General features: G+C 49.7%; 2 protein-coding genes across 6 annotated transcripts; both read right to left on the minus strand.

Annotated features, from left to right (window-relative positions):
- Positions 1–1,024: 1,024 nt before the first annotated feature.
- Positions 1,025–27,979, minus strand: A4GALT (alpha 1,4-galactosyltransferase (P1PK blood group)). Of its 5 annotated transcripts, none has more exons than XM_069586051.1 (3): positions 27,878–27,979; positions 4,296–4,437; positions 1,025–2,877 (listed from the first exon to the last, which is right to left on the minus strand). In XM_069586051.1, exon 3 carries the CDS (start codon positions 2,835–2,837, stop codon positions 1,770–1,772), a length of 1,068 nt encoding a protein of 355 aa, XP_069442152.1. In that variant the 5' UTR covers positions 2,838–2,877; positions 4,296–4,437; positions 27,878–27,979; the 3' UTR covers positions 1,025–1,769. The 5 variants fall into 5 exon arrangements, with proteins under 5 accessions (XP_069442152.1, XP_069442155.1, XP_069442150.1 ...); XM_069586054.1 differs by lacking the exon at positions 27,878–27,979 and adding an exon at positions 26,295–26,357; XM_069586049.1 differs by lacking the exon at positions 27,878–27,979 and adding an exon at positions 25,794–26,304.
- A 16,237-nt stretch (positions 27,980–44,216) lies between these two features.
- Positions 44,217–47,795, minus strand: LOC138436443 (small integral membrane protein 30-like). The gene is made up of 2 exons (XM_069582014.1): positions 47,714–47,795; positions 44,217–45,181 (listed from the first exon to the last, which is right to left on the minus strand). The coding sequence occupies exons 1-2, from the start codon at positions 47,793–47,795 to the stop codon at positions 44,973–44,975; spliced, it is 291 nt and encodes a 96-aa protein (XP_069438115.1). The 3' UTR covers positions 44,217–44,972.
- Positions 47,796–70,854: the final 23,059 nt, after the last annotated feature.

A 70,854-nucleotide genomic window follows, 5' to 3' on the forward strand; every position in this document is an offset into this window, starting at 1 on the left:
GTTCTGACAGGGTCAGCAGACTGACGCTGCCAGGCATCAGGCGACGGTGAACTTGGGATGGGGCAGAAGGAAGCAGAGGATCTTTCTGGAATCCAGTCCAGGCCCAGGGGCCCAGGAAGGGCTCTGGACTGTGGGTGTTGCACCCACAGGTGATGAGGGCAAGCTCTCACCCCAGGCTGTACCATTAAACTAAAATCTACTCATTTTCAAAAGATTTTAAAAAAAGGTGAGATGATGCTGTGGCTGGAGAACTACCTCATACAATCATTGTTTTAATCAAAAACATCACCTGCTCTTGATTACCCCTAGAGCCAGGGACGTCACCTCCTTACCAGGCTGCCCACGATCTTCTACTGGCAGGATCCAGAGGCCTCTAAACACCTCTGCCTTGGCTACCAAAGAGCAGCCTGCTGAGCCTGAGATCCTGACAGTATCCCCAGTCCTCTGCCCTACAGGGAGGGGTTCTCCAGCCTGCTGAAGGCCCAGCTCTCACAGAAAGCCTTCTTCCTCAATACAAACCAGCTGGGGCCTCACCCTGCGAGATTTTCCTCTGGCCCATCCCTGCGCTGCCAGCATGGCACTGCAGTCTCTCCAAGGTTCTCAGCCAGCCAGCCAGCGTGAGCCAGGAAGGACCCCATAGGCCTCGCACCTCTCTCCCTGGGGCTCCTCTAACCTAGGAGGCATATACCCGGTGGTGGGTTCCTCATCTGGCTCAGTTCAGGCCAGAAGAGAATCAGGCTGATTATGGGGTGGAGGTGGGGGCGCTGGGGGGACCCAACCAAGGCTGTCTGAGCCTTGAAAAATGAGGTGGGAAGACAGGCTCCTCCCCTTGCCCACCACAGTCATTCTCCGGCACCCAAGCCCAGAGCCCACCCAGCAGCCCTGGACCCCTCTGACCAAGGCAGGCTGTGTGCGCTCAGGCGAGTCACCACCACTGCCCGCCCAGATGCCTGCCCACAGCTGCAGGGTGGAGCTCACAAGAGCGGTGCGAATGAATGCATTTCAGCCACCAGAAAGCGCTGGATGTGGGTGACTCACTTTATTTGTTTACTGCGGGCAGAGTAGGGGGTATTTTCTTTAAAATGCTTTTCCTGAGCCAAAAGGACTCCAGGCCCCTTGCCCGAGTGGGCAGCTGGCCCGTGTCACTCCTGCAACGTCTCTGGGAGAAAGGATGGGGTGGACAGGCAGGGCCTTCCCCAAACAGCTTCCCAGGCCAACTCTGCTGGCTGCCCACCCCGGAAAAAAGAAACCAAACCCCGAAAGCGCCCCATCCCTTGGGCTCTTGAAACTGGGTCTGCCGCCCAGCTCCCCCACCAGCTGCCTCCTCCCCCTCCTTCCTACCCGCTCCTTTCCCCCCCCCGGCCCCGCACCCCCAACCTCGTGGGCACTTCAGCCCAGCCTGCCACTCTGCGAGGTGCTTTCATATTCACCAGGCTTGCCCATTGTGAACAAGACCCAGGTGAGCTCAGCCAGCTCACTCCAGCTCATTCTGTCTGGAGACGCTCCCCCCACCACTGGTCGTCTCAACCCTGTGACGGTAGGCGGGCCCAGGGGGTGGCCCACCAGAGCAGGCCCCAGGGGCCGCAGTGCGCCCTCCAGTAACAGCTCTCTGGCCAACAGTTCCCCATCCTCCCCACCACCTGCCCCAGACCCTGGGGCTGCAGAGGCCCAGCCTCCCCATCTCTAGCCCTCCCATCTAGCCTCCCCTGGGAAGGTGGGCTCCAGAGCTCCTCTCTGCCATGTGCAGGGAGGTGAGCTGGCAGGCCCCCTCACAAGTACATCTTCATGGCCTTGTGCGTCGTGGGGCAGTAGCGGGCGTGGAGCTGGGCCAGGAGGGCCCTGGACGTGGCCTCAAAGCGCGTGCCCTGGCTCTTCTTGTTCCACACGTGGACCGCGAAGGTGGCATTGAGTAGCCGGGTCAGCTCCTGGGGGCTGATGTCTTCAAAGTACTTCTTCCAGTTCTGCCAGGGGATGGGGTAGAAGGCCTCGGGGGGCAGGGTGGTGACGCCGCGGCAGGCGCGGCTCTCGCTCAGGCTGCGGATGGAGCACCATTTCTTGAAGACCCGCGTGAGCAGCTGCGGGCCCTGGTGGCCCCAGATCCAGCCGTTGTAGTGGGCCACGAAGTCGCGCATGCACTGCGCCATGAACTCGTGGTGCCGCTCGAAGGCCAGGAAGGCGCCATTGAGGACGTAGCGGGACTGGGTGCCCAGCGCGTTGGTCAGGTTCCTCAGGTCCTTGAGGACGATGAAGTCCGTGTCCAGGTAGATGCCGCCGAACTTCCACAGCAGCACGATCCTGGAGGCGTCTGAGAGCACCGGCAGCAGGTAGGGCTCCCAGCGCCGCTGCACGGCCGCGTACCAGGCGGCCAGGGGCGTCTCCCGGAAGAGCTCCTCCAGGTCCAGGGGGCGCATCTGGACGTTGGGGAAGCAGCCCAGGAGCGAGAGGCCCAGGTGCCGCGGGCGGGAGGCGTTCCCGCCAGGCAGCCCCTTCATCAGGACCACCACCGGGGACTCGGGGTGTGCCCTGGCGGCTGACTCCACGGAGCACATGAACAGGAAGTTGGGGTTCGTCCGGTCAGAGGTCTCCAGGAAGAAGATGTTGCCTGGAGGCAGGGTGCCGGGGGGCGGGGGAGTTGGGGGGACCGCGTGGGGGCAGGGGACGTCCACAGGCAGGTTAGAGAGCTGTCCTTGGCCCCTGGGCTCTCCCACAACATGCCAGTAGACCATGACAGAGACGAAGAAGGTGAACTTGAAGCCGATGATGAACAGGGTACAGACCCGCTGCCTCGGGGTGCCCCGGAGCAGCCGCAGCAGGCAGTCGGGGGGCGCCGACGTCATCTCCCCAAATGTCAGGAGCCTCCAGCAGGAATCGGCTGGTCTGTAAGAGACGAGCACCACACTCAGGCAGCCTGCTGGCTTCCCCGGCTCAAGAACACTGCCCACAGACACCAGCCATGGCTGAGCCCGGCTTCCAGACTCCACGGGCCGGCCAGGTGCTCAGGAACCCCTCTCTGACCTCAGCTCTACAGTGGGAGCAGCAGGCCATGGGCTGAGATGTGGGCAGAGGCCCTTCCACTCTGTGATATACTGGCGAGCTCCCCAAGGGCTGGGCCAGTGCCACCCACAATGTGAGGCCAGCATGGGCCCAGCGCAGGCTCTGGCCTCTCTGCAAGGTCTGTCCCCTTTGAACTGCCAGTCTGTGATGTGAGACCCAGTGCAGGCATCTCTCAGCCCCATTCGGTTCCACCAGCTGGGCCTGGAGCTGGAATAAGAGGAAGGGCTGCCTGCAGCCACAGGGACTTTCAGCAGGAGGCCTGGGGGGCTGGGTGCCAGCATGCAAGCTGACTCAGAGGCAGGACGGGCAGACTCCAGGCATGTGGGCATGCTTGCTGGGTCCCCAAGCCCTTGGGGTGGACATGACAGAATCTCCCGGGCCCCTGGCTTTCCCAGCCCTTGCTTGGAGGGAGGGGGACAGGGAGGTTGTGCTATATAAGCTGTCACTCTGTCACCTGACTAGCACGGCTGCCCTCGGACCCACACTCTCTCTTGATGCCCAGGCTGTGGCTGGCCGGCAGCAGGAACATTCCCGGGTGCCTTGCAGGAGGCTGGGAGGAACAAGAGAGGCTTGTGGTGGGACTGTGTGAATCCTGGGACACCTGGGACCTGCGTCTGCCTGAACCAGCTGCAGGATGGTCATACTGGAGCAAGGATTATATTCATTCACTCAGTGAATACTGACTGCCCACCATGCTCATGTCAGGCGGCCTTCTCAGCACTTCAAACATATTAAGTCATTAAACACAGCCACCCTGTGGGGCGGGAATCATCCTCCTTTCACATGGTGAGAACACTGAGGCACAGAGAGGTCCAGTAACTCATGCAGAGTCCTCTGCTTGGCCAGGAGCAGGGCAGGGGGTTTGAACCCAGGCCACCTGGCTCCAGGTCTGTGCTCTCACCACTGAGACATGCTGCCTGGGGACTCGGGACACATTGACCCAGACAGTCCTATGAACAGAATCCTGGCCAGTGCTTACTCTCCTGAATCCACATCCATCCAGGCCTCAGTAACGCCAGGGCACAGTTGCATAGTTTCCACTTTAGAGGCCAGGAAGCTTGGGTGCAAGTGGCGGGGCACTGGGTGCAGCCTGGGGGAACCATAGTCAACCCTTCCCCACGACAGAGAGGGGTCTTGTGGTCACAGCAGGGTCCCAGGAGGCTGTGACTTGCCCAGTGGGGCCCGTCCCTCCCCAAGGCTGAGGCCAGGAACCGTGGCCACGGCATGGGCTGGAAACTGACCAGCCTGGGTGGCCCATGGCGGCGAGGTGGGGAACCGGGCAGCCTGGCCGGCCTCCTGGAGACACGCCCTGGGTCAGCAGCCAGCCTTCTCTGCCAGCAGGAACCGGGTCCTTCCCTATGCTCTCCATGCCCGCAAATCCATCTGCAAAAGATGGCGAGAGACAGGGTGAGGCTGGTTCCCAGCCACACAGGCCAGGCAGGCCGGGCCTGCAGCTCACTTGCTCATTCTGTCCTCCACTCTCTTGGCCCCTGGGGGAACATGCTGGGGAGAAGAGAAGAGTTAGGCGCAGCTCTGCCCTGGAGGAGTGCTCGGCTTCAAGGGGAGACCACGTGGAGAGAGGCAATCAACCCGATGATGGCGGAACTGGAGCCAAGGGGCCAGCAAAGCGGGAGCAGGCAGCTTCCTGGAGGAGGTGACACTCAATGAGAAGGGAGTCAGCCATGGGCGTGGAGGAGACCTGCACACCTCTCTCTCCCCAGGGCCCGGCTCAGCTCTGGGTACACGGCAGTCACACAGGAAACGGACTCACGGCCTGATTCACTCACTCAACAGCCAGAAGAGAAGAGAAAGAAAGTGAAGTCGCTCAGTCGCGCCCAACTCTTGCGACCCCATGGATTGTAAGCTACTATGCTCCTCTGTCCATGGGATTTTTCAGGAAACAGCCAAGGTAACGATTTAAAAACGCGAATCTGGCCAGGCTGCTCCTCTGCTCAGAGGATGAGTGAGGTGGGAGGCCTAGTTCATGAGGGGTGGCACGTCCCCCCACCCTGACCTCACACCTGCTTCTCTCCCCATCACCACCTGGCTTCCCGGTTCTTCCTTAAACCCACCCCGCCAGGCTGCCGACTCCGGGCCTCCGCACTGGCTGTTCCCTCTGCTTGGAATGCTTTCTGCAGATGTTCACAGGGCTGGCTCCTTCATCTTCCCACGTCCTCCCCGCCCCGGCCCCTCCAAGATCCCAGCTTCCCCCACACCCCACAGCCTCCTCCTCTGGTCTGTTCGCCCTAGTCCTTATTCTAATACACTGTATGTTTCTGTACTTGTCCGTTTGGTTATTTATTTGGAACAGAACCCCTATGAGGACAGGTATGTCTGGTGTAGGTTTATTTATTTTTTCAGGGTCTAGAATACTGCCTGGATCTTGGTATGTAATAAATAAATACTGAGTAAGTGAGTGACTCAGCGTGTGGGTCTGTACTTTCGTAAAGGAGCACGCGAGTGAATGAAGGGGCCAATCAGTGAGTGATCAGTGAATGAATGAATCAGCAGATGAATGAGTTAGCAAGTCAACAAGTGAGGAAACAGTCAGTGAGCACACGAGGGGAGGAAACTGGGGGGTCAGAGAGAGCTGCCTGGGATGCCCCAGCCGGGCTGTGAGCGGCAGAGCCGCTGATGTCAACCCATAACCTTGTGCTCCTGGGACCTGGTTTTCCCCTACAGGGAGAGAGGCTATTTTGGTCCTGAGTATTTTTAATCCTCTGTGAACCACTCTGCTGAGTGCTCACAGACGAGCGGTGGATGGAGCAAGGCCGGGGCTGTGTGGGGGCCCGGAGGGTCCTAGCTCTCCCATGGGCTGTGTTTTTGGGGTGGGGATAGGAGCCTGTAGAGGAGGCAGGATGTGCTGGCCGTGGCTGAGGGAGCCAGACGCGAGCAGCAGCACCGTATTTGGTGCCGGAGCCCAAGACCCGGGAATGGAAACGGTTTATGACGCGAAGCTGGCCGCAGCCCAGTAGCCGTGTGACCTCAGGCCCAAAGCACTCTCCAGTCCCTGGGAGAGCCTCACAGCCCAAGTCCTGGCCTTTGTCAGTCCAGACTGGCACGTTCCTGCCACCTTCTCCTGTCTCCCGGCCGCCATCTCCAGCCCTGCCCTGGGGAGGTACTCCCTGTTGGCACCTAACTGCAGTCACATCCCGCTCTAAGTCCTTCTGTGGCTCCCCATCATCAAGACGCGCCGTGTCCAGCTCAGGGAGGAAGGAAGGGTATGAAGTGCAGGGCTGGCAGAGACTGAAGGCTGAAGGTCTGGCCAGTCCCCTTCCGAGCTGGCCCTTGGCACTGGCTCTGTGGCTCCCACCTCAGGAGCACGGCATCAAGGGCATCAAGCTCATAGGTCTAGAAAAGGCTGGGACCTGGCTCTGGGACCTCATCCTCGACCATGGCCTACACCCATCCCTGCCCCCCATCAGGGAGCCTCCACCTCTGACCCTCGCTGGGCTCCTGGGTCCAGCCCATGGCAGAGAAAAGGGTTATAAGTCACATGTAACTGGGGTCCCCAGGGGAGACAGGGTGGCCGTCTGCTGGTCTGGGTGGTCCATCATCCATTCCCACTTCTGATAACTGCACCCCGATTTCCTTTGCATACACTCTACTCCTAACTCTGGGGGTGGGCACGGATTCAGGTCTGGGCACTGGCTGTGCAGTGCTCGCCAGCCACAGTGATGGCCCCACACTCTGCTCCCAGAGCGCAGAAGGCACCATGGATGCTGGTGGCCTGCTCATCAGGGAAGGATGAAGACAAGACCTGGTAAACGTGGGATGGGAGCTCTCTGGCAACTACTGGGCTTAGGAGCCACCGACTGTCCCAAACTAGAGGCGACTTGCCCAGCCCCTCACACGAGAGGGGAAGAAATGGAGGCTTAGTGATGCCCAGTCCCACACAGAGAATCACAGTCGAGGTGGGACTAGAACTCAGCTCTCACACCAGCCCACATGCAACCAGACGTCAGGGTTGCAATTTCTCCAGTGTTTCCCTCCCACGGGCCCTGGGAGCCAGGACCCAGCTCTGGACTCAGCAGATGCGAGCAACTACCTGTCCTCCACCTCTGTGACGGTCACTTAATTTTTAAAAAATGATTTAAAAATTTTAAAATAATTTTTCTTGGCCTTGCCCCATGACCTGCAGGATCTTAGTTCCCTGACCAGGGATCATACTCAAGTCACCTGCAGTGGAAGTGAGGAGTCTTAACCACCGGACTGCCAGGGAAATCCTCTCTTCTTTTCATTGATTTATTTTATTCATTTATTCATTTGGCCGTGCTGGGTCTCGGTTACAGCGCGTGGGGTCTTTGATCTTCACTGTGGCCTGTGAGATCTAGTTCTATGACCAGGGATCAAACCTGGGCCCCCTGCATCGGGAGTGTGGAGTCTTAGCCACTGGACCACCAGGGAAGCCCCTGACAGGTCACGTAAGACCGGGGGCCTCAGTTTCCTCACCTGTGGGAGGGGAGTGCAGAGGCTGTCCTGGGTACCGCGTGCATCTTGATCTGCACGTGGCCCTTGCTGGCTCTGCTATCGGCTGGGGGCAGTGTAGGGTTTGGAAACCAATGCCTGTGCACAGATATGCATAGGAAGGATGGAGGAGACACTGCCAGAGGGTCCTTCTCCTTCCTGGAGACCCCTAGGACTGCAGAGGTAGCAGCTGGCGGAACCTTGTTCTCAGACGTGGAGGGAGGACCCTGACCGGAGAGGAGAGAAGAGCCTCGAAGCAAAGGATGGCACCTTCCAAAGATTTCTCCAATCAACCAATCGGCAATCCATCGACGCTGCAACCCCACCCGCCTCTTCCTCTCTTCTCCTTTCTGTCCCTGGCCCCTCCTACCCCTTCCTCTCCCCTGCTGCCCCACCAGGTCTGTCTCTCTCTCCATCTCCTTCCCTCTCAAACAACCCTGGGGTGCCCTTTCTGGCCCTTGACCCCATGATTCTGCATAGGGGCAGGGGTGCAGTGGGAGGACACAGAGACAGACAGGGGCCAAAGGCCAGGTTGACAGCATTCAAAGGACTGGATAAGCAGCTGCCTCCCCTCACCCCAAGGAAGCTCTTCCCCAAGCTAGGAACCCAAAGGCCCCAATTGGCACCTGTGCCCCATATCAAGTCAAAGACACAGGGATTCATTAAGTACCAGGAGACTTAGGGCTGGGGACCTGGTGGAGGTGGGGGTGCCATGGGTGACAGAGAGATAGGGGAGGACTTCCCTTGCGGTCCAGGGCTTAAGACGGCCCCTCCATCACAGGGGGTTGGGGTTCCATCTCCGGTCGGGGAATAAGATCCCACATGACAAAAAGGCACAGCCAAAATACAAATAAATAAAATAAAATGGTTAATTAAAAAAAAAGATCAGAGAGTCGACTGCATCCTCCTGCTTGAGGATGACGCATCTCGTGGGGGTCAGGAGGCCCCGACCGGCCCTGGCTGGGGTCAGCGCGTTTCTCAGTTCAGCCTGATCCCCAGTGAGGGCTGTAGGATTATTCCAGCTCATTCCTGCACCCGCTCCCCTGTTTAACGTTCAGAAAACATAAGTGACTTGTCCAAGGGTCCGTGCTAGTGGCACGGGGGCTGGAGGGTGCTTGCAGGTCTGCCCAGCCCCGCTCGAATTGCTCTGTGACTTTAGGCAACTCCCTTTCCTTTGTTGGGCCTCAGATCCCTTCTGCACCACGGGGAAGGGAGAGCCGGACTAACCGAAAGTTCTAACTGTGGGAACACAGGGCCTGTGCTGATCTACCTCCCTGATAAGTTAATGGCTGAGCAGATATGGAGGCTATACACCGAGGGATCCTGGGGCAGGTCACCCAGCCAGGAAATGGAGTATAGAATTCAATCCCAGGTCCCTGCTGACAGCTTCTGTTCCGCCACTGATTGGCTCTGTGACCTTGGGCCTGGGCCTGCCCCCATGCCCTGTACCTTAATAAAATTGAGGGGGGTGGGCTTTTGGCCTTAGAATTCAGACCCTCCTTGGTGTGAAAAATCAGTATCTCCAGCTTCCAAACCCTACTTGGAGGAGCTGCTGTCCGGTCCTCCCACGGACCCCATCCCCACTCTTTCAGGGCATACCTGATTAAGACTGACGGATATTAAAAGGCAGCGATCCTGGTACAAGTGGCTGTTTTCAGAGCCGAGGTTACAAAATGTTCCCCCTCCAAAGCCTGTAAGTTGTTCCGAGGACAGAAATTCCTGAAGCCAGAATCTAGCAGGCAGCGGCTTGCTCTTGGAGGGGTTACGACAGACGGAAAAATAGGAGGAGAAGCCCTCTGTCTCCAAGAGGAACGAGGCACATTCTTAGTTCTGAGCCTCCCCTCTTCTACTGATGTCAGACTGAGCCATGAGGGAAAGGAAAAAAATAAACCACAAGCTACAGCATCAGGGAAAGAAACCAGGAGCAGGACAAACTCATAAACTCCAAGTCACATGCGAGTGTGGCACAACGCACCTGAAACCAGCAGATGCGGCAGTGGGGGTGGGGAAGAGCGTGGGACCGGGGGTGCCCAGCAGTGCAGGACCACAGCAATCACCACTTCTAAAAGGAAGACGAGGGACTGCCCTGTTGGTCCAGTAGGTAAGACTGTGCTTCCAATGCAGGGGGCATGGGTGTGATCTCTGGTTGGGGAACTAAGATCCCACATGCCATGGGGTGTGGCCAAAAAATAAACAAATTAAAAAAAGGAAGACGAATAAGACAGGAGCCAAGGGCTTAATGAACCAGGAGGGTTCAAGGTTGGAGGCGGTGGCTTCTTCAGTCAGGCTGGGTTCTGAGAGGCAACAGAAGGGAAGCTGCAGGGGAAGACCGTATATTAAAGGAACAATCCATTCTTGCAAAAACAGAGGGAGTCTTTCAGGAGAGAAATCTAGAGAACGATCCTGGCCTGTCTCCCAATTTCCATCAAAACCTCCTATTAGTTGCTGGTCCAGGAAAATCCTGCTAATTCAAATAGAGGGGGGAAAAAATTGTTAAAGGCATAAACACAACATCCATCCAAAGATGCGACATGAATGAAGAGGGAAAGGAGCACTGGTGTTCCCTTATAAGAAGAGTCACTATAAAAACATCGCCACAAAACAAACAAAAATTCTAATCCAGAATGGCGGCATGAACTGAAAACAAGTAAAATAAAAAACCCTGAGAAAAAAGTAATTCCTGCTTGAAGGAAGACCAGAAAGCAGAAACACAAGAACGGGAGAAGTTCTTGAAAAAGATACGAAGACAGTAAGTGAGAACTGATAGACCTCTAGGAAAGAACTAGAAGAAAAAGACAAAACCATTTCAGAAGTGAAGACCAAACTACACGAAACCCAGGGAGAGCAGGCATGAAGTACAGTAAGAGGTACAGGGATCAAAATGAGGAAAGGGGACAAAACCAAATAGAAAGAAAGAGATGAAAGAATTCAAGAAGATGGAGAAAAGACGTAAAGAAGATACAACAAATGCATAACTAGGGGTTCTAAAGAAGGTGGAAACAATGGGCCAGAATAAATATTTAAAATTATAATGCAGGAAAACTTTTCTGAAATAAGGGACGATTTCATTTCATGAATTGAAACAGGACTCCATGTAGTACTGGAGATCAGTGACCCAGAATGGTTAAGTCCCAAGACATTTTCTAGCAAAATGAATGAACTTTATTATTATTTTTTTAGATGAATGAACTTTATAAAGACACAAAAGTAAATCTTTGGGCAGCTACCTGTGGCTCAGATGGTAAAGAATCTGCCTGCAATATAGGAGACCCAGGTTGGACCTCTGAGTTGGGAAGACCCCCTGGAGGAGGGAATGGCTACCCCCTCCAGTATTCTTGCCTGGAGAATTCCAGGGACCAAGGAGCCTAGTGGGCTACAGTATCGTAGGGTTACAAAGAGTCAGACATGATTGAGTGATTGAGCATGCACACAGAAAGACCTATGAAGGAAACAGAGTCAGGCTGGTATTAGATTTCTCAGCAGACACTCAATGGCAGATAGTGCAGCAATATCTACAGGATACTCAAGGAAAGAAATTGTGAGCCAAAAATTAATATATGTCATCAGTCCGTGTCCACGAAGGGAAGTGGTTCCAGGACTCCCACAGCCACCAAAATCCACAGATGCTCGTCCATCACATAAAATGGTGTAGTATTTGCATATAGCTAGATACATTTCCCTAATTCTCCAAATCATCTCTAGATTATCTATAATACCCAATATAAAGGGAAAAGTGAAAGCGTTAGTTGCTCAGGAATGTAAATGCTACATTAATAGCTGCAAGTGTGCAGCACAGTCAGGTTTTCCTTTTTGGAATGTTCTGGAATTTTTTTCCTTTTAATAAGTTAGACTCACAGTTGGTCGACTCTGTGGCTGTGGAATCCAGAGATGTGGAGGGTTGAGTGTAAGCCAAGCTGTTCTTTAAATGTTAAGGTTACACACCACGTTTCAAAATATAAGGACTTGGGCAATAATGGATTATGAGTAATAAGTACAGAAAACCGAATGGTGATTGGGCTAACTTTATTAACAGGACTGAATATATTTAACTTCAGCTCCTCTCCACCCACCAAAGAGGTAGGAATAAGGATGACAGGATGGAACGACAGTGGTGTCTAGTCAGACAACGTAAAAATGTAAACAAAAAATTGGTAGGACAGGCAAAAAGAAGGTGGAAAGTAGAGCAAGCTCTGGTGGCCTCACCCCTAACTGCTGGGGGTAAAAACTAAAGCAAGAAAAGCTTGAGCATATTTAGAGTGCAAAGGGATACGAAGAAGGGTAACACCATCCAATGTTACTGCATCTAATAAGACGCACCATCATGAACCACTAAAAAATAAAAACGCTGCCAATCAAGCAAAGCCACTCTGCTTTCTTATTATGTAGGATTTTTCTTTTGCAAGAATTTTTTTTAAAGTTAGATTTTAAAATCACCTATCACGTCTGTGTATACATAGGATGCAAGGAAGGAAGGAAGGAACTCCCTAAGAAGGAATATACGTGAAATAAATTGAGGTGTTCCTGAAGGTTCACCACACGTAAAGCCCGACTCTTCTGAGTGATTTCTCCTCAGTGTCACTGTCTGCGTTTTCCTACACGGCAGCATCAAGTCCAGTTTACATTATTGAACTTGAGTGCGGGAGGATTTTGGTAGCTGTGGGGGTTCCCTGCATGGATACTAAGGGACACCCATGTATTAACCTTTGGCTCACACTTTGCACCGACTGCGGGTGGCGCAGCCCTTCTTCAGAGCGCTTCGCTCCTGCCTCAGGAGGTTTTTTCCGAGCTGCGGACATCTCTTCAGGTAGTCATATCACTGAATGAGCAGGAAGTGGCAAACGTCAGGAACACTGCCTGACGGAGCGCTTCCAGAAGCACTAGATGGAAACACTATACGCCTCACTCAGCACAGTATCAGCTGAGATGAGTAGTGACTAGAGAACGGGGAGGATGGAGAAGAAGCAAGTTAAATGTATTGTTGTTCATAGAAGAGAAACAACGGACACTACCTCAAGAAAGAAGGGACTAAGAGTATGATATGAAGGATAAATATAAAAAAATGGAGCCACTCGAACAAATTACAAGCTTTCCCAAATATCGGAAAGATTCCTATTTTTTGTTTTGGGTTGTTTGTTTGTTTGTTTTCATCAGAACATAGCCCTCCCAGGGGCTTCCCCAGTGGTCCAGTGGCTGAGACTCTGTGCTCCCGAGGCAGGGGGCCTGGGTTCAGTCCCTGATTAGGGAACTAGATTCCACATGTCACAATGAAAGATCCCACATGCTGCAACTAAGACCCAGTACAGCCAAACAGTAAATACATATGTGTGTATATTATATACAAAGAGGAATGTATCCCTCCCACAAGCACAAAGGCATGCGTACATATGAACACAGCAGGTCATAGACATCAGCCATATCAATACATATAAACAGATTTAACTTATCTATACAAAGGAAAAGGCTTTTTTAGTTTAGATCCAAGCAAATTCCAACTCTATCTTGTACTTGAGACACAAACATCAAAAAAGTGATTTAGAAGGTTAAAAGTAAAAGAATGAGCAAACGTTTAAAGACACGTACAAACAAAAACAAAGCTGAAGCCATAATCTTAGTATCTGACAATGGGAATTAAGGCCAGGCATCTCTAAATGAGCCAAGGGAAGGCCACTTATAACGCCAAGTGGTATAATTCACAAGGCGTCAAACACACTGCAGCAATTTTCAGGAAGAAGAGATTACAGGGATGTCAGGATAAACAGATGGTAATACACTAATAACAGACTGTAATTCACCTTTCTGAGTCCAAGAAACAAGTAGATCAAACACAAAATAATTCAGAAGATCTACAAAATAATCAAAAAGTACTACTCTATATCAAATTCTTGACATAATAATAAATAATTCACTTTCAAGAGCAGATGGAACATTTCTGAAAATTGAAAACCTCAACAAAACCCATAAGCATAAAGCATATATTTTATAAATACAAAGCAGTATGACTAGAAATTAACGTAAAAGTTAGGAAGATTTTTTTAAAAACAAAACCTCTCTCTTGGACAATTCTTGAGTCAAAAGGGAAGTACAAATGGGATCTATGGCATTTCTAGAAAACAACCATATCAAAATACTTCAGAATCTGAATCTATAAGACACAGCTGCAGATTTATCAGAAGAATGTTTATAGCCTCCAATACATGTGACAAGTAAAACAGGACTGATAAGAAGAAAGAAACCAGCAGGCGAAAAATGGTAGAAAAAGAACCTAAACATTTTCTTAAAATATTAGAAAATAAACAAGAAGACCAGGGAAAGAAAAATTACAGTAGAAAAAAGTCAGGAAGCAGATAAGCAGTAGAACTAAGACATAAGGCCAAAAAAACGGGCTCTTTGGAAAAAATTCAATGAAATATATAAATCACAATTAACCTAATTAAGAAAACAAGAGAACTGAGGAGATGAGGAGTGAGCACCCAGTGCAAACTAAGTCATGCCAAATGGGAAAGGAACCAAAGAAGCAGAGGGAAACATTTTTAATCGTAAGATAGTACTTTGCAAATAACATTTGAAACCTGAAAAAAATAATTTCTAGACAAATGTAATAAATCAAGACTGTTGCCAGAACAGTCAGTCTAGACAGGCCAACTTTTACATAAGAAATAGAATTATACAAGATCATTAAGGAACAAAAGCAACAAGACATTTTTAGAGAGGAATTTTACGAATTTACATAACAGAAGATCTCAATGCTTTTAAAGGTGTTAAATAGCAAAATATTAGAGGGAACACTTGAAAAAAAATTAAGTAGGGTGGTTTATTCACTAAGTCATATCGGACTCTTGCAATCCCGTGGACTGTAGCCCACCAGGCTCCTCCATCCACGGGATTTTCCAGGCAAGAATCTGGAGTCGATTGTCACTTCCTTCTCCAGGGTACCTTCCTGACCCAGGGATCGAATTTAGGTCTCCTGCATCACAGGCGGATGGATTCTTTACTGACTGAGCCACCGATAAGTCTAAGTTAAGTATAAAGAATTGAAATTAGTATAATATAGACATCAAAACCTGAGAAAGATGGCACAAGACACTCTACTGACCAATATCACTTATGAATTAAAAATCCTAAACAAAAAAAGCAAATAGAACTCAACAGCACATCAAAAGAATGAACAATCAAAACCATGTGGGTTTGGACTTCCTAGGTGGTCCAGTGGCTAAGACTCCACACTCCCAACGCAGGGGGCCCTGGGTCAGTCCCTGGTCATAACAAAACAAAATAAAACCAAGTGGGTTTTATTCTTGGAATGCAAGGATGGTTCAATATTAGGATGTCTTTAATATAATTCACCAAATTCATACATCTAAGGAGAAAAACCATACTATTATCCCCAGAAATGCTAAAGTAATTTGACAAGGTTTCCAACACTTTCTGGATAAATTTTAAGAATCAATGGATACTTCCTTAAGAAAATTATGTACATCAACATCAAAGCCAAGAGCCAGCTTCATACAGGAGTGTGAACACTCAGCTTCATACATGAGGGAACTCTTGCTGAAGACAGGAAAAGGACAAAGTGTCCAGCACCCTCATGGGCACTGGAGGTGTTCATCAAAGCAACTTGACAAGAGAAATTAGAGCTATAAAAACTGAATGAAAGTGAAAGTTGCTCAGTCATGTCTGAATCTGCCACCCCATGGACTGCAGCCTGCCAGGCTCCTCTGTCCATGGAATACTCCAGGCAAGAATACTGGAGTGGGTTGCCATTCCCTTTTTCAGGAGGTCTTCCTGACCTGACCCAGGGATTGAACCTGGGTCTCTGACATTGCAGGCAGATTCTTTACTGTCTGAGCTACCAGTGAAGCTATGATACAAACAGGGGGCTGCTGCTGCTGCTGCTGCTAAGTCACTTCAGTCGTGTCCGACTTTGTGAGACCCCATAGATGGCAGCCCACCAGGCTCCCCCATCCCTGGAATTCTCCAGGCAAGAACACTGGAGTGGGCTGCCATTTCCTTCTTCAATGCATGAAAGTGAAAGGTGAAAGTGAAGTCTCTCAGTCGTGTCCGACTCTTAGCGACCCCATGGACTGCAGCCTACCAGGCTCCTCCGTCCATAAGATTTTCCAGGCAAGAGTACTGGCGTGGGGTGCCATTGCCTTCTCCAAACAGGGGGCAACCCCCACCAAAAGTCAAATAGAAAAAGCTAAAATTACTGCTATTTTTATACAATACTACTATATACCTAGAAAAGTCAAGAGAAACTGTTGAAAAACTCCTACTGATAAAGAAATACCATAAGGTGATAGGAAACAGACAGACACATACACAAATGTAAAAAAGCAGCTGGAAGCAGAAGACATAATGAAAAGACTCCTACTCACAACCACCATCACAGTACTTAGGGTTAAACTTAACAAAAGATATTCAACATTCATGTGAACAACAATTTAAAGCCGCTGACAATGCAAAGTACGATTGAACAAGTGGGAACTTGCACTGTGTTTTTGGATGAAGATTCAGCTTTTTAAAGACGTCAATGTTCTCTTAGCCCATGTATAAACTGCACTCGGGTCTGCAGTTCAACAAACTGATTCTAAAGTTTATTTAGAAAAATAAGCAAGGGACTTCCCTGGCAGTACAGTGGTAAAGAATCTGCCTGCTCATGCAGGGGACATAGATTCAGTCCCTGGTCTGGGAAGATCACATACCACCGGGCAGCTAAGCCCGTGAGCCACAACTCAAACCCGTGCACCCAGAGCCTGTGTTCTGCAACAGGAGAAGCCCAACAACTAGAGAGCAGCCCCCACTCGCTGCAACTAGAGAAATGAAGACTCAGCCCAGCCAAGTGGAGAAATAAAATAAAATTTAAAAAAGAAAAGCAAGCAAAAACCTACAGGAAAACTCTGAGGAAAGGAAGACATGAAGAAGGATGGGTCTTTCAGAGACTGACACACAAAGCACCAATAATTAAAAGAACCTAGTTTTTGCGTATAAACAGGGCAATGAAACAAATCACAGAAAGAGTATGGTATTTGCATATCCAACACGGGCAGCATCTACAAATGCGCGAGTGAAAATAGATCTTTTAATACAGCTGTTGGGCAAGCAGGGAAGCCAGTAGGGAAAAAGAACCAGATAAGCAGATAGCTCAGAATATGCCCAGGATAAACCCCAAATGGAATAATAAATGTTTCAGACAAAACACGAGTGAATTCCTTAGTAAACGGGGTTGGGAAGGTTTTCTTAATTATGCATGGAATCCAGAAGTCATGAAAAGAAAAAATTTCCCTGCAACCTTTCGCAAAATACTGAGAAAGTAAAAAATACAAGTGACAGCTTGGGATGGCTTTTGTTTCTCTCAGATACCAGACATCTCATGTTTCTAACTTAGAAAGCAATCCCACAAATCAAGGAGAAAAAATGAACAATCCAAAAGAAAATGAGCCAAGGTCACATCACACACACACACACACACACACACACACACACACACAGATGCTTAAACAGATAAGCAAGATGGGGGAGCTTTTTGTAAGTAAGAAAAATGCAGGTCAAAACAGTCAGATACCATCTCTCACCCATCAGATTTGCAAGAATCTAAAACTTCGACACATCCTTCAGGCAAGGCTCTGAGGAAACGGGCATCCGTACAGTGCTGGTAGGGGTGGAGAGTAACTGACCAACATCTATCAAAATTACACATTCACGTACCCTTTCGCCTTACAGTCTCACTCTGTGAATTTATCCTACAGATAAGTGATATTTGTACTGCTCACAGGTTTGTTTGCAACCACAAATGATTAGAAACAACCCAAGGTCTTCCTTGAAGGGACTGGTTAAACACACAGTGACACTCATATCTTAGAAAACAATGCCCGCTCCCAGGGGCCCAGGAACAAGGTCACTCTGACTCATCACAGGGCCAGCACAGACCCTAGCATATTGAAGGTGCTTAATACATATCTTCTGAAAGAATGCATTCTAAATGCATCCCTAAACTGCCCAGAAAGCCAGGGTGAAATGAGCAACTAATCTAGGGGAGTGCCATCTGCCAACCGGCAAACCCTGAGCCCGCGCAGACGACAACAGTCAGAAGGTGTAACTGACATGTTCTCGCCTCACCATCCAAGGGCACAAAATATGGTCGCATGCCGCGTCCCTTCATATTCAAGCACCCGAGCGTGCACCTGGCCCGGGAGAGAAAGGTGACCTTCCCAACACTACATGGCTAGTACCTGGTTGGGGGGAGGGGTCGAGGGGGGTGGCGCCAGGATCTCCTCTCAGGTATGTCTGCATCTGAAAGTCTCAGAGGCTTTTATCTTCCCTGAGGCCATCCCAGCCCCCCAAGGTCACTCTGCAGTAGAGCCTGGGCTCCAGCTCTCAGGATCAGGGTGAAGTCACCTTCTGCTCAGGCAGGGAGTGATAACTCACCACGGATCTGGACACCCAGACATCTGCTCTTAGCGACCCTGCACTGGGAGGACCAGGGGCGGGGGTGCGGAATGGTTATGGATGGCTTCCCTAGAAAAGCTGACATGTGTGCAGACGCCAGAAGGAGGTGAGGCACCAGCTGGATGGATTTCTGGGGAAAGGGTGCCCAGGGAAGAAAGTCAGTGAGTGCAAAGGCCCTCAGGCATGTGTGCCTGAGGGACTGACCGTGGAGTCACCACCAGGAGAGGCTAGAGAGATAGAGGGGACCCTGGGCTGGGCTGGGGAGCGGGCTTGAGGGCCACAGGGAAGACTTGACAACTGATTGGCAGGGGGTGCCAGTGGGCAATTTTGAGGAGGAAAAGGTTATAGCGTGACTTTTTTGGGGGGGGGTCACCCTGTGTGGCTTGTGGAATCCTAGCTCCCCACCTTCGCAGTGAGAGCCCCAAATCCTAACCACTGGACTGACAGGGAATTCCCTAGTGTGACTTATGTCTTAAAGAAATCTTTAAGATCTGGCTGCTTTATGGGTCTAAGTCACAGGGGATGTGTAGCAAGCAACAGGAATGTGTTACAAGGCTACTGTGATGATCTGGGGAGAGGGAAGCGGAGAGAGGGAATTGGGGGCACAGCTCCGCCAAACAGATTTCCGCTCTACCCCTCCTTCCCTCCCCCCAGCCCAGCCCAGCTCTCTCCATCTCTCGGTCCCTGTCCTGCGACGTGCCACCCCAGCCGCCTTCTGCTGCAGCCCCACACAAGCCCGCAGACCCTCTAGTGCTGGGGTCCGGCAAGCTCTGCCTCCCCAGCCCTGCCCGCTCCCGGCGCATGACCGCCAGACTAGCCGAGCTGACGTCTGCTCTATTGCTCAAGCCACCAGGCTCTGGAATTTCCAAGCCTCTGCAACCCACTCTTTCCTCTTCTCAAAACATCCCTCCACACTCCCCTGCCCAGGAACTTCCTGAGCAGAAAAGGTACGAAGCAAGTTTTGCCATCTGTCTGGAACACACGGCCTACCAGGCACCCCACTGAACACCACGCGCCCTGGGTCTCCATGTCCACCGCGGTGGCCCGTCTTACCAATGAAAAACTCAGGTGCAGAGCAAAGAGGCTGCTGGGTTAGTGAAGGGGGGAGGCGGGATGGGCACCACCCAGGTATGTGTGCCCCCAAGTCTCTCCTCACCTAGGAAGCCACCCAGATATTGACGCTTACTGTGGCTGGGCCCCCATTTCTGCACACATTCACACCAGGAGGAGCTCATGGCTACCTTCCAAAGGAGTGTGAACAGCACGCACCCCAAACCCTGTGCTCCCCTTAGCCCAGACCCCTGGCAGACCTTCAGAGCCCCTGAGCAAGTCCCATGGGGGAACCACCAGGGTGAATTTGGCCTTGGAGTGAACTGGGATTGCAGGAAAGTGGGCACCAAGCCAGACGCTGCCCACTCAGCCTGATATTAAATCAGGGAGGGCCTGGCATACAGCAGGTGCACGATAAGTGCGTGATGACACGACAGCCATCCCGATATATCCTCAATGCCTTTGAAAATGATGGTTAAAAGCTTCAAGAAAACCCAGCTCTTCTCTTTTGCTCAAGGCACTAGGCTCTGGGAACACCAAGTTTCTGAAACAAGCTCTTCCTTCTTCCCAAAATGTCCCTCCACCTTCCCGACCCAGCAACCTCTCAGTCATCGTAGGGAAGACGAGCTGCCATTTGCCAAGAATCCATCAAAATACTGTCATGGTTTTCTTCATACCTTTGAGTATTGCCTCTGCGTTTCCACAGTGCGTATACACAGACACTTAGCCAACAGTGGGATCCTGGTTGGTGGGGCTCCCAGCTTTTCTAGAGGGATGTGTGTGTATGTGTGCGTACATGCCTGGGGGGCAGGGCAGGGGACGTCCAGTCACCACTCTCAGTGAACAGCTCTTGCTTTGCTCTTTATCTTGAAGGTCTGAGGTGAGGGTATGTGACACGTCAGCATTTTGGCGTACGCTTTCCAGTCCTTTTCGGCCGCCTCCACTCACACGGAGCAGTGTTTACGCAGGCTGTGTCCAGGAGACGCACAGAAAGTGATCCTTACCCACACTGCTCTACACCTTGTTTTATTTTTCACTTAAAAATATGCGGGGCCTCTGTCTCCTGAAACCAGGTGGTGGTGGTTATATAACCAGACCCATTTCCTAAAACTCTTCAAACTGGACGTGCGCAACAGGCTGTAAATTCTACCTAAATTAAACTCTTTGGAAACACACGCTGCGCCTCTATCATGTCAGCAGACACAGCTCCACGCCCTACCTCTCCAGGGTAGCCCACCTTGACTGCTGGAGGGGCTTCCCCCTGTGAGCCCCTCTGTGGCTGAGCCCCCCGTGGCCCTGCTGGTAAAGCATCCACCTGCAATGCACAGACCCAGGTTCGATCTCTGGGTTGGGAAGATCCCCTGGAGAAGAGAAACACTTCCCACTCCAGTAATCTGGCCTGGAGAATTCCATGGACTGTATAGTCCATGGAGTCACACAAAGTCAGACTCAACTGAGCGACTTTCACTTTGCACTTTGACTGCTGGAAATGTGGCTTTTTGCTTTTATAGACAACACTGTGGTATCTTAGCACTTAGATCTCTCAACACATCCTTAATTACTTCTTCAGGACCCTTCCTAGAAATGAACGGCTTAGGCCAAAGGAAATGCCAATCTGTTCTCGATACAGGTCATCACTGGTCTCGAGAACTTAAAAAGTCCAAGTTCTCTCCAGCGTCAGGGCTGGTCCTCCTTCCCATCCTCTCATCGGAAGAGAGACGGGTGTGGCCAAGTTAGCGTTTATTAAAAGCTGCCTGTCAGGAATGGAGCTATGTGGTTTAATAACAGCAACGGTGCATATTTCCTGAGGGCTTACCATGCACAGCCACTGGTTAGAGTGGTTTCTCCTTCAGTAATTCATGTAATCTTCCCAGTAGCTGCCTGAGGCAGGTCCTCTTATTATCAATTACAGTTTAAGATTGGAAACTGAGGCCCAGCTGGGATTCAAACACCCTGGGATTCAAATAGCCAGGTGAAATAACTCTGTCTGCAGCCCAGTCCCATTCAACTGGGACTGCACTGTGGCCAGGGGCTCAGATCTTGCTGTGGTCAACAGGAGGTGGCTGACCCTCAATTCCTCATCTGTAAGATGGGACTGACAGCTCAAGAGGGCTGAGGGGGTTTAAAAAAAAAGATCAGGTTAACAAAAGCCCTGAAATCAGGTAGGGGCTTGATCAATGGAAAGAAAAGTGAAAGTGTTAGTTGTGTCTGACTCTTTGCGACCTCATAGACTGTAGCCCACCAGGCTCCTCTGTCCATGGAATTCTCCAGGCAAGGATACTGGAGTGGGTTGCTGTTCCCTTTTCCAGGGGATCTTCTGGACACAGGGATCGAACCCAGGTCTCCTGCACTGAAGGCGGATTCTTTACTGTCTGAGCCAGAAGCCCGTCCTCAAATCAGGAGATTGCCTTGGAAGCTTCTGGAAAAAAGCAATCGAAGACTACAGACACCCAGGGTAGGGTGGGGGTGTCTCTGGGCTCCATATCTGTATATGGGACAATGGCGTCTGCACTTTCAAATCAAGCTGTTCATGGAATGTAAGGACCACTTTTCTGTTTTACTTTCACGTCTACCCAGCGACTCAGACTTTGCGTTGTGACATCCTGAAGGCCCTGCTGCCCCTGCAGCACTTGGTTCCTGCTGGGTGAGAGGAGTGTTTGGGGCACTGCCCTGAATGGAAGGGGCCCTCCTAGTCCCTGCGGCCAGCTCTGCAGAACTGGAAGCTCCTGGCCCCACTGGGGTCTGTCCAGAGGGAAGACAAACAGAGGCAGGCAGGAGAGGAAGGGATGCTCACTCACCAAGCTCTAGACACAGAAGATGGGTACTGTTTCTTGCTAGCTACTAGAGATGGAGGTCGGAGAGGATGCCCAAGGGCAGGCGGAAACTCTTCAAGGTACTTCCCCTCCCTCTGGAGTCTGTCGATGGGGGTGATAACACCTTCTACCTCCCACCTCCCAGGGAAACAAGGAGGACTCAGGGGAAATGAGGTTGGTAAATAGCATAGGGTGCTGGGGGCCTCAGGTCCAGAACCTGCTGATGCTTTTTTTACTTTCTTTTCTGGGAAGATCAAAGCCGATTCATAAGATGCCCTCCCATCCCCTCCCTCACACCTCCTGTCCTCACCAGCTCAGAAGGCCCCCCTCTAGACCAGTTCCAGTCCTCTCCCGCCTCCAGCATCCTCTGGGACTTCATCTACCGACTTGCCCCTCCCTCTTCAGGGACTTCAGCCACTCCCTCGCCTGGCTCTTTCCCATCAGCTTATAAATGCAGCCAAGTCTCCCTTATCCCAAAGCACAGATACAGTAAAATGAAAATTTTAAATGTGTTGCTCAAATGCACACACCATCAGCAGCAAAAATAGTAATAGCCTAGTCATAACCTGGGAGAAGATCTTTGCCACCAAGAGACCAGACAAGGGGCAAGCATCTCACTGATGAACTCAAACAAGTGAATAAGAATCTTCCCTGGTGGCTCAGAGGTTAAGGCATCTGCTTCCAATGCTGGAGACTCGGGTTCGATCCCTGGGTCAGGAAGATCCCCTGGAGAAGGAAATGGTACCCCACTCCAGTATTCTTGCCTGGAGAATCCCATGGACTGAGGAGCCTGGTGGGCCGCAGTCCACGGGGTCACAAAGAGTCGGACACGACTGAGTGACTTTACTTACTTACTTACTTTTACTTAAAGATACTAGATGTTCATGCTCTTTGACCCCAGTAATTTCATTTCCAGGAAATAACAGGAAATGCACGTTCACAGCCTAAGGAAGTACACAACGGCACAGTTCCTCTGGAGAGCCAGCTGATGCTACACTGACTACCAGGTAATTCCCTCTCCAGAAAAAAATATCCGGCAATGCATAAACTTATCTATGAACTCAATGTAACACGATCTAAAAGAGCCAAATATTAAAAAAAAAACACCCAACAAAACCTAAATGTCAAATGAAACTCATTAACTAAATATGATGTCACAATGTCTAAGCATTGAAAAATATGAAAAAAGAATTAGGGAAAGACAAGGAATTTGCAACATTTGTATAAACAAGGTATCCAAATATATTGCTGTTGTTTAGTTGCTCAGTCATGTCTGATTCTTTATGACCCCATAGACTGTAGCCCACCAGGCTCCCCTGTCTGTGAGATTTCCCAGGCAAGAGTACTAGAGTGGGTTTCCATTTCCTTCTCCAGGGGATCCTCCCGACCCAGGGATGGAGCCTGAGTCTCCTGCATTGTCAGGTGGATTCCTTATCACTGAGCCACCAGAGAAGCCCATTCCAATATGTACCAATGTGTTTTTTAAAAAGTCTGGCAAATTTTAACAATAGTTATCTCCAAGTGATAACTGGTGGCTCAGACAGTCATTCGATCTCTGGGTTGGAAGATCTCCTGGAGGAGGGCATGGCAACCCACTCCAGTATTCTTGTCTGGAGAATCCTTGTGGACAGAGGAGCTTGGCGTATATACGGTCCATGGGGTCACAGAGTCAGACATGACTGAGTGACTAAGCACAGCACATCTTCAAGTGATGTGAATATGAAATCCCTCCCGCCCCCCCCCCCCCCCCACTTTCAGTTCATTCATTCAAGCAAAAGGCAGTAAACACCTACTATGTCAGGCTTGCAAGTTTCCTCCCTCCAGGAGCTTCCAATCTGGAGAGAAGGAGGAAGGCAACAGAATGCAGGGCAGGGCAGTCAACAGGAGGTAAGAGCGCGCTAGGAGCGTAGTAATGAGCACAGCTTGGGTGGCCAGATTGAAGGTGGAACTGCCCCCACCAGGAGGTGCAGCAGCCGGTGGGGGTGAGGGTGGGAAGGTGGGGCAGGGAGGAGCTGTTTTCACAGATTAAGCTTCTCTTTGCTCATCCACTCCTCTTCCCATCTGGTTACAAATGCCCCCGGCAGCCACCTTGTCTCACCCTGCCCTGGTACCAACTCAGACCCACGGGGAACAGCATTCTTGGCTGCCCTGGGTCCCTGAAGAGCTGGACCTCCGTGGCCCCGTGGAAGGCGCTGACGGGGGCCAACCTGATGCTGCGGTGTGTCACAGCTCCTTAAGTTCCAAGTAAGTCACCTTGCCAAGGCAGCTCAGCTGATAAAGAATCAGCCTGCAATGCAGGAGACCCTGGTTCAGTTCCTGGGTCGGGAAGCTCCCCTGGAGAAGGGACAAGCTACCCACTCCAGTATTCTTGTCTGGAGAATCCCCATGGACAGAGGAGCCTGGCGGGCTACAGTCCATGGGGGTCGCAACGAGTCGGGACCCGGCTGAGCGACTCAGCACAAGTCACTCTGAAAGATGCTGCCAGCCCTCGCACACAGCAGAGCAAGTCCACTGGCCTAGGCAGTTCTAGGGCTTCAACAGGTACAAGGAAGCAAAACAAAATGGTAAAGAACTTCCATTTCGGTGTTTGCGCTCTAATATGGAGCGGCCACAGCGGACAAGCAGGGACAGGCACGAGGGGCACTGGAAACAGGCTTGGAAGGAAAAGGAGCAACTGAGAAGGTTCCAGCTTGACTCTCCTTTCTTATTTTTCATTTGGGCCTGATTTGGCTGTCGGGCTCTTTGGCTGTGGGAACAGGGATGCGAGCAGGAGGGGACCGTCGCGGCCAGCTCTGGGCCCTGCTTTGTCCCTCTGGGCAGGGTGATTCCCCCATCTTGGGGAGGTGGTAACAAAGGAGGAGTCCTTGGGCAGCTGGGGTGGGGCTGGAGGGGCTGCCAGAGGGGTAGCACACCAGGTGCCCCGGGTGGTTTAAGGGAGGAGGGCACGAAGGAGTCCAGAGACCCTCAAAGGGCCACCACGGAGCCGCCGCTCACTCCATATTTGGCGGAGACCAAAAGGGTGTCCTCCAGAGAGAGGGCCGCGAGGTCAGGGGAGGTCCTAACCCTCTCAGAGCTGGGGGCTCGGCTGCGTCTGGCCGGGAGGTGGGAACCTCGGCCCGGCACGTGTCAGAAGCGGAAACTGAGGCCGGGGACTCGGCTAACTCCAAGGGGCGTGGACTGAGACTGGACATCCCCGGAAAGAGCCTCTGCCAGCGCACCGCAGCTCCCGCTGGGACTCGACGCTTCCCATCTGGAGGAGAGAAGCACGCCGGAAAGAGGGGGTGGTCTGCGGATCCGGATCCCCAGGACGGAGCGCTTAGACCCGGCTCTCCCCACTTTCCAGTTCCGACCCGGGCGGTCCCTCCACCTGGAGAGAGCCTTTCCCCTCTTCGCCGTCCAAAACCTCAGCATCCTCAAAGGCCCAGGGGGACGCCTCCCATCCCCCGGCAGTCTCCGCCCGCAGCCTGCCGCTCCCCCCGACCCCTCTCCCCAGCGGCGCCCCTCGGGGCCAGGGGCGATCGCGGCGGGCGGCGAGGCCTCCGGGACTTTTACGCGCCCCCAGGCAGAGCGGCGCGGCTCGCCCAAGGGCGCAGCGCGGGCCGGGGGAGCCGGCCCTCGGACCCGGGCTTCTCGCCCCCACGGCCGCTCTGCTCCTGCCATGGGGACCCCCGCCCGGGCGGCGCTGCCCGGAGGGCTCCCGGGCGGGGCGCGCCCTCCTTTCTCGAGCTGGGCTCCCAGCCCAGCCGCCGCGCTCAACTTTGGGTGCCTCTGGGGCGGAGGCGGCGGTCGGGGAAGCAGCGCGCACAGTCGGTGCGCACGCGAGCGACCCTCCCGAACAGGTGGTCCCGGCGGGCGGCGGCCGAGCCCTCCGCAGCCCCCACCCCTGCCTTCTCTCGGAGCGCGCCTCCCCGCCCGGGCCCGGGGCGCCCCCCGGCCTGTGCCGCGGAGCCCGGCCACTCGTACCTCTGCTCCTGCGACTCCGGCCGGCGGACAACGCGGCCCCGCGGGCCCGGCGGGCGGCAGGCTGGCGGCAGGCGGCGGGCGGGCAGGGCCGGGAGACCGGCGGGCGGAGCGCCGCTCCTCAGCCCGGGGCGGGGTCAGCGCCGCCCCGCCCCGCCCCGCCCCGAGGGGGTCCTGTGAGTCCACACCGCTCCCAGCGCCCGGGGCTGGACCCGATCAGCCCGCGGGCCCACAGGTACGGAGCACTCCCCGTGCCTCCCTGCCGCGTAGTCTGTGGCTTTACGATCCCTTTCCCCCCATTTAACAGATGAGCCAAACGAGGCTCAGGGCCGTAAGTGACTTCCACGTCAAGCAGCTGGGCAAGGGCAGTAGCGGCATTTGAACTCGGGCCTGACTGTTGCCCCTGGACCTCCTTCCTCCATCGCCGTGCGACCGGTGCTAAACGTTTTGCCTGCATCCACCCCGTGTTGCACAGCCTTCGTGCCCTGTCCTTTTCCCTCTCACCCTCTGGTCCACTGCGCACGTGCCGAGGTGTGCTCACTTCCTCCTCACCCATCCTCTCACTCTGGAGGGCCAGGGGAAGCCCTTTCCACTTGTCCGCAAGGTCCCACCCTTCAAGCCGATGCTGATCACGTGATTCTGCCCTCTTTTCCCTCTCTCCAGTCATTCCCATCTGTTCACACAAGGTTACTTCTATCCTAAAACCCAAACCAGAGGGAGGGTAGATAAAAACCACCAAAAACTCTCTTAGGATCCCTCTGCCCGCTCCAGCTACTGCTGTCTCATTTCCCCTTCCCTTTATGCAAAAGCCCTCCAAGAGCTGTTTCTCCAGGCTCTCTTCACTCTCCCTCCTTCCATTCTCCTTAAAAACCCATCTAATCGGGCTCTTGTCCCTCTTCCCACTGATCCCCCAGAACCGTCATGCTGGGGCTCCGGTGATGTACAGTCGCTGGATACAGTGCTAAGTCTCCGTTTTGTCCTCCTGGTCCCTCCAGCAGGATGTGACGCTGCTGCCCACTCCCTCTTCTCCGATGCACCCTCTTCTCTTGGCTGCCCTAATACCACATTTGCCTGGTTCTCCTCCTGCTCCTCGGTGACCCCCATTCTCCTCTGTAGCAGCCCCCAGCTTCTGAATGTCACCCCAACCTGCGGCTTCTATCTGCTGAGGACACCCGGCGGCCTGGCCCTCTTCCAAAGCTCACAGATCTGTGTGCTGGAGACCTCCCTTATCTCGCTCCATCCAATGTCCCTGTCTTCCTTCCCCAGAGTTGGCATCCTGCATCTTCCTCTCAGTTAATGAGAGCTCCATTTTCTAGGTGGTGGTTGTCTAATTGCTAAGTTCTGCCCAACTCTTGGGTGACCCAGTGGACTGGAGCCCACCAGGCTCCTATGTCTATGGGATTCTCCAGCCAAGAATACTGGAGTGGGTTGCCATTTCCCTCTCCATTTCCCAACCCAGGGATTGAACCCACGTCTCCAGCATTGACAGGAGGATTCTTTACCCCTGAGCCACCTGGGAAGCCCGTTTTCTAGGTACTCCAGCTCTGGGAAATGGTGAAGGATAGGGATGCATGCAGTCCATGGGGTGGCAAAGAATCGGACACGACTGAGCAACTGAACAACAAAACCCCTGGCTTCCTCGCTCTACCCACCACCGCACACCCCACATCCTCTCCAACAGCTAATCCCATGGGCTCCGCCTTGAGAACACACCCAGAAACTGACATTCTCACCCCTCCCTCTTGTCCAAGCCACCTGCCCCTCCCCAGGCCAAGTGCAGGGGCCTCTTCTCACTGCTCTCCCTGTCTCCCTCAGCACCATGGTCAAACAGCAGCCAGAGGGATGGAGGCAGAACGAGATCCAGCTCACACCTCTCCTCTGCCCCACCTGCTCCAGCGAATTCAGTCTCCTTAGGAAACTCAGGCTCCTCACTGAACTCAGAAGAAAAACCTCACCCCTGTCCTCTAGCCGCATCCCCTTCCTCTCCGTGGGCCGGGTTAGTCACGCTGGCCTCCCTGCTGGCTCTCTCCCGGTTCAGGGCCTTTGCTAGTGCCACTCCCCTGCCTGGAACAGCCTTGACCACATACCCTTGCAGCTACTTCTCTCCAGGTTCAAGCTTTGGGCTCAGCTCCTCTGTGAGACGTGCATGGCCTACAGACACGCCTGTCTTGCACTCCCCACCTCCTTCCTTCCTTGACTCCCCCACCCCCACGATTATCAGCATCACCGCATGTGACTTGCTTCTTGTTTCTCTCAGGCACTCACTTTATTGCCAACCCCCTGCCCTAGAATGTGAGTTCCCAGGGCAGGGGGTTCCTGCTGACTTATTATACTTGTTCCCTGCTATGATTTCCTCCTGAAACAGTGTCTGGAACAGTAAGTGGGCAACTCAGTAAACATCTGTGGAATGGATCAGCCCATACCCCTTCACTGCTGCTGATGTTACAATACTTTCCCTTTATGTTGGCTGTGTGTGTGCGCTGAGTCGCTTCAGTTGTGTCCGACTCTGCGACCCCATGGACTACAGCTGCCAGGCTCCTCTGTCCATGGGGATTCTCCAGGCAAGAATACCGGAATGGGTGGCCATGCCCTCCTCCAGGGGATCTTCCTGAACCAAGGCTAGAACCTGCTGCGTCTCTTATGTCTCCTGCATTGGCAGGCGAGTTCTTTACCTCTGCCGCCACCTGGAAAGCCCCTTATGTTGGCTATTTGATTCTAATAAGTGTATTTTAAAAGGAAACTTTATGTTACTGCCCTAGGCGGAGCACCGCTATCACTAGCTTAAACATGAGAATGAAAGTGTTCTAAGGCTCTGGGGGTCCCATCGCCTGTCTAAGGGCTGAGCCACTTCCTGCCCTTTTCCTGTGAAAGAGTGAGATTCACAAGGTGTAGAAAGGTGGTGAAGGCAGGCCAGCACCCAGTAGAGACCAACTCTGGACCTGGACCTTAGCAGAGAACTGAAAAAAAAAAAAAAAAATCCAGAATCGAGAGGGCAATGGCTTTCTCCTGGAAGCCATCTCCAGTGCTGTGCTCAGATGTCCCCAGGGAATCTACCGCCTCTCAGCCTGGCTAATTGAACAACAACCCTCTGAGATCATGCCCTCATCACCTCCCCATCTTATAGAGGAGAACGCTGAGGCTGAGGTGGAAGCCAGCCCAAGCTCACAGGACATATTAAGATGGGCAGAGACTGGGATTTGAGTTTGCCAGATCCCAAGTCCTCAGCGGCCTCTGAGGCCAAGCCTCCTCTCATTTGAGCTGGTCTGGCTGCTGGCGCAGCTATTGGGGGAGTCTGAGGGGGCTGGCCACAGTTTACCCATCTATAAAGTGCTACCTGAGAAGCACAGCCTGGCCGCCCAGGGACTTTTGTTGAAGTCTGGGAGAGAAGGGTGGGTGTGTGGTGTACTCTCTTTCTTCAGGAGGAGTGGGGAGACCAGAGCTGTGTTGCTGCCTGGCCACCACAAGAAGGGAGGGCCCGTCTCAGAACAGAGCCCACCCCCAGGGAGGCTAGACACAGGCTGGGGAGCATCCCTGGCGCCTCTGCGTCCTTCAGGGCTTGATCTGATTGGCCCTCGGCTTCCCCTTTATGCAGCTTGGTTTAACCAGATGGGCTGGATTCTTTTCCACTTGAACACAGAAGAATCCTAGTTGATACAGCTCTCACTGCAGCACTTTCCACTCCACCCGGAGCCTCTCCCATTCTAATAAAAAGGACCAGAAAACAAAAAGCCAAGTCTGCCCCCGCCCCTTGCCCCGTTACCTCCAGTTCTCTCCTGCCTCCAAACAGGTTTGTCCCAAGAGTCACCTCCTCATGCTGTTTCGGATCCTGCCCTTCCTTCCCAGTCTCCCTAGCTTGTTTTCTGCTTCCTCTCCTCCTGACAGAATGTGGTCCACTGGAGAAGGGAATGGCAAACCACTTCAGTATTCTTGCCTTGAGAGCCCCATGAACAGTATGAGAAGGCAAAATGATAGGATACTGAAAGAGGAACTCCCCAGGTCGGTAGGTGCCCACTGTGCTACTGGAGATCAGCAGAGAAATAACTCCAGAAAGAATGAAGGGATGGAGCCAAAGCAAAAACAACACCCAGTTGTGGATGTGGCTGGTGATAGAAGCAAGGTCCGATGCTGTAAAGAGCAATATTGCATAGGAACCTGGAATGTTAGGTCCATGAATCAAGGCAAATTGGAAGTGGTCAAACAGGAGATGGCAAGAGTGAACATTGACATTTAGGAATCAGCGAACTAAAATGGACTGGAATGGGTTAATTTAACTCAGATGACCATTATTTCTACTACTGTGGGCAGGAATCCCTTAGAAGAAATGGAGTAGCCATCATAGTCAACAAAAGAGTCCAAAATGCAGTGAAACTGAAAGAAAGTGAAGTCGCTCAGTTGGGTCCAACTCTTTGAGATCCCATGGACTGTAGTCTACCAGGCTTCTCTGTCTATGGGATTTTCCAGGCAAGAGTACTGGAGTAGGTTGCCATTTCCTTCTCCAGGGGATCTTCCTGACCCAGGGATCCAACCCAGGTCTCCTGCACTGCAGGCAGACGCTTTACCCTTTATCAGGGAAGCCTCCCTCCCCGCCCCCCGCAAAAATGCAGTACTTGGATGCAATCTCAAAAACGACAGAATGATCTCTGTTTGTTTCCAAGGCAAACCATTCAATATCACAGTAATCCAAGCCTATGCCCCAACCAGTAACACTGAAGAAGCTGAAATTGAATGGTTCTATGAAGACCTACAAGATCTTTTAGAACTAACACCCAAAAAAGATGTCCTTTTCATTATAGGGGACTGGAATGCAAAAGTAGGAAGTCAAGAAACACCTAGGGTAACAGGCAAATTTGGCCTTGGAATACGGAATGAAGTAGGGCAAAGGCTAATAGAGTTTTGCCAAGAGAAGGCACTGGTCATAGCAAATGTCCTCTTCCAACAACACAAGAGAAGACTCTACACATGGACATCACCAGATGGTCAACACCAAAATCAGATTGGTTATATCCTTTGCAGCCAAAGATGGAGAAGCTCTATACAGTCAGCAAAAACAAGACTGGGAGCTGACTGTGGCTCAGATCATGAACTCCTTATTGCCAAATTCAGACTTAAATTGAAGAAAGTAGGGAAAACCACTAGACCATTCATGTATGACCTAAATCAAATCCCTTATGATTATACAGTGAAAGTGAGAAATAGATTTAAGGGCCTAGATCTGATAGACAGAGTGCCTGATGAACTATGGACGGAGGTTCGTGACATTATACAGGAGACAGGGATCAAGACCATCCCCATGGAAAAGAAATGCAAAAAAGCAAAATGGCTGTCTGAGGAGGCCTTACAAATAGCTGTGAAAAGAAGAGAAGCAAAAAACAAAGGAGAAAAGGAAAGATATAAGCATCTGAATGCAGAGTTCCAAAGAATAGCAAGGAGAGATAAGAAAGCCTTCCTCAGTTATCATCAATGCAAAGAAATAGAGGAAAACAACAGAAGGGGAAAGACTAGAAATCTCTTCAAGAAAATTAAAGATACCAAGGGAACATTTCATGCAAAGATGGGTTCGATAGACAGAAATGGTATGGACCTAAGATATTAAGATATTAAGAAGGTATTAAGAAGAGGTGGCAAGAATACACAGAAGAGTTGTACAAAAAAGATCTTCATGACCCAGATAATCATGATGGTGTGATCACTCACCTAGAGCCAGACATCCTGGAATGTGAAGTCAAGTGGGCCTTAGAAAGCATCACTACGAACAAAGCTAGTGGAGGTGATGGAATTCCAGTTGAGCTATTTCAAATCCTGAAAGATGATGCTGTGAAAGTGCTGCACTCAATATGCCAGCAAATTTGGAAAACTCAGCAGTGGCCACAGGACTGGAAAAGGTCAGTTTTCATTGCAATCCCATAGAAAGGCAATGCCAAAGAATGCTCAAACTACCACACAGTTGCACTCATCTCACACGCTAGTAAAGTAATGCTCAAAATATCCAAGCCAGGCTTCAGCAATATGTGAACTGTGAACTTCCAGATGTTCAAGCTGGTTTTCAAAAAGGCAGAGGAACCAGAGATCAAATTGCCAACATCTGCTGGATCATGAAAAAAGCAAGAGAGTTCCAGAAAAACATCTATTTCTACTTTATTGACTATGCCAAAGCCTTTGACTGTGTGGATCACAATAAACTATGGAAAATTCTGAAAGAGATGGGAATACCAGACCACCTGACCTGCCTCTTGAGAAACCTGTATGCAGGTCAGGAAGCAACAATGAGAACTGGACATGGAAGAACAGACTGGTTCGAAATAGGAAAAGGAGTACGTCAAGGCTGTATATTGTCACCCTGCTTATTTAACTTCTATGCAGAGTACATCATGAGAAACACTGGGCTGGAAGAAGCACAAGCTGGAATCAAGATTGCCGGGAGAAATATCAGTAACCTCAGATATGCAGATAACACCACCCTTATGGGAAAGTGAAGAGGAGCTAAAGAGCCTCTTGATGAAAGTGAAAGAAGAGAGTGAACAGTTGGCTTAAAGCTCAACATTCAGAAAACTAAGATCATGGCATCTGGTCCCATCACTTCATGGCAAATAGATGGGGAAACAGTGTCAGACTTTACTTTTTGGGGCTCCAAAATCACTGCAGATAGTGATTGCAGCCATGAAATTAAAAGACCTTTACTCCTTGGAAGGAAAGTTATGACCAACCTAGACAGCATATTCAAAAGCAGAGACATTACTTTGCCAACTAAGGTCCGTCTAGTCAAAGCTATGGTTTTTCCAGTAGTCATGTATGGATGTGAGAGTTGGACTGTGAAGAAAGCTGAGTGCCAAAGAATTGATGCTTTTGAACTGTGGTGTTGGAGAAGACTCTTAAGAGTCCCTTGGACTGCAAGGAGATCCAACCAGTCCATCCTAAAGGAGATCAGTCCTGGGTGTTCATTGGTAGGACTGATGCTAAAGCTGAAACTCCAATACTTTGGCCACCTCATGGGAAGAGTTGACTTATTGGAAAAGACCCTGATGCTGGGAGGGATTAGGGGGAGGAGGAGAAGGGAATGACGGAGGATGAGATGGCTGGATGGCATCACCAACCCGATGGACGTGAGTTTGAGTGAACTCCGGGAGTTGGTGATGGACAGGGAGGCCTGGCGTGCTGTGATTCATGGGGTTGCAAAGAGTCGGACACGACTGAGCGACTGAACTGAACTGAACTCCTACTGAGGATGGAGGCTCCTGCTTGTGGCCCAGTCCCATCAAGACAGGATCAACAACAGTATCCTTAACTTTTGTTCACAAAACAACAAGCTGAAAGAATTTACTGTCAAATTAAGATCTCAAAATTAAAAAATATTTCCAGCCTTGTTTCTGACAAGAGTGACCCAAAAGCCACAGTAGCCTCTGCTCTGCCAACCCCAAGTCTCAGGGGGCACCCCAGTGCTGAGACTTTGGTTTCTAAGACCTTCTCCACCAAAGGAAAATGGATTCCTTGGAACATAAATAAATATATGGAAGTGAAAGTCACTCAGTCATATGTGACCCTTTGCAACCCCATGGACTATACAGTCCATGGAATTCTCTAGGCCAGAATACTGGAGTGGGTAGCCTTTTCCTTCTCCAGGGAATCTTCCCAACCCATTGATTGAACCCAGGTCTTGTGCATTGCAGGAGGATTCTTTACCAGCTGAGCCACAACCGAAGCCCAAATAAGTAAATGTATACATATATATATATATATATATATATATATATATATATGTATATATTAATGATCCAGAACGCCCTGTTGTGGCAGGAAGGGAGGCCACTCTCAGAAATATTAGGGAAGCAAGGCTAAGATGAAGGAACAATTAGAAGTCTCCCCCAGTGCTAGTCAACCTGTAGCAATACAGGCATCAAAGTTGTTAATGGAAACAATTATAGTTAATTTGAATAAATTCACTCCGTGAAAATCCATGGCTATAATGACACTTTAAAATGAAACATGACCATAACACCTTCAAAGGGGCTTGTAGTATAAGAAAGATGACTGCTGTATGACTTGTTTGGATTTTTATGGAGCTTATTAAGTTGGGATGTGTTACTTTGTGTATCTTCTTTCTTTTATTAGTGTTAACTAGTTGGAGAGACATGTTTGCTTTGTATGTGCAATTACAAAGTAATTGTAATTATCTTGAAGGAATGGGGGAGGCAGGAACTGTACCACAGAAACAGGGGTAACTTATGGTGACCGCACAGAACCTCAGGCAGGTGAGGCTCCTTTAGGTTCACAACATGGGGTCAGTCTCAGTTGTCCCGGGAAAGAAGGGTTCACAGAAAATATCCACAATGATTAATTAGCCAAGTGTAACTCCGAGAAGTGACGCTTTTGAATTCTAGAGAAGACTCTTGAGAGTCCCTTGGACAGCAAGGAGATCAAACCAGCCAATCCTAAAGGAAATCAACCCTCAATACTCATTGGAAGGGCTGATGCTGAAGCTGAAGCTCCAATACTTTGGCCACCTATTGCAAACAGCCAACTCATTAGAAGTGACCCTGATCCTGGGAAAGATTGAAGGCAGAAGGAGAAGAGGACAACAGAGGATGAGAGGATTGGATGACATCACCAACTCAATAGACATGAACTTGGGCAAACTCCAGGAGATGGTGAGGGACAGGGAGGGCTGGCATATTGCAGTCCATGGGGTCACAAAGAGTCGGACATGACTTGGCGACTGAACACACACACACACACACATGCACACACGCACACTCTCCAGGAAAGGCAGTCAAGCCCTAGTGTCCCAGCCAAAGACCAAGGTCAAATATCCGGATACAGTGACCTCAGTTAGTTTTGGAAGATTATCACAAACATGAGAGGGTATCCAGATTTCATCAGCAAAGCCCTGGAGAGAAACCACAAGTATGGCAAAATCCCTAAGAAGAATAAAAGCCAGGATGGAAATGATGCTCGTGGTCTTGACATTTTACAAGAGTTTTAAGTATAACTGTTATAACAGTGTTCTTGGATGCCGCCATAAAAAAAGGTGTAATTGCACTTTAAATCGACAGAGGGTTACTTACTCAAGTTTGTAATCACATTTGATACTCAAGAAAAATTGGATTTTTAAATTTTATTTGTGAGATAGAAGAGCTTTCAGGTCTGCCTAGATCCGGGGAGTGAGACGTCTTGATAGCAACAACTGCATCAGTAAATGCAGTGGGTGGTTTATAGGCTGCCTCTCTGATTCTCCTGGTGGCATTTGACAGCTGACCATGAATTATCCGTGCCCTTGGCATCCTGCCCCTTGGACTGGTCATCTTCTGGTGGACTTTTCTTTCTCAACCTACCCCTGCCACACACCGGAGCCCCTGGGCCCTTTTCTAGCCCCTTCTCCCTTGGCCCGGCACACTGCCCAGGTGTCTCCTACAGCTGTGGCCTGACCTCCATCTCACCCTGGCCTCCTTCCAAAGCTGAAACTTTGTTCAGACTGCAAAGGAGTTGTAGGTACTCAGAGCAACCACTTGGTCAACCTCGTGAAACGGCAGCATCAACCCTCTTGGGCCCTCGTCTTGTCTCTCCCACTCCCTTCACCAATCAACCACCCAGTCTTGCTGAACTCACCTTCTCACTCTTTCAAACATGCCTTCTCCTTTCTTTTCCCCTACAATAGCCCTCAGACAGCTGTCAGTCTGTCCCTTGGTACTCTCTGAGTGTTTAAGGTCCTAGAAGCATAAGGTGGGCCAGGCCCTGCCATTTGGAGCCTATGCCAGCCCTTCTCAAGCTTCACGGAGCACACCAGTTCCGGGGGACTGGTTAAAATGCAAATTTTGGTGCTACTGGTCTGAGTTGGGGCCTGTGACTGCATTTCTAAGAGGCTCCCAGGTGCTGCTGCTGCTGCTAGTGATTCCAGACCTATTCTTTGACTAACAAGGTCCTGGGTTACACAGGGGTTTTGAGTCTTGCTGAAGAGTGTGGGCAGAGGGCCATGGAGGCCCAGGGGGAAGAGTTCTTCTGACCCAGTTAAGGTCTCCAGGGCAAATGCAGTCATCTGGGTTATTTCATCAAATCATCTTCCCTAGGACAGGGTTCTTCTCCTATTCCAGGCTGGATAGGGGAATTTCCCATGATGCTTAGTGAGCCTCTTGCCTCCTGAGCTTGATAACTAAGGTGCGTGAGGCTTTTACCCCATTTCCGGAGAGGAAAAAACACTGCGGCCCTCAACCCCTTTCCCTCCCATGGCATCCACTCCAACCTCTGAAAGGGCCTTGGCCTGACCAGCCCTGTGCCCCTCGCCCACCAGCAGCTCCCGAATGGTCTCCTGCTTCTAAGACGGCCGATTTAATTTTTCTTCTGAGCTTCCCAAAGCTCCCAGGGCTAAGGATGAATCCCAGCCCCTTTACACTGCCCTCCAAACACCACCCTCCTGGGCTTCCCCACTGCCTTCCCACCCAGGGTTCCCAGGTCGGCTCCATCTAAGATAGTACATCCTGCTTCTCTGCTCTCCTGCTGGTCGTCACCCCGTGAATGTCCCTCCCTACTCCTTGACTGACCCTCTAACTTCTTAGGATTTTGCAGTGTTTACATTCATTTAATTTCTATACAAGTTTAGGAAAAGCATGTTATGTTGTCCATTTTATAGACAACAAATCTGAGGCTCGGAGAGGCTTGGTTACTTACCTCTGGTCACACAGCCAGGAAGGCATTGAGTGGGGATTAGAGCTAAGCCTTTTGACCTATCCTTCTGTTGGACCACCATAGTTTTTGTTTTTGAGCATTTTCTTGTGAGCCATACTTCGTGTGTGTGTGTGTGTGTGTGTGTGTGTGTGTGTATTCCTGCCTGGAGGATCCCATGGACAGAGAACCCTCGTGGGTTACAGTTCACAGGGTTGCAAAGAGTCGGACATGACTGAGCGACTTAGCACGCATGTATGTTCATTTGCTCAGTCGTGTCTGACTCTTTGCGACCCTGTGAACTGTAATCCGTGAGGGTCCTCCGTCCATGGGATTCTCCAGGCAAGAAAATGAGTGGGTTGTCATACCTTCCTCCAGGGGATCTTCCCAACCTAGGGATGGAAACAGTGTCTCCTGCATTGCAGGATTCTTGACCACTGAGCAGCTGGGGTAACCCGTGAGCCCTGCTTTGATGGAGGGTTATACAAGGTGTGATGTGAGCCCCCAAGAGGCTCATCCACTTGGTACGAGCTTGAGCTGACGGATGTCAACATCTCTTCCCAGCTCAAGTTCAGTGATATCACATTGGTAGCATGAAATCGGCTAAGCTGGGAATATTTACACCACGGAAACTGGCAAAGGCTGCAGATCAGGACTCCCTGCAGAGCAAGTGGTTAACATGCGGCTGCAGCTCACCCAGGTCTGGGAGATGGAGACAGCCTCCTGGAAGAGACGACATCCGAGCTGACCCTGGCAGAATGAGTGGGGGGAGGGGTGGGCAAATGTTACATTCACCTGGAACATTCGACCTGCCTGCTGCTTACAGCTCACTCAGAAGTGAGCAAGAACCCTTGGTCTATCCTAGAAAGGAAGTAAGTGGTTTCAGAGGAGAAGAATGCTGGGAGTGCAGAAGGGATTCTGGTGGGAGGACCGAGCAGGTGCAAGGGTCACCTGACCTTGTGTTGCCAGCAGGGAGAAGCAGAGTTTATCCCGCATATACTTGGAGGCCACTGGCTGTGCGCAGGCAGGAGAGGCACCCAGTGAACGTTTTAGGGGGAAGATCTCCGCTGAAAATCTCCCCTCTCCGAAGGGAGCAGTGAGTAGCAGTAGAGGATGTCTGAGAGGGGTTGATGAGGAGATGTCTGAGACATCCCACGAAGAGGTGTTGAGGACTCTAAGAGAGCCCCCTGGGGGCGGCTGTCGGCGAGCCAGCCGCTGCAAACTCCATGAAACCCAGTGGCTTGCAGGTACTGTGGGGATGGGGAGAGACGAGCATCCAAAAGGAAGCTGAGATTTGTGCCGGCCACTTGAGACAGGAAACCCAAGCTGTGGATTAGTCTGGGAGAGAAAGATGGTGAATTCAAGTTAACGCGTGTGTGAGGTGTGTTTGAGGCACCGGTGCCATCCAGGTGGGGGGCAAAGGCAGAGGGACCTTGGTGCTAGAGCCCCAAGCTTGGGTCTGGGCTGTCGGAGGTCACTGGCTTAGAGTGATGGACACCTTGGCAGAGCCCTGAGGGGCATTAGGTTCAAGGTCCGTCAGGAGAGTTGCCAGATGTTTGCCATCAGGGTGATAACATGTTTTTTTTTTTTTTCTGTTAGAAATAATGAGAACTTCCAGTTTTGGGGTCAAGCAAGTAAAGAACTTCGAAGTCATCATTCCCATTCTCACAACAAGAAAAAAATATCGGAACAAGCTGAAAATCAGTAGCTCTTCTCAGATCCGTCAGAGAACTGAGGTTTCAGGGCAAAGCAGCGGCCTGAAAACCGAAGGGAGAGGCAGGTGCAGAGGATCCCAGCTGTACATGAGCAGAAGCCTGCAGCTGGAGCCGGACACTGCAGACAGCTCGGCGTAGCCAAGCCTGGGAGTTAAAGACTCAGAGGAACTCACACGGTGCTTTGGGCAGGGAGAGAGGAAACCAACCATTTTGAAACACATTCTGAAATACACGAGCCATGTTGAAATACATTCCATCTGCAGTGTAGGGAAAGTAAGAACGGTCCATCTACCCTCTTAAGGTGCCAGCTGAACTGGCATAAAACAGAGTAACAGCGGCAAAGCAGAGTTGGAGCCCTCACAGCAAAAAGGCCCAGAGAAGTGATGAGATCCAAGTGCTCTTCATACTCGGTTAAAGAAGGAACAGCAACTGCGGACAAGTAACCCAGTAATTCTTGCCTGAAGAGTCCCCATGGACCGAGGAGCCTGGTGGGCTATGGTCCTTGGGGTCGCAAAGAGTCGGACACGACTGAGCGACAAAGCACAGCGAGATTACGTGGGAGGACTATAGGGAGATGAGAGATGCTGTATTGATAATAGGGTCTGTTTGCACAGATTTCTCTTAACTCCCTGCCTCTGGTGATAGGAATGCTTTCTCTTCCTGGAACAGAGAGGACATCTTTCACTTGGAAATTTTGCCTCCTGTTTTCAGAAAGAAAAGGAAAGTCAGAATGTACCCTTCATTCAAATGCTGTTTCTCAAGAGCTTTGAAGTCAAAATAGCGTGTCAGTGTGGCAAGTTCGGTGGTGAGGTGGGGGGGCCGGGCGGGGCGGATGTCCTGAGCCCCTTCAGTAAGAAGGCAGCCTTTGGTGGGGAGCCAGAGCCTTATCCCACCCAGGAAAGGGAAATTAGTCAATTCCACTCACTCTAACCTTCTGGTCTTACAAAAGGGAAGAAAAACGGGCCATGAAACTCTTCTGAAGGTCACAGCCCAGGGACTCTGGCCTACCAAAAATAAAAACAACAACCATAGCGATTTAAATAAAAGCTTATGGAAAGTTTCTCCTTCCTAACCTTCCCAAAACAGGAAGCGCTGGGCCCAGAGTGTATCACTGGTGGATTCTACCAATCATTTGGAAAAGAAATGGCACCAATTCTTTCCAGTCTCACTTTCAAGTGGACGCAGGTATAGACATACATCACTCGCTTCCACTTCATAGTAGGCAGGAAAGTGTCTGACCCTATGAGGTCAAACTAGGATTATTATATTAGTAGAAGGGTGGTGACATTTTTCTTCCATCTAATGGCTCCGGGCGTATCTTGTGGTTTTGCTTATGCTTTTATCATTAAGCAAGCCTACTTCACCGAACAGTGTTCCAATAGCTTTCTTGAGCCATCATTAACTTACAGTGGTTCCCAAACATTTCCTAGGTTTCCTTCTCTATCTACAGTCTCCTGCTGGGACTGCTACAACTATCTGTATAACTATCCTATTCTCTTCCTGTCAGTATCACTCCACGCCAGTCAGAATAGCCGTCATCAAAAAGTCTACAAATAATAAATGCTAGAGCGGGTGTGCAGAAAAACGAACCCTCCTGCTCTGTTGGTAGGAATGTAAATTGATACAGCTACTATGGAAAGATAAGTTAGGAGTTTGGGATAAACAGCTACACATCACTATATATAAAATAAACAAACAGCAAGGATTTACTGTATAGCACAGAGAACTATATTCACTATCTTACAATAACCTATAATGGAAAAGAATTTGAAAAACTCATATTCACCATGATCAAGTGAGATTTATTTCAGGTAAGCAAGACTGGTTGCATTCAAAAATTAATTATTACAATCTATCACGTGCTAACTCATGTCTGGTTCTTTGCGACCCCGTGCATTGTAGCCCACCAGGCTCCTTTGTGCCTAGGACTTCCCAAGCAAGACTACTGGCGTGGGTTGCCATTTCCTTCTCCAGGGGATCTTCCTGGCCCAGGGATTGAGTCCATGTCTCTTGTGTCTCCTGCATTGGCAGGCAGATTCTTTACTGCTCAAGCCATCAGGAAAGTATAATCACATGAACAAGCTAAAAAGAATCACGCAATCACATCAGATGCAATCACATCTAAATACTTTGGAGAAGCACTTGGCAAAATCCAGCACCCACCAGCATACATAGGAACGCCCCCTTTCCTTTTTTCGGCTGCTCTGGGAGATTTTCTAGTTCTCCTACCAGATGTTTAGCAATGAAAGTATACAGTTCTAACCACTGGGCAACCGCGGAATTCCCAGGAACTGATTCATCTTGATAAACACCATCTAATGACAGCTAAATTCTCAGAAAACTCACAGCTGCTCTGAGAAATAGAGTCTGTTGGGTTAAAAATTCTGTTTAAAAAAAAAGCCAAAAATATATATGTGATGGTTTATTGGGGTGGGTTATACTTGTACATGGTATAAAATGCAAAAGAAGGGGAGAGAAACAGTGAGTCTCCTTCCTGCCCCTATTCCCCAGTTCCCTCTCCAGTGGCCTCTCTTCTTAGCGCGCGTGCACACACACACACACACACACACCCAGATGCACTGTTCTGCATTTTGCCTTTTCCCTTTAACAATATATCTTGGAGGCTTTTCTATGGCACAGCGAACAACCAGGTTCCCAGCCAGGTTCACTGAGAGATTTGAGATTTGAGGACGTGACTGTGAGGTGGAGGGCTACTTTCTCAATGGTCCCCATGATGGGAAGTAGCCTATACTTTCTAAGTGCCCAGGAGAGAAGCTAATTCATGTTCACAGTGCTAGAGACTGGTGAGGCACACACTCTCTCCTGTGTGCCTGTCTCCTGGCATGGCTGTGTTACGGTTACTTAAATTATGCTGGACACCCTTTTAATTTTTTTTTCCTTTTTTTTTTTTTTTTTTTTTACCCTGAGAGAGTGGCTCTTACAAACTGAGCTGTAATTACAATATTTGTGCATATTAAACCAGACTGAGAAACACTGGACTGGAAGAAACACAAGCTGGAATCAAGATTGCCGAGAGAAATATCAATAACCTCAGATATGCAGATAACACCACCCTTATGGCAGAAAGTGAAGAGGAGCTACAAAGCCTCTTGAGGAAAGTGAAAGAGGAGAGTGAGAAAGTTGGCTTAAAGCTCAACATTCAGAAAACGAAGATCATGGCATCCGGTCCCATCACTTCACGGGAAATAGATGGGAAAACAGTGGAAACAGTGTCAGACTTTATTTTTTGGGCTCCAAAATCACTGCAGATGGTGACTGCAGCCATGAAGTTAAAAGACGCTTACTCCTTGGAAGAAAAGTTATGACCAACCCAGATAGTATATTCAAAAGCAGAGACATTACTTTGCCGACTAAGGTCCATCTAGTCAAGGCTATGGTTTTTCCAGAAGTCATGTATGGATGTGAGATTTGGACTGTGAAGAAAGCTGAGCGCAGAAGAATTGATGCTTTTGAACTGTGGTGTTGGAGAAGACTCTTGAGAGTCCCTTGGACTGCAAGGAGATCCAACCAGTCCATTCTGAGGGAGATCAACCCTGAGATTTCTTTGGAAGGAATGATGCTAAAGCTGAAGCTCCAGTACTTTGGCCACCTCATGCGAAGAGCTGACTCTTTGGAAAAGACTCTGATGCTGGGAGGGATTGGGGGCAGGAGGAGAAGGGGACGACCAAGGATGAGATGGCTGGATGGCATCACTGACTCGATGGACGTGAGTCTGAGTGAACTCCGGGAGTTGGTGATGGACAGGGAGGCCTGGCGTGCTGCGATTCATGGGGTCGCAAAGAGTCAGACACGACTGAGCGACTGAACTGAACTGAAGCCAGACTGAGTTCAGATCCTACCTCTGCTCTGTACTGGCTGTGATCTTAGGCATGTTCTATAACTTCTTTGTGCTTTGATTTCTTTTCTTTCATTCTTTCTAGTTTGTTAACATAAACAAGTCCTGTCCTTTGATAAGTGTAGAGCATTGCTTCATCCCATATCCCAGAGGTTCTGACATATGATTTTATTGTTTTTTTCCTAAATGTTCTGCAGCTTGAATTTTGATTTCCTTTTTTACCTCATCCATCCATCCATCCATCATCTGCTTAGTCATGTTCAACTCTTAAGTGACCTCATGGACTGCAGCCTGTCAGACTCCTCTGTCCATAGGATTCTCCAGGCAAGAATAGTGGAGTGGGTTGCCATTTCCCTCTCCAGGGGACCTCCCTAACTCAGGGATCGAACCTGCATCTCCTGCATTGCAGGAGGATTCTCTACTGCTGGGTCATCGGAGAAGGCCTTGCTTCCCTCAAGTATTGTTTAAACTTTTCTGAAAGGACCTTTGAGGGATGCATTTTACTGTCCCACAAGGCAATGGAAATATAACAAAAAATAAACAAATGGGATCTAAGTAAACTTACAAGCTTTTGATCAGCAAAGGAAACCATAAAAAAAAAAAGAAAAGAAATGGGAGAAAACATTTGCAAATGATGTGACTCAGTTCAGTTCAGTTCAGTCGCTCAGTCATGTCCGACTCTTTGTGACCCCATGAATCGCAGCACTCAAGCCTCCCTGTCCATTACCAACTCCCGGAGTTCACTCAAACTCACGTCCATCGAATCGGTGATGCCATCCAGCCATCTCATCCTCGGTCGTCTCCTTCTCCTCCTGCCTACAATCCCTCCCAGCATCAGGGTCTTTTCCAATGATGTGACTGCTGCTGCTGCTAAGTTGCTTCAGTCGCGTCCGACTCTGTGTGACCCCAGAGACAGCAGCCCACCAGGCTCCCCCGTCCCAGGGATTCTCCAGGCAAGAACACCGGAGTGGGTTGCCATGTTCTTCCCCAATGCATGAAAGTGAAAAGTGAAAGTGAAGTCGCTCAGTTGTGTCCGACTCCTAGAGACCCCACGGACTGCAGCCTACCAAGCTCCTCCGTCCATGGCATTTTCCAGGCAAGAGTACTGGAGTGGGGTGCCATTGCCCTCTCCCAATGATGTGATTAACAAGGGCTTAATCTCCAAAATACACAGTCCACTCATACAACTCAACAATAACAACAAAAGAAATCAACCAACTCAATCAAAAAGTGGGTAGAAAACTTTAATAGACATTTCTCCAAAGAAGACACACACGAAAAGATGCTCAGTGTCACTAATTATTAGAGAAATGCAAATGACAACTACAGTGAGGTACCAGCTCACGCTGGTCAGAATGGCCATCATTGTACGGCTGAGTCCCTTTGCTGTTCACCTAGAACTATCACAACATCCTTAATCGACTATGTCCCAATACAGAATAAAAAGTTAAAAATGAAAACGAATGGCCATCACTGAAAAGTCTACACATAACAAATGCTGGAGAGGGTGTGGAAAAGAGGAAACGCTCCTATACTCTTGGTGGGAATATGAGTTGCTGCAGCCACTATGGAAAATATTATGGAGGTTCTGCAGGAAACTAAAAATGGAATTGCCATATGATCCAGCGACCCCACCCCTGGGCATATACTGGGACACGTACACATTATACAGAATTAAAGCTCTAATCCCAAAAGATACACACGCCTCTAGGCTGACAGCAGGACTGTCTGCAACAGCCAAGACATGTGAGCAGCCTAAATGTCCACCAGTGGGTGAGCGGATGAAGACGTGGCCTGTACACACAGTGGAACACTAGTCATCAAAACAAAAACGGGACCAAATAATGCCGTTTGCACAAACAGGGATGCCGCTAGAGGTGACCATGCTGAGTGAACTAAGTCAGAAGGAGAAAGACCAGTACCGCACGACATCACTTATAGGCAGAACCTAAAATGTGGCCCAAGTGAACGTGCCTACCAAACAGAAACAGACCCACGCTCATAGGGATCAGGCAGAAGGAGAAGGGGGTGGCAGAGGACGAGGTGGTACGATAGCATCACTGACTGCGCGGGCTTGAATTTAAGCACACTCCAGGAGGTAGTGGAGGGCAGCGGAGCCTCGCATGCTGCGGAACATGGAGTCGCAAAGAGTCAGACACAACTTAGTGATGGAATGACAACAAAAACGTAGAGATCAGCTGTGTGGTTGCCAAGGGGAAGCGGGGAGGGAGAGGGGTGGACCTGGAGTTTGGGGTTGGTGGATGCAGACTATTACATTTATTTATTTATTTATTTTTAACTTACATAATAGGTTTATACTTGACATAGTACTTCTCACTATGGAGATGTTACTCAGTTAATATAAACATTTTTTGTTTTTGTTAAACAATAGATCTCTTCTCCATTTCAATGTCAATATAAAGTATTTTTTTTTTACATTAACTCTCTCCATTTCAATGTTAGATACATTGAATACATTTTCTGAACTTTTTCCCAAACAGAGATAAGTTTTAATTTCTGACCAACTGTATTTAATGTCTAGGTACAGTACTAACCTGGGAGATAACAAAACAGAAATCCAATAAAAATATGGAGAAAAAATTCCTCAATGATGCAGGAGGCAGTGATTATAACTGAACAGTGGCAATTTCCTAGGATTCTGGGCAAGAGTTTCCTTCTTCCTACTGAGAATTCTGAAACTATGAAACATTACTTATGCAAATTTCAGCAAATGCAAATTACAGATGGCATTTTCCAGCGCATTATCTGTTGTGACAAAAACATGTTGTTTTCCTTTTCACAGACTATATCAATTTGTTCCTTTTTATAGGAAAATAACCAATAATAGGAAACTTCTCTATTAACTGTTTCTTGGGAACTTTCAGACACCAAAGCTCAGTTCTGAAACTCAATAGCACAAAGGTTTTCAGAGGAAGGTTTGATTCAGGAGGCCCTTCGAAGTCACATCTGCCCATTTCTTTTTCGTGCATACACCCCCAAACAAGCACAAGTGCCTGTCATGCTGAGAATCACACCCAACAAGAGAGCAGTTGCATCTCCGGCTTCTACTGCTTCAACAACAGGCAGCACCAAAAGCGGTGAAAAGAGGGCTAGGAACAACTGTGCTGAAACTGAGATCGTGATGTGGCTGGTTCTTGAAGGATGAAGATCTCAAAGACGGCGGCACTGAATTCTATCCGACTCCCGTCCAGCAGCTCCGGATGCTGAGGCTAAGAGATTCCACGTGACAGTGCCTACTTCAAGGAAGCAGCCGTTACAGAAAGTCAGACTATTGCATTTAGAATGGATAAACAACAAGGTCCTGCTATACAGCCCAGGGAACTCTATCCAGTCTCCTGGGGTATATCATAATGGAAAAAATATTTTAAGAAGCATCTATATATGTGTATAACTGAGTCAATTTGCTGTATGGCAGAGACTGGCCCAACATTGTAAATCAACCATACTTCAATAAACACATATACACACACACACAAGAAAAGACCATGAAAACCATACTCCTTGCATTCTAGCATGCTTCAGAATATGTGTCCATGGCCTTTACACTTTAAATCACTCAGGCTGGCTAGAATCTTCTTGGATCCTGCTTTCTTTTCTGGAGGACAGTGTCAGCTCAGTCCAGCACCAGATGTTGCTATGGAGAATTCTGAGGTCATCCTTATGGGTGACAGTAGCCTTTTGCCAGGATGTTCAAAGAATTCTTTTATTAAGGTTCAGTAGATAGCATATTGAAAAGCAGAGACGTTACTTTGCTGACAAAGGTCTGTCTAGTCAAGGCTATGGTTTTTCCTGTGGTCAGGTATGGATGTGAGAGCTGGACTGTGAAGAAAGCTGAGCGCCAAAGAATTGATGCTTTTGAACTGTGGTGCTGGAGAAGACTCTCAAGAGTCCCTTGGACTGCAAGGAGATCAAACCAGTCTACCCTAAAGGAAATCAACCCTGAATGTTCATTGGAAGGACTGATGCTAAAGCTGAAACTCCAGTACTTTGGCCACCTCATGCGAAGAGTTGACTCATTGGAAAAGACTCTGCTGCTGGGAGGGATTGGGGGCAGGAGGAGAAGGGGACGACAGAGGATGAGATGGCTGGATGGCATCACTGACTCGATGGACGTGAGTCTGAGTAAACTCCGGGAGTTGGTGATGCACAGGGAGGCCTGGCGTGCTGCGATTCACGGGGCTGAAAAGAGTCGGACAAGACTGAGCGACTGAACTAAACTGAACTGAACTTTGGTAAGATGAGAATTCTGCATCAGTTTTTCCTGGGACACAATTTACTCTTTCTTTTGTGTGTGTGTGTGTGTGTGTGTGTGTGTGTGTGTGTGTGTGTGCCCTTTCTTTTGTGAAATTTAATTTTCATTTTTTAAGTTACATGTTACATACATAAGTTACATGTATACATAGCTTAAAGGAAATTCGTCCTATAAGACTTATAATTTAAAACACCAGTCTTCTGTAGTTGTTCCCCAGAAGCAGACGTTTTCAACTGTTTCCTTTGATATTTATCTCTGAGGCTCTGTGGTAAATACTGCGGCCGGCTCACCCAACTCCCATTTCTAACTCTTTTCTTTCGCACTACTCCAGCTAGGGTGGGCAAGAGGCCAGCATACACAGGGAGAAGTCTGCCATGACGTTCCTGAAAAGATGGTTTCTTTCCTGATACAGATGTTGCCTCTTTGTTTTCTTCCTGCTGGAAAATGGATGTGGTGGTTGGAGCTGCACCTGTCAGTTTGTAACTTGAGGTATCAAGCATAAAGGGCAAGGAGAATTTCAACGACGGCTGTCACAGCATTGAGCCTCTAAGCTAATCCTAGCAGCTGCATACTTCCATAATTCTTGTTATATGAAGCAGAGAAAGGAAGAGAAACAGTTTAAGCCTTTGAAATTAGCATTTATGATTTTGTTGTAATTTTTTTAAAAGGCAAAGGTCTTTCTAACTAATACATCCCTCATAACTTAAAATTATAAATGTATACTGCCATTTCTTAATTTTTTAAGCTACAGATAACTTTCGGAAGCTGAGGATTTAACTCCCTTCCTTCCCCCCAGTATCCAGTCTCCTTTCCCCTGCCTACCCAACCTCTACTCTGCTTATCAGGGGTTCTGCACCTCGTATTTTATATGCAGAATTCTGCAAATATCTGGGGGAGATAGGGGATGTTGAGCTCAGTTCTCTATCCTTCCCTTCTCTCTGAGATCCTAGCCCTTGTGGCTCCAAGTTCTTCTCACCAGCCTCACAAGATGATCAGAAGCTTTGCTGTCTTCGCTGTAGCCTTCTGCCGAGGCCGTCTGTTCCAGCTGTCCCAATTCTAGGCTTCTTGCCAGACTCCCAAATGAGCAGACAGCCAGAGGGCAAAGCTTCTCTCGAAGGCGGTTCCCCTGCATCTAAGAGCATGCAGGATCTTGGCTCCCCGGCCAGGGGATGAACCTGAGCCCCCTGCACTGGGAGACAAAGCCTTAACCCCTGGACTGCCAGGGAAGTCCCCCTTAAACTCAATTTCTTCCAGAGCTTTTAATGCCTTCAAACACATTGCTTTTGTGGTTTCATTTGTTTGACTGGGCATTACATCCGGCTTTTCCAGATCACAGATCTTGGTAGGATCATCGATGCCCTGTAAACTTCTCTATCAGAGCTAGAGAGAGAAATCCTCACAACTCCTTGTCAAGTGGACCTCCAACTACCGTCCCCCTGAGTTTCTTCTGAGGTGTCAACCTCTCTGGATTCTATAGCTTCCGGACCCGGCCACATCCGCTTAGGGTTCATCTTCTCTGGGTCTGTTCAATGAGTTCGTCTCATCTACCTGCCATTCAGCTTCCAAATTGTTATCACCATCTCTTTCCTATTTTCCCTTCTGTCCTTGAGAATTTACACCTTGAAAAACATCTGTTTTCTGTCATTTTGGTTGAGATTTGTAAGAAGGTAGATGTCGTTCTTTAACATAAGATCTCAACCTTGCTGCCAGGCTATGTAGGAAGGATTATCATCTTGTTTTACAGATGAAGAAATTGAACCTCAAAGAAATTGCTGGACGTGTTGAGGTGAGTGTGCCAGTTCAGTTCAGTTCATTACAGTCGCTCAGTCATGTCCAACTGTTTGCAACCCCATGAATCGCAGCACGCCAGGCCTCCCTGTCCATCACCATCTCCTGGAGTTCACTCAAACTCAAGTCCATCGAGTCGGTGATGTCATCCAGCAATCTCATCCTCTGTCGTTCCCTGCTCCTCTGCCCCTAATCCCTGCCAGCATCAGGGTCTTTTCCAATGAGTCAACTCTTCACATGAGGTGGCCAAAGTACTGGAGTTTCAGCTTTAGCATAGGTCCTTCCAAAGAACAGCCAGAACTGACCTCCTTTAGGATGGACTGGTTGGACCTCCTTGCAGCCCAGGGACTCTCAAGAGTCTTCTCCAACACCACAGTTCAAAAGCATCAATTCTTTGGTGCTCAGCTTTCTTCACATCCATACATGACCACTGGAAAAACCATAGCCTTGTCTAGATGGACTTTTGTTGGCAAAGTAATGTCTCTGCTTTTGAATATGCTATCTAGGTTGGTCATAACTTTCCTTCCAAGGAGTAAGCGTCTTTTAATTTCATGGCTGCAATCACCATCTGCAGTGATTTTGGAGCCCAGAAAAAGAAAGTCAGCCTCTGTTTCCACTGTTTCCCCATCTATTTCCCATGAAGTGATGGGACCAGATGCCATGATCTTCATTTTCTGAATGTTGAGCTTTAAGCCAACTGTTCACTCTCCTCTTTCACTTTCATCAAGAGGCTTTTTAGCTCCTCTTCACTTTCTGCCATAAGGGTGATGTCATCTGCATATCTGAGGTTATTGATATTTCTCCAGGCAATCTTGATTCCAGCTTGTGTTTCTTCCAGCCCAGCGTTTCTCATGATGTACTCTGCATAGAAGTTAAATAAGCAGGGTGACAATATACAGCCTTGACGTACTCCTTTCCCAATCTGGAGCCAGTCTGTTGTTCCATGTCCAGTTCTCACTGTTGCTTCCTGACCTGCATACAGGTTTCTCAAGAGGCAGGTCAGGTGGTCTGGTATTCCCATCTCTTTCAGAATCTTCCACAGTTTGTTGTGATCCACACAGTCAAAGGCTTTGGCATAGTCAATAAAGCAGAAACAGATGTTTTTCTGGAACTCTCTTGCTTTTTCCATGATCCAGAGGATGTTGGCAATTTGATCTCTGGTTCCTCTACCTTTTCAAAAACCAGCTTGAACATTTGGAAGTTCACAGTTCACGTATTGCTGAAGCCTCGCTTGAAGAATTTTGAGCATTACTTTACTAGCGTGTGAGATGAGTGCAATTGTGTGGTAGTGTGAGCATTCTTTGGCACTGCCTTTCTTTGGGATTGGAATGAACACTGACCCTTTCCAGTCCTGTGGCCACTGCTGAGTTTTCCAAATTTGCTGGCATATTGAGTGCAGCACTTTCACAGCATCATCTTTCAGGATTTGAAATAGCTCAACTGGAATTCCATCACCTCCACTAGCTTTGTTCGTAGTGATGCTTTCTAAGGCCCACTTGACTTCACATTCCAGGATGTCTGGCTCTAGGTGAGTGATCACGCCATTGTGATTATCTGGGTCATGAGGATCTTTTTTGTATAGCTCTTCTGTGTATTCTTGCCACCTCTTCTTAATATCTTCTGCTTCTGTTAGGTCCAGACAATTTCTGTCCTTTATCGAGCCCATCTTTGCATGAAATGTTCCCTTGGTATCTCTAATTTTCTTGAAGAGATCTCTAGTCCTTCCTATTCTGTTGTTTTTCTCTATTTCTTTGCATTGATACTAACTGAGGAAGGCTTTCTTATCTCTCCTTGCTATTCTTTGGAGTTTTGCATACAGATGCTTATACCTTTCCTTTTCTCCTATGCTTTTCACTTCTCTTCTTTTCACAACTATTTGTAAGCCCTCCCCAGACAGCCATTTTGCTTTTTTGCATTTCTTTTCCATGGGGATGGTCTTGATCCCTGTCTCCTGTACAATGTCACAAACCTCTGTCCATAGTTCATCAGGCACTCTATCAGATCTAGTCCCTTAAATCTATTTCTCACTTTCACTGTATAATCACAAGGGATTTGATTTTGGTCATACTTGAATGGTCTAGTGATTTTCCCTACTTTCTTCAATTTAAGTCTGAATTTGGCAATAAGGAGTTCATGATCTGAGCCACAGTCAGCTCCTGGTCTTGTTTTTGCTGACTGTATAGAGCTTCTCCATCTTTGGCTGCAAAGGATATAACCAATCTGATTTCAGTGTTGACCATCTGGTGATGTCCACATGTAGAGTCTTCTCTTGTGTTGTTGGATGAGGGCGTTTGCTATGACCAGTGCCTTCTCTTGGCAAAACTCTATTAGCCTTTGCCCTACTTCATTCCGTATTCCAAGGCCAAATTTGCCTGTTACTCCAGGCGTTTCTTGACTTCCTATTTTTGCATTCCTGTTCCCTATAATGAAAAGGACATCTTTTTTGGGTGTTAGTTCTAAAAGGTCTTGTAGGTCTTCATAAAACCGTTCAACTTCAGCTTATTCAGCGTTACTAGTTTAGGCATAGGCTTGGATTACTGTGATATTGAATGGTTTGCCTTAGAAATTAACAGAGATCATTCTGTTGTTTTTGAGACTGCACAGTGTACCAGACATGGTACCAAATCTATCTGCTTCCTCTTTTGAGTTTGCTCAGCAGCCCCTAATTAGGACTAATTTGTTAATCAGTCCAGCAGAGCATAGAGGTGTCTGCCTCGCTGGAGCACCTAGAGGTGTAGGGAACAGCCGCAGAGGCACGGAAAGGGCATTTGCAAGCCTGCCCATTGCTGCCTGCGTGCTGAGTCCTGCACAGTTTGCCTGGAAGTCGAAGCCATCAGCCACCCGAGTTGAGTGATCACACAGCCCTGAGCTGACTACGTGACCCTCCCCAGCCTCTGCGGGCCATGCTGGCCCCTCTGCGTGTGTTGTTGGAGGAGTTGTATGAGACGATGCAGGCAGAATGCCCAGCACATAGCAGACATTGATCACCATCTCCGTGGACAGTCCTCTGGACTCTCGGACGAGAGGGCACCAGGATCCCTGGGTGGGCTTGTAACAACACAGGTGGCTGGACTCCATCCCTGGAGTTTCCGACTTGGCAGGTCTGGAGCAGGGCCTGAGAATCTGCATTTCCCACAGGAGGTGCTGCTGCTGCTGATCTGAGAAGTCCATTTTGAGAAGCCCTGGAGTGGTCTTTTGGTTCATACCGGCGTCAGCAGCCTGGCACTGGGCAAGGCTGGGCTCTGGCCTGGGGCTTCCGAGGTGGCTCAGTGGGCAAAGAATCCACCTGCCGTGCAGGAGACACAGGAGCTGGGGGTTTGATCCCTGGGTTGGGAAGATCCCCTAGACAAGGGCATGGCCGCCCACTGCAGTGTTCTTGCGTGCAGAATCGCCATGGACAGAGGAGCCTGGTGGGTTGCAGTCCGTAGGGTCGCGAAGTGTCAGACACGACTGATGTGGTTGAGCGCTCATGCATGAACTCTGGTCTCAAAAGCCTGCCCGCAGCTCACGCTGACCTTGGTCACCCCAGAAATAGAGACGATGATGGGGCCCATTCCTGGGGCACCTGTTTGCTCTGTCCGAGGAGGGTAGTGGGCAGCACAGGGGACTAGCAGCTTCCACCCTTACCCTGTCCCGGCTGCTGCCTAGTGTGGACGCTTCCCCATCAGATGGGGACCCGAAAGCCTGACTCCTCTTCTGCTGTAACCTTGAGGCCTCGTAGCCTCGTCATCCTCTTCTGCCCAGAGCGCTCCTGGCCCCGGGAGATGGGCCACTGCTGGAAGCAGTGCCGGGAAGGCCCCTACCTCGGGCAGCTCTGGGTCAGGAGGCGAAGCTTGGCTCTGTGTTCCTGCTCTGCCTCCCAATATGCGGATGGCAGTGGGCCAGCGCCAAAGTTCTTCTTGGGATCCCCAGGGGTTTTGGTTCTCTGCCCTGCCTGGCCTCTTCCTGCCCCAACTCAGCCTGGTGACAGGGTAGGGATTTAGTCCTCTTTTCTCCCTCTTGGCCCCACTGACCAAGGGCTTCTGGAGGGCAGGCCCAGGTTTCATTCAAACCCAGGGCCTGGAAGGTGCTAGACACTCAGGCAGTGTTGGACGACTGAATAATAAATGAATGAATGAGTGAATAAATGAAGTAAGGCTTCTCCAAAAATCTCAGCTCAAAGTGCCTTTTTACTTCTAAGTGGGTTGGTTTTGACCCCCGTTAAGGTGTCCAACTGGAGAAGGAAATGGCAACCCACTCCAGTACTCTTGCCTGGAGAAATCCCATGGGCGGAGGAGCCTGGTAGGCTACAGTCCATGGGGTTGCGAAGAGTCGGACACGAGTGAGCAACTTCACTTCATTTCACTTCAAGGTGTCCAAGAAAGAGAAACCACGCTGCTCCCATGAAATGATGGAGTCTTACCCGTCACCTGACCTGCAGGTCAGCCCAGGAGGCAGGTGAGCCGGAGGTCACTGTCCCCACCCTTCAGACTGTCCCAGGATGGAGGTGGGGCTGGGGTGTGACTGACTCAGGCCTGCCCCTCCCTGCACTCGGCTCCTCCAGCTCCCACAAAAGCCTGGCCTGAGTTGGTGGATCCAAGCGATGCTGAAATCCGAACGACAACAAAGGAAGGAGTGACCGTCTTTCCTCTAGGACCAGTTTCGAAGCACGAAAGGCGTTTCATCTCGAGGGGCCGGAGTGGCAAGGGTGCCCCTGGTAGAGGGGAAGGCCGGCCCAGAGGCCCGGAGGCAGGGCTCTGGGGAAGGCATGAGCTCAGTCTTGCTGTGTCACACCTGGGGGCATCTCCTGGGGGGGAGGTCCACAGAGGTCAGCAGAGTCACTGGGCTGGAGACCGGGCCGTGGGGGTGCCGTTGCCCTGGGAACGGTGTGGAGCAGTTCTCCCTGTGAAGATGAGAGGTTGGACTGAGCTCCAGGGCCCTGCAACATTCCGGGCTGGGTTGGGCTGGGGGAGCTGACAGCTCTCTCGTGATGCAGAAACAGGCCAGAGGAGAGGTCTGCAGGAAGGAGGTGGCAAGGAGGCTGTGGGCAGCATCGGACCCTGCGGGGGTCCAGGAGGGATCCGAGAAGCATGGGACCCAAGATGAGAGGCTGGGGGGAGGATGTGGGGACAGGAAATGTAGAGCACAGCTCTCCTGAAAAGTGTGGCTAGCAAAGGGGAGTAGGGACGACCTGGAGCCAGAATGAGCAAGCTTTGTTTCTGGTTTGGTTTGTTTTCAGGTTGATTTCTGGGTTCTAAGTGTCAGAAACCCAATTCACATTCCCTTAGACACAAGGGGCTTCCTTGGCTGGTGGAATAGGTTATTGTGTTGTTGTTTAGTTGCTAAGTCGTGTCTCACTCTTTGCGACCCTATGGACTGTAGCCCACCAGGATCCTCTGTCCGTGGGATTTCCCAGGCAAGAATATTGAAGTGGGTTGCCATTTTCGTCTTCAGGCGATCTTTTCGACCAAGGGATTGACCCCGAGTCCCCTGACTCACCGGGAAAACCGATGGAGTGGGTAGAAGATTCCAAATTGTAGGGAAGGAAAAATATCTTGCTTCCCTCTTAGGCTCTGTGGCTGGCCTGAGAATTAAGCTGACCAAAGGCAGATCAATAGGAGAGAAGCACTCATGCTTTGTTTAACATTTTTACATGTTCACAGGAGTCTTCAAAAGGGAAATGATGACCCCAGGAAGATCTTAGGTCCCAAAGCTTATATATCTTTTTACATGAACAATGGCACTTTGTGGAAATGTGATGGGATGAAGGGGCTGGGGCCAGGGCAGTAAGCTGTGGGTCAGTGACTAGGAAATACGTGGGGAAAACTAATAGAAAATCAGGATTATTTTAGCAGCCTGCTTGTACAGATCCCTTTCAGCATCACCCCCCTCTCTTCCCTCCACCCAGTCTCTGGTGACAAAATGTTCTCTTCCTGGTGCAGAAGGCCCTTCAATCTTTACTAGCATCAGGGTCTTTTCCAATGAGTCAGTTTTTTGCATCAGGTGGCCAAAGTATTGGAACTTCAGCTTCAACATCAGTCTTTCCAATGAATTACCAGGGTTGATTTCAAGATTGACTGGTTGACTATCCTTGCAGTCCTAGGGACTCTCAAGAGTCTTCTCCAACACCACAGTTCAAAAGCATCAATTCTTTGTCACTCAGCTTTCTTTATAGTCCAACTCTCACATCCATACATGACTACTGGAAAAACCATAGCTTTACCTAGACGGATCTTTGTTGGCAAAGTAATGTCTCTGCTTTTTAATATGCTGTCTAGGTTGATCATACCTTTTCTTCCAAGGAGCAAGCATCTTTTAATTTCATGGGTATAGTCACCATCTGCAGTGATTTTGGAGCCCAAGAAAAAAAGGTCTGTCACTGTTACCATTGAGAACTGAAATAACAAATGAGAAATGTAGCCGTAACTCCCCCTAAATCGATGACTGTGGGTAGTGGATATCAGATTAAGACTATAAAACCACCAAGTTTCTAATGCTTAGAGATAGAGAAGATGGAGCAAAAATAGTGAGCAGGGACCAAGGGACCATCCAAAGCAGTCCAGCTGATTTAAAATTAAGCCAAATAGACTGTGCAAACATTAAAAAAAAATTTTTAGTTAAATTCCCAATGTAGAGGAGCTTAAACAGCACATTAGAAGCAGAGAAGAATTTTCTGGATATGAAGACACTGTTCAGAATGCAGCACAGAGAGACCAGGAGACAGAAGCAAAAAGACAGAGAGCAGATCTAACCTGAGTCCTAGAGGGTAGGGGCAGCAAAAGAAGAGATAATGGCTGAGAATATTCTGGAAATGATGCAAGTCATGGATCTACAAATACAGGAATCTTAGCATATATCAAGCAGAATAAATAAAAATAATCTAAGCCTAGGTATTTTAAAAAATAATTTTATTTATCAGTGATTTTTGGTTGTGCTGGATCTCTGTTGCTTCGAGGGTTTTCTCCAGTTGCAGCAAGCAGGGGCTACTCTCTGCAGGGTTCTCGCTGTAGCGGCTTTCCTTGTTGGGGAGCACAGGCTCTAGGGCATGCGAACAGTCATGGTGCTTGGACTCATTATTTGCAGCTCCCAGACTCTAGAGCATAGGCTCAGGGGTGGTTTTGTTGCTAAGTCATATCCAACTCCTGTGACCCCATGGACCGTAGCCTGCCAGACTCCTCTGTCCACAGGATTCTCCAGGCCAGTCTACTGGAGTGGGTTGCCATTTCATTCTCCAGGGGGTCTTCCCGATAGCCTTAGTTTGTCGTGGCTTATGGGCTTAATGGCTCAGAGGCATGTGGGATCTTCCTGGACCAGTGTCTCCTGTGTCAGGAAGGCAGATTCTTTACCACCGAACCACCTAGGAAAGCCCCTAAACCTTGGTATGTTTTTGATGCTGAAAGCTCAACTTCTTTGTACACAGGTGCTGAATTGAATCTCAAAGTTTTGGGTGAAGTAGAAAAAGATAGCTTTATTGCTTTGCCAGGAAAAGGGGGACACTGTGGTCTCCTGCCTTTGAAACTGAATGTCCCAACCCACTAGAGTTTGGTGAGAAGTTTGATGGCAGTGGCTCAAGGGTGGGGTTGCTGATAAGATTCGGCTCTGTCCTCCTTTCATCTTGTTTCAGGTCTCAGGTAATCTTTTTTTAAATCTTAGTTTGGCTGGGCTACATTTGGGGAGCTTAGTTCCCTGACCAGGGATCAAACCCACATTCCCTCAGTGGAAGCATGGGGTCTTAACTACTGGGTCACCAGCGAAGTCCTTCAGCTCATCTTGATGAGCTTCTCTGGTTTCTTTGGTTTGGACTCAGGAGGTTTCTGGGTTACTCCTCCCTGAATTATCAACTGTTTGAATCTGCCCTTGGGAACTCAGGGAACAGCATGGAGACTGCAGTCTTGTCTACAAGAAATGGAGGACAAAAAAGGCCTCTGTGCCTGGCAGCTCCATAGGGCTCCACTCAGTTTCATTTTTACAAAATTGAAATAGGAGGGAAGGGGGCAGGGCACAACCTTTAAAAGAATGGCATAGCCCAAGGACACAGCGGAAACTGATTAGAACCAAATGGGTCCAATATGGGTGATAAGTTGACTTCCATCAGACCTGGTAGCTCAGTCGCTGAAGAGTCTGCCTGCAATACAGGAGACCCGACTTCAATCCCTGAGTCGGGAAGATCTAGAGAAGGAAATGGCCCACTCCAATATTCTTGCCTGGAGAATTCCATGGACAGAGGAGCCTGGTGGGCTACAGTCCGTGGGGTCACAAAGAGTCGGACATGACTGAGTGACTAACACTCTCACTTTCTTCTTTCAACACATCAGTAAGCTAAATGAAATACCCAAAGGCGCCACTACAGTTTCAAGAACAAAAGGTGGGCAGTGACTCAATTCTTGGAAATCCTCACCCCTTTCCCAAAATAACTGCAATACTCCTCCCACTCTTCTGCCAGGATAATTACCCACTTCTATAAAAACTGACAGTATAAAAAATAAGATCATGGCATCCGGTCCTATCACTTCATGGCAAACAGAAGGGGAAAAAGTGGAAGCAGTGTCAGATTATATATTCCTGGGCTCCAAAATCAGTGCAGTCATGAAGTTAAAAGGTGCTTGCTCATTGAAAGGGAAAACTATGAAAAACCTAGACAGCATATTAAAAAAGCAGAGATGTCACTTTGCCAGCAAAGGTCCATATAATCAAAGCTATGGTTTTCTAGTAGTCATGTATGGATGTGAGAGTTGGACCATAAAGAAAGCTGAGTGCTGAAGAATTGATGCTTTTGAACTGTGGGGTTGGAGAAGATTCTTAAGAGTCCCTTGGACAGCAAGGAGATCAAACCAGTTAATTCTAAAGGAAATCAACTCTGAATATTCATTGGAAAGACTGTTGCTAAAGCTGAAGCTCCAACACATTGGTTGCCTGGTGTGAAGAGCTGACTATCGGAAAAGACCGGGATTCTGGGAAGGATTAAAGGCAGAAGAAGAAGAGGGCAACAGAGAATGAGATGGCTGGATGGCATCACCCACCTGATGGACATGAATTTGAACAAACTCTGGGAGATGGCGAAGGACAGAGGAGCCCGGTGTGCTGCCGTCCACGAGGTCACAGAGAATCGGACAGGACTGAGCAACTGAACACCAACAACAAAATACGAACTGACAAGCCCATGCCCTGGGGTTGTCACCTTCAGAGATAGCCCACAGCCTGGCTGGAGTGTATTTCTTTTTAAACCCACTTCTTAGCTGTCAACTGTGAACTGGCGCTTGCCAAGAACATTTGGCAGAGACTGAACAGCAAGGGCAATTGTCATCTGCGTCCTTGGAGACTCAACCCTGGGCTGCTGCAGGTGCCGACCTTCAGTTCCCCTGGAGGGGAATTCAGGGTGGAATGAGGCACTCTGTGCTCCCGGGAATCTGGTGGAACAGGTCTTTATATAGTTAGATAGTTTCAGGAACTGATTTCATGATCCCAATCCTTGCGTCTCTTCCTATCTAGACGAGCACTAAATCCCTTCATGGTGACATCAGCTCCTAGCAGCGCAGCTTCTGTAAAGTAAGTGCTTGATTGCATTGAACTCTCCCTTCATCAAAATCTTCTATCTTGACCTTCCCCCACTGCCTCTTTGGAGCAGTCTCTTAGAGCTCTCTGAGGTGCTGTCTCCCGGACTGCAGTCCTTATTTGGCCCCAAACAGAACTTAACTCGAAACTCTCAAGATGTGCAATTTTTTAGTAAGCAGCAGCATCACCGACTCAATGGGCATGAATGTGAGCAAACTCTGAGGATAGTGAAGACAGGGAAGCCTGGTGTGCTGCAGTCCATGGGGTCACAGAGTCAGACATGACTTAGCAACTGAACTGCAACAACAAAATAAAAACTGGCAACCCCATCCCCCAGGGCCACGCTCGCTCTGTCTGTGGAGTGTGCGTCTTTTTAAGTAAATCTGCTTCCTTCCTATCGCTTTGTCTTTCACTGAATTCTTTCTGTGATGAGATGTCAAGAACCTGAGCTTCCTGTAGCCCTGAAACCAGGTATGCAGTCTCAGTTAAGCGACTGTGGGTTCAAGTCCCAATCTGAGTTACACAGTTTCAAGACTGCAAACTTCAGACACCTCCTCTGATCTCCCACGGCCCCTGAACACAACATGCTGTTCCTTTTGTGACAGCCAGCTCCCCCGCCTTCATGGCTGGGCAGAACAGGATCTCAGAGTCTTCCGGGGTCATTCTCTGCTCCCCCAGCTCCGTCCTCTCCTGAGAGCTGCTTAGCCACCCTCCCCAGCCTCGTGGGCTGGGTGCCTGTCCCTTACTACCCCCAGGCCAGGTAGGAATGCTCTTGTATCACTGCCTGGTCCCCAGGCCTGGCTGGGCGCACTCCTACAGCTTCTCCATCCTTAGCCTCAGGAGGCCTGGGTCCAAGTCCTGCCGTGGAGCCTTTGTGGTCCTGGCCAAGCCCCTTGCCCTCTCTGGACCTCAGCATTTTCCTCTTGAAGATGGAATGAGGTTCCCTGCCCCACTACTGGCCTTGGCGGCTGCAGGGTACAGCTCACCCTGGAGGGAGGTTTGGCTTCATCGGTGGTAGTGGAAGAAAGAGCTGCTTCCTCTGGGGCTCAAAGCATCTCCCTACCTGCCCTGCACTATCCTGAGCTCTCATACCCTGGGGCTTGGCTGTGGGAGGAACGTCTGGCCTGGGTCCCCTTCCAGTGTCCCCGGGGCTCTGCCCTTCCCTGCGGGACCTCGGGTGGATCACTTCAGCTCTCTGCAGCAGAAATAAGCATAATTACTACCGCACAGCATGTTCTCAGGGTGGATGGAGTGCCTGCTAACAGCAGGAACTCCGCACCAGGCAGAGCTTGTGTCGTTTCCTTGCTTCCTGGTTGTTGTTTAGTCGCAAAGTTGTGTCTGACTCTCTGCAGCCTTATGGACTGCAGCCTGCCAGGCTCCTCTGTCCATGGGATTTCCCAGACAGGAATACTGGAGTGGGTTGCCATTTCCCTTCGTGGGGGATCTTCCCAACCCAGGGATCGAACCCTCATCCCTTGTGTCTCCTGCGTTGGCAGGCAGCTTCTTTACCATTGAACCACCTGGGAAGCCCTTTGAGCATATGTACCTCTTAGTAATTGTTCCTGACAAGATGGGATCTGGGACTTCCCTGGGGGCCCAGTGGTTAGGACTCCAATGCAGGGGATGCAGGTACGATCCCTAGTCAGGGAACTAAGATCCCATATGCTGCGTGGCACAGTGGAAAAAAAAATCTAAAGCAAAACATAAGAAGGGATCCTCTTGTAAGGCTCAGATGCTGGGTGACAGCCCACAGGGACAACCCAAGTGTCCCCGCAGGTGTTATATCCAGGTCCCTCGTGTGGAGGTGATGTGGGGACCAAGAGTGATGGTGAGTGTGGGGCCTGGGCACCAAGGCCCCTGCCCCTTCCCCTCTCTTTGGATGACCAGTGAGTCCCCAGCATGTCCCATCTTGAAGGCTGTTTCTCCAGGTGCTCAACCACTCCTGTCAAAGGCTAGGCACAGGCTCAGCCAAGCCCCTCTTGGGCGCCCTGAGGCTAGGCCTGTGAGTGGCCTATGACCAATGGCCTCTGCCCAGACCCAGGTCCTTCATCACTATTGTTGATGAAAAATCAATCAATAGTCCATCGAAGAAAGAAATGGAAAATGTTATTGGAGGCAACCTGAGGATTTTAGAGCTTCCCAGGAGGCACGGTGGTAAAAAAACCTGCCTGCTAATGCAGGAGATGCTGGTCTGATCCCTGGGTCCGTGAAGATCCCCTGGAGTAGAAAATGGCACCCCACTCCAGTATTCTTGCCTGGGAAATCCCATGGACAGAGGGGCCTGTCGGGCTACAGTCCGTGGGGTCTCAAAGAGTCACGACTGAGCAACTGAGCATGTGGGTACCCACACACACACACATGCACGCAGAGGATTATAATACAGGAAACAGTCTTTAAAAAAGCTCTGAGGACTGTTCTTCCCCTTAGAGGTCAAAGCACAGTGATACACATGTTTGAGACAAAGAGGGTTATACGTCAGATGATGTGTTGACTGTTTGCACAATCTAGGTCTACATGTGGAAAGCAAATGGTGAGTCCTGGGTCGCTGTGGCCTCTTAGGAGATTAAGAAGAAAGGTTATCTCCAAGGGAGCTGTGACCCTTGGGGAGATTAAGAAGGAATGCTATCTCGATACTAAGAAGGCCTGGTTAAGGCAGACACAGAGCATACACTGAATGGGAGGGAGGAAGCCCAAATGGGCAAAGAAAAAGTTTATGTTTAAATGTGTCTCCTCTTGCTGTAAAATAAGAATTTCACGTCATCACTACCAGCTACAGCCCCGTGAGTTCTGCCATCAGCCAGATTCTTTACTGTTGTGCAGTAGCTCAGTCATGTCCAACTTTTTGTGACCCTGTGGACTGCAGCCGACTCCTCCGTCCTGCACTATCTCCCTGAGTTCGCTCAAATTCGTATCCACTGAGTTGGTAATACTATCTCACCATCTCATCCTCTGCCGCCCCCTTCTCTCTTTGCCTTCACTCTTTCCCAGCATCAGGGGCTTGTCCAGTGAGTCGGCTCTTCAGATCAGGTGGCTGGGCTCCAAGGCCTTCTGAGCCTCTGTTTTCCAAACAAATGAGTCTCTGGGAGGCAAAATCAAGAACAGACCGGATGAGGGAGCATGATAACCAGGTGGCTTTGCCCTCAAAGAGCCTCGGGAGGTGGGATCGGACAACGGTCTCCAGGTTGCAGATGAGGAAGAGAAAGAGGGGCTGGCAACTGGGGCTGAGTCGGGCTTTGGGCCTGGGGATCTGAGAAAGCCAAGGGCCGGGCCTGGTTCTTCACCTTCTTTCTTGTGCAGTGGGGCCCAGATTCGGCAGGACTGAGACCAGATCCCCCAGGGCCAGCATTCATATTAGGAAACTGCTCCCATGGTGGGGGGCCTCCCAAAGGGTGAGGCCAGCGGGAGTGGAGAGTGGGGACCCGGCCAGCTGTGGGCGCCGCTGGCCCCAGGCCTGCTGCCCAGGCTCAGAACCCCGTTAGTCTTCATGGGGGGCCTCACACAGAGCCCACAGCTCCGTGGGGCCACCACTGTCTCCTCTGTCCACAGAATTAGGCTGCCCCAGGTCACATCTGATTCTCTGACTACCACACTCGGAGCTGCTTTGACCTGTCATTTGAAATAAAACAAAAAGGATATAAAAACAGTCCCCTAGGGAGTCCCCTAGTGGCCTTGTGGTTAGGATTGCGGGCTTTCAGTGCTGTGGCCTGGGTTCAGTCCCTGGTCAGAGAACTGAGATCCGGCTAACTCTGAGGCATGGCCAAAAAAAGAAAGAAAGAAAAAGTCCCTTGTTGTTCTGTTGCTAAGTTGTGTCTGACTCTTTGCAACCCCATGGACTGCAGCACACCAGGCTCCTCTGTCCCTTAACCAGCTTAAAAATGGCTCCCCAAAAGCTGGACAGTTGTGGCAACAATTCAGGAACAAAGAGAGGCTTTTAAATTGTCCCCGGGGACTTCCCTGGTGATCCAGGGGCAAAGAACCCAACTGCCCGTGCAGGAGACATGGGTTCAATCCCTGGTCTGGGAAGATTCCACACGCTGTGGGGCAGCCAAGTCCGTGTGCCACAGCCACAGAAGCTCCTGCACCCAGAGCTTATGCTGTGCGACAGGAGAAGCCTCTGCAATGAGAAGCCCGTGCACCTCAATCAGAGCAGCCCCCGCTTGCAACAACTAGAGAAAGGCCACACTCAGCAACCAGGATTCAGCGCAGCCAAAAATAAATAAATAAAAATTTAAAGTAAAATAAATCTTCCCCAGAATCACAAATACACGTGGCAGGGGGTGACAGGCATCCCCTGTACTCAGGCAGCATTGAGAGGCAGGTTCCCTGAGCCTGAACCTGTCCTGGGTCCCCTGGGTGGGGGCTGACGGCAAAGGGAGAGAGGGGGGGCAGAAATGCTAGGGCCCCTCCATCCCTCTAGGCCAGAGGAGGAAGGGGCTGGCAGACTCCTCATCACCCACCACGGTCCTCCCTACCCTGGGCTTGTCTGGGCGCCTCATCCCTCAGCTGTTCATCCTCCAGGAGACTGTGGACCACTTGGAGCCTCAGGTTCCTCACTGTCAAACCAGAAATAAAACTCAACCTTCCCTCCCAAGTTCAGGGTAAAGAGTCGGCTACCTGGGGGCCTGTGCCGGGGACGGGGCACCGTGGAAGCAGACCGCACGACCCCCTTACCGTGAGAGTTGGTGCCTCTGTGGCCCATGCCTCCCTCCCTCAGTCCTCCCAGGACACTTGTCAGGCCGTCTGTCCACACAGCCTTGGCGCTAACCAAATTATCCGGGCATCTGGCTCCAGGTCTGGCAGACTTCCTCGCTGCTCCATCCTCTCCAAACGGACAAGACCAGCAAATTAAATCCCAGTTAGGCCCCCACCATCCATCACTAGGTTTTCCTGGCCTGATGTGATTTCTGAGTGAGAGGAAGAAATCAAAGAGGCAGACTCCTGCCGTTTCCGAAGTACTGTCTGTGTTCTGGGTAAGTTCCAGGGAGATTCTCTCCCTGCTTCTCACCCAAACCCTGTCTACATCTCCTCCAGGAAGCCCCAGGAATGTCTCAGCTACAGCCATCCCAAAGTATGCCCCCTTCCTCAGGTGGGCTTGTCTTTTCCTTTGGGCTCCGAGACCCTGTCCTCCAGCTGGGGCCAACCAGCAACAATGGACCAGAGTCACGGCGCCTCTCTGGATGCAGGATGCTCTGAACTGTAAAGTCACCCCAAAGGCTCAGCATTGTCATCACCATCATCAATCACCATCGCCACCATTTGCCTTCAAAACAGCCTGACAGTTGGATCTGTCTGGATTTGAATTCCGGCTCTGCTGTGTGAGCACTACCTGTGTGCTGCAGCCAGGTCCCTGGGTTCCTGAGCCTCAGTCTTCCCCCCTGAAGAATGGGGACAATAATGGACCATAGGCAAGGTGAGCTTTTAGTAGGAAGGTTAGTGCACAGCCCAAGCAGTGCCAGCCATATCACAATAGTACACATCTTTAATAAGTGGTGTTGAGTCAGTGGGATATCCATATGGATCTAACTGAATTTCTATCCCATCCTCAGTGTAATGGAACAAGACCCTATGGTGCCTCCCCAGCACAGAACGCCCCCTCCCCAGCACAGAACGCCCCCTCCCCAGCACAGAACGCCCCCTCCCCGAATCCAGCCCCTGCCTTCATGTCCTCTGCCTTCCTTTTGTATGTAGAAAAATTTTAGTCAAATAATACATTTAATCAGAAAAAGGAGAAAAGCACAGAAGCAAAGGTAAATAGTCAAACAAGGCAAAATAATAATAAGTTAGTCTTTAAACAAAGTCAAGGAGCTTTAGTTCCCCTTCAAGGACTATAGATAATGTTCTGAGCTGTGTCCTTTGAGCTGTTTTGCAGGTACTGAAACCCTCACCAAGTGGAAGGAGTTAGCTACAGGATGACCAGATTATAGCGAAGACAGAGCGTGTTCCCTCGCACACGGTTCAGGGACCTAGCCTCAAGGAAACGGGAACAAACCGACCTTGGAACCGGAGATCAACTGTACTTAAAACAATCAAGATGATGCTGGTCAGACCACCACATAGCTGATTTCAAGATGATTGTCAGAGCTGACTGTGCTGTTCTGAAAATAGCCACCCCCTCTCCCCCACCTAAGCACCCCGGAAATTCCTCTTTACGAACTTGTCCCTTGATCAGGAAGTTGGTTCTTTGGGGCATGAGTCCACTTTCTCCCCAGCATTGCCAGGTTCCTCGATAAAGCTGCCTTTCCTTTTACCTAACACTTGTCTCTCAGGATTGGATTCTTTTTTTAAAAAAAATACAGAATTTAATTTTTTTTTCATTTATTTACTTCTATTTTTGGCTATGATGGGTCTTCACTGCTGTGCTCAGGGTTTCTCTAGTTGTAACAGGCTTAGGCTATGCTTCATTGCAACGCGAAGGCTTCTTATTGGTGCAGAGTACAGGCTCTATGCATGGACTTCAGTTGTTCCAAAGCATGTGGGATCTTCCTCGACCAGGGATTGAACCCATGTCCCCTGCCTTGGTAAGTGGATTCTTATCTGTTGGGCCACTAAAGCAGTCCCCAGTATTGGATTACTGAGCAAGGAGCAACCAGACATGAATTTGGTAACACCCACACAATACATAAATATCATTTTTCAGGGTACTGAGAATCAAACAGTGAGAAAGACAAACAAAGCTTCTAAAAGAAAACAAGGAAATATTTTCATTGGGTTATGTAAAACCTTCTTAAAGGGGATACAAAAAGTGCTGACAATAAAGGAAATGATTGATAGGTTAGGCGAGACTAAAATTAAGAATTTTAGTGTTCTCTGTTCCTTAAGAGAGAGAAAGGAGCTTCCCAGGTGGTGTTAGTGGTAAAGAATCCACCTGTCAAGGCAGGAGGTGCAAGATCCCTTGGTCAGGAATATCCCCTAGAGGAGGAAATAGAAACCCACTCCAGTATTCTTGTCTGGGAAATCCCATGGACAGAAGGACTTGGTAGGCTATGTATAACCCATGGGGTCACAAAGAGTTGGACATGGCTGAACAATTGAGTACACAAGAAAGAGAAAAAGGTAACCCACAAACATTTGAAGTATAAATTTATAACAAAGGTTTGTATCTAGAATATATAGGAAATTCCTATACATTAATATGATAAAGAGGATCCACACAGGAATGAATGACTTCACAGAAGAGGCTCTGGAAATGGTCAGTAATAAAAGCATAGACACGCAGAAGTGTTAGTCGCCAGGGAATGAGATTAAAGGCCAGCTGCCACATCGTAGCACTGTTCACCCACCAGCAGGGCTCCTGAAACTGCTAGTGAGACTGTGGAGGGAATGTGACCCACTGCTGGTGCGTGTGCTTTTGGTGACAGCCTCTTTGGAAAACCTTTTGACAATATCTTCCGAAGACACACTTCCTAGCAACTCCTCCCCTAAGCACATACAACTCAAAGTGCACAGGTGTTCCCCCCAAATCTTGTACCTGGATGTTCATAGCAGCTTCGCTCATAAGAACCCTAAATCAGAAACCACCCCGAAGTCGCAGCAAGAGAATGGATACACGCCTGTGGTGTATCCACAGAAGGGAAGGGCAGACAGCGCTGCTAATGGGCAAATCACAGCGTCAGCACAGCAGTGTGGACAAAGCCCACCAGGACAGTACTGAGTGAGAAGAACTAGACACACAAGAGAGAACAAAACAGGCAATGCTGATGGGAGATTGAGAGGACCTCACGGTGGGAGATAGCCACTGCGGAGGGGCCCACGGAGGCTTTCTGGTGCTGGTTTTATGGGAGCATCCCATGGACAGAGGATGGGGTCACAAAGAATAGGACAGGACTGAGCATCTGAGCACACGTAGGCCATTGGGGTTGACTGCGACCTGTGGTGGTCAGTTTTATGCCCACGTGGCCAGGCTATAGAACCCAGTTATCTGATCAAATACTAATCCAGGTGCTGCTGTGAAGGTATTTGCTGCTGCTGCTGCTGCTGCTGCTAAGTTGCTTCAATTGTGTCCGACTCTGTGCGACCCCAGAGACGGCAGCCCACCAGGCTCCCCTGTCCCTGGGATTCTCCAGGCAAGAACACTGGAGTAGGTTGCCATTTCCTTCTCCAATGCATGAAAGTGAAAAGTAAAAGTGAAGTTACTCAGCCGTGTCCGACTCTTAGTGACTCCATGGACTGCAGCCCACCAGGGTCCTCCTCCCATGGGATTTGCCAGGCAAGAGTCCTTGGCAGACGTGATTAATGTCAGTGATCAGTTGACTTTCTATAAAGGAGATTATCCTGTATAATGTGGGTGGGGCTGATCCTACCAATCAAAAGGCCTGAAGAGCCAAACCGGGTTTCCCCCAGGAAGAAGGAACTCTGCCTGTGGGCAGCAGCATCAGCCCCGCCCCTGAGAGTCTCCTCCTTGCCCTCCTTGATGACCTGCCCTGTACATTTCACACAGGGCCCTCTGTTTGAACATTTCATACACGGCCATCCAGGCATTCAGGTCAAATCTGGGCTCAGAAACTGGGGACCTTTCCCCAGGATGCTACAGTGAGTCCCCAGAGGCTATACTGGTGACATATTACCCTCTGGACCTGGGAGGTCTCTGGCAAGTGTCTCTCTGCTGGCATTTGGCTTCAGAGAAGATTTCTGCGAATTCTGACAGCATATTTAGAGATAGTTCTCGATGCGTCATTGATTTAATCCTCGGCTCAATAAACAAAAGGAAGAGATCTCACTCGTGCTGGTGGAGCCGGCGGGCAGGGTGCTGTCCTGGGTCCCCACTTCACCGTGTACCTCTGTGGCCTTTGCCTCCTGTCCCGGAAATCCAGATAAGAGTATCTGCCTCAGAACTCAGCGTAAGGCTTAGAGTGTGAAACGGAAGGTGCGTAAGGCAGTGTGTGGCACGCAGGAAGGGAGGCTTTGCTAAATGTGAGCTGAAATGCATATTTATTTTGTTTCTATTGCACTAGTTCCCCTTATCCATGGGATTACATTTCCACAAGCCCCAGTGAGTCCCTGAAGCCAAAACTGTGTAACTCAGATTGGGGCTCGAACTCACGGTCTTTTAGCTGAGATCACAGCTGGTCTCTGGCCTTAATGAAGTTCCGGTTCTTGATGTTTCACTGCAGAAAGAATTCAGTGAGAAGCAAAGCAACAGGTAAGAAGTGGATTTATTTAGCGAGAAACACTCCGTAGACAGAGAGTGGGCCATCCCAGAAGATGAGGGCAGCCGCAGGATAAGGGGGTTGTCAGTTTTTATAGGAATGGGTAATTTCATAGGCTAATTGAGTTGTTATTTAGGTGGTAAGTCGTGTCTGACTCTTCCGCAACCCCCATGGACGGTAGCCGGCCAGGCTCCCCTGTCCACAGGATTTCCCAGGCAAGAATACTGGAGCGGGTTGCTATCTCCTTCTCCAGGGGATCTTCCTGCAGGGGTCAAAATTGCACCTTCTGCTTGGCAGGTGGGTTCTTTACCACTGAGCCACTTGGGAAGCCTGTCAGTTTTTATAGGAGTGGGTAATTTTATAGAATAATTTCATAGGCTAATAAGTAGGAAAGTTCCATATACTTACGAAAGGGGTGGGAATTTCTCGGAATTGGACCATCACCCACTTTTTGACCCTTAGGATTGGCCTTGGAGCTGTCATAGTGCCTGTGGGTGTGTATTGAGCTTGCTAATGTGTGGAAAAAACTCTTAAAGAGATGGGAATATCAGACCACCTTACCTGTCCCCTGAGAAACTTGTATGTAGGACAAGAAGCAACAGTTAGAACTGGACATAGAAAAAAAAAAAAAGTGGGTGGTCTCTCTCAAAATACCTGGTTGTACAAATTTAGTGCCTCTTCCAGCCTAACTAAGCACGTATGCACTGTGGGCCTGACTTTGCAGTTTGAGGTGGAACAGTGAAACTTAAACACAAATGTCTTTTTCCTTCTTTGCAGTTTCATGGGGAGTAGACTTTTTTCCACACTGCAGATGTTAGCAACCTCAGCATATAATTTTTTTTCCTCTCTTTACTAAGTTGAGAACTGAATTAGATTTCATTCATAATGTTCCCCATCTCATTCTTCACCAAATCAAAGCGAGGAACACTCTGTTGACCCCCAATAGGTCTCTGAGTGATGGAAAGGGCGGAGAGGCATTTGTGGGCAAACTCTGCTATCGCATGGATGCCGCGCATCTGTTGGTGTTCTCTCAAAACTGACATCAACACGCTTTTCCTCTCCATGTTCAAAAAGCAATGGGGTGATGGGGTGGTCACACACACACACACACACACACACACACACACACACACACTCAATACCACACAGCCTCTCTTCTCTCAAGCTTGGATTTTCACTGATAAACAGGACAAAGAATGATTGAGCATTCTTCCTCAGGCACAGATTGCCTGGAGAGAGACATCCATGGTTTTGTTCAAACATCAATAACAGCAACTAGTCTCCTCATGTGGGTTTCATCCCGGTATGAAACCTGCTCACATGCTGCTATGCAGCTTCTGTTCTCTGACTGCCAACCTGGTCTTTTGATCAAGGCACCTTGCCAATTGCATCTTGTACTTTCTGAACACAATATCTTGGGCAGTATACTCATGTCCTGGGGCTGCCTAAGCAAGATACCATAAAACAGGCAGCTTAAACAACAGAAATTTATGTTTGTTTGTTTTTTTTTTTAAAGACTTGCTTATTTTCGGCTGCGTGGAGTCTTGGTGGCGTGAGTGATATTTCCTTGCTGCACACGGCTGCTTCTCTAGCTGTGGTACAGTGGGCTCAGTACTTAACGGCACGCTCGCTCAGTTGTCCCGTGACATCTGGGATCTTAGTTCCTGGGCCAGGGATTGAACCCGTGTCCCCTGCATTGGAAAGCAGGTTCTTAACCACTGGATCAGCAGGGAAGTCCCAGAAATTTATATTCTTACAGTGCTAGAGGCCAGGAGTTGAAGATCAATGTGTTGGCAAGGGTGGTTTCTTCTGAGGCCTCTCTCCTTGGCTGGCAGACAGCCACCCTTCTGGTCTCCCTCTGTGCCTGTCTGTGTCCTGGTCTCCTCTTCTTGTAAGGACACCAGGTCATACTGGATTAGGGCGCACCCCATGACTTCACTTAACGTAAGCACTTTGTTCAACACCCTGTCTCGCATTGCAATCTCATACTAAAGCACTGGGGTTGGGAATTCAACTTACCACTTTTGAGGTGGGTGGGGACAATTCAACCTAAGGCAGACAGGTCTTCCCACCTTCTCAGCAGCAGTGTGACCTGCTTCTCTTTTCTTCCTGGAAGGGAGTTTTGAATGGTGTCTCTATGGTTTGGAGACCTTTCCTGCCTTTAGTGTCAGAAGTAATCATTCTGGGGCTTCCCTGGTGGTCCAGTGGTTGAGACTCTGTGCTTCCACTGCTGGGGTCACGATCCCTGGTCAGGGAAGTTCCAACACGCTGAGTGGTATGCCAAAAAAACAGTCGGTGTTCTGCTTGAAAGAATTATTTCTCTTGTTCCAGAAATAACCTGTGGTTTTACCTAGTGAAGCTGTGGTGTTCTCTCTGGAAAGGAGCTCCCGCCCCACTGACTGGCAAAGGGGCACCAGTCCCTGAGCGGGAGCCAGGGCTAGATGGAGCCACCAGAACCGAGTCAGGCCCTCAGGGCCATGCCTCCTTGCGCTTCCTTTTCCAGCTTCTTCGTGGCAACATCACACCTGCAGAGTCGCTGGTCAGGAACAGGCAGATACACTCTCTGCATCTGCGCTGCTCTCCTGCTCCCGTGAAGGCTTCCCTCGTAGCTCAGTGGGTAAAGAAACTGCCGGCAATGCAGGAGACCCAGGTTTGATTCCTGGGTTGGGAAGATCCCCTGGAGAAGGAAATGGCAGCCCACTCCAGTATTCTTGCCTGGAGAATCCCATGGACAGAGGAGCCTGGCAGGCTACAGTCCATGCGGGTTGCAAGAGTCGAACACGACTTAGCGACTAAACCACCACCACCACCTGCTCCCATATGTATGTTTACAACATCATTCTGCACGTTTACATATCTCCTTGCAGCCCCACACTCATTAAGCCCCACACTTAATGAGTCGCTTTGAGTCATGTATTCCAGCTCTGAGTTGGGGGCTATAATGCAATACCATAGTAACAAAGAAAACACAAATTTAACACATGTGAACTCTAACAGGCAAATGATATGAAAATGTATCACCCGAGGTGATCTGCCTTGGACTGTCCTCGTGGCTCCTGTGCAACCTTTGAGGTCGTGATGATGGTTAAGAAATGGGGAGGACCTCCCTGGTGGTCCAGTGGTTAAGAATCACCTGCCAACGCAGGGGACATAGGTTTGATGCCTGATCCAGGAAGACTCCACATGGAGCAGGGCAACCAAGCCCATACTCCGTGACTACTGAGCCCATGCACCCTAGTGCCTGCACTCTACAACAAGAGAAGCCAGGGCAGCGAGAAGCCCGTGTACCCGCAGGTAGAGAGTAGCCCCTGATCACCGCAAATGGAGAAAGGCTGAGGCCCAGTGCAGCCAAAAGTAAATAAATAATTTTAAAAGAAGAAAGAAAGAACATGGGGAGAGTCATCATTGTGTCTAACTATGTCCTAATCTGGGCCACCTGATGCAAAGAACTGACTCATTGGAAAAGACCCTGATGCTGGGAAAGATTGAAGGTGGGAAGAGAAGGGGATGACAGAAGATGAGACGGCTGGATGGCATCACGGACACAATGGACATGAGTCTGAGTAAACTCCGGGAGTTGGTGTTGGACAGGGAGGCCTGGCGTGCTGCAGTCCATGAGGTCACAAAGAGTTGGATACGACTGAGCGACTGAACTGAACTGAATCTCCTCTTTGAGTCTTAATCTCCTCTTCTTGTAAGGACACTGGTCATATTGGATTAGGGTGCACCCCATGGCTTCATTTAACTTAATTACCTCGTTCAACACCCTGTCTCGTATTACAGTCTCATTCTATGGTACTGGGGTTAGGAGTACCAACAACCCAGCATCACACATTTGTGAAATTTATGTAACAAATGAATTCATTGCTCTCTTTTCTATCAGCACAAACTCCCCCCACCCCCACCCAAATCCCTGGATAAGCAACCAGCGATCTGCCCAGACTCAACGTGGAGAAACGCTGTGCTCTGGCGATGGGAGAAACATGGTCTCTGCCTTCAGAGCCTTACGATCTTTCATGAAGGTGTGCAGCTCTGCAAGAGGGAGGCTATAAAGATGAGCCCCTGGTGCAAGGCGTCGGGCCCAGGCTTTGGCACCCCAAGACCT

This window comes from Ovis canadensis, chromosome 3 (assembly GCF_042477335.2).
Source record: "Ovis canadensis isolate MfBH-ARS-UI-01 breed Bighorn chromosome 3, ARS-UI_OviCan_v2, whole genome shotgun sequence".
Classification (NCBI taxonomy): Eukaryota; Metazoa; Chordata; class Mammalia; order Artiodactyla; family Bovidae; genus Ovis; species Ovis canadensis.

Bases quoted from the DNA above. Each gene is read 5' to 3' on its own strand.
- A4GALT (XM_069586051.1), bottom strand. From the start codon at position 2,837: ATGACGTCGGCGCCCCCCGACTGCCTGCTGCGGCTGCTCCGGGGCACC.
- LOC138436443 (XM_069582014.1), bottom strand. From the start codon at position 47,795: ATGAACCCTAAGCGGATGTGGCCGGGTCCGGAAGCTATAGAATCCAGA. The intron at 45,182-47,713 runs GTAGTTGGAGGT...GCCGTCTTTGAG, and splicing joins AGAAGAAACTCAGGGGGACG to ATCTTCATCCTTCAAGAACC.